Source organism: Podarcis muralis, chromosome 16, assembly GCF_964188315.1.
Source record: "Podarcis muralis chromosome 16, rPodMur119.hap1.1, whole genome shotgun sequence".
In the NCBI taxonomy this organism is placed as follows: domain Eukaryota; kingdom Metazoa; phylum Chordata; class Lepidosauria; order Squamata; family Lacertidae; genus Podarcis; species Podarcis muralis.
Genome location: NC_135670.1, coordinates 6,601,026 through 6,671,573, shown reverse-complemented (window position 1 = coordinate 6,671,573; position 70,548 = coordinate 6,601,026). Strand labels below are relative to the sequence as shown.

The 70,548-nt window shown below is 44.5% G+C and overlaps 6 protein-coding genes across 6 annotated transcripts; 3 read left to right on the top strand and 3 right to left on the bottom strand.

Moving 5' to 3' along the window:
* The first annotated feature begins 2,826 nt into the window (after positions 1–2,826).
* LOC114586852 (uncharacterized) lies at positions 2,827–4,994 on the top strand. Its single transcript, XM_028710686.2, has 2 exons — positions 2,827–2,876; positions 4,253–4,994. Exon 2 carries the CDS (start codon positions 4,271–4,273, stop codon positions 4,760–4,762), a length of 492 nt encoding a protein of 163 aa, XP_028566519.2. The 5' UTR covers positions 2,827–2,876; positions 4,253–4,270; the 3' UTR covers positions 4,763–4,994.
* A 9,035-nt stretch (positions 4,995–14,029) lies between these two features.
* On the bottom strand, positions 14,030–16,928 carry LOC114586851 (uncharacterized). Its single transcript, XM_028710685.2, has 2 exons — positions 16,864–16,928; positions 14,030–14,796 (listed from the first exon to the last, which is right to left on the bottom strand). The coding sequence occupies exon 2, from the start codon at positions 14,776–14,778 to the stop codon at positions 14,281–14,283; it is 498 nt and encodes a 165-aa protein (XP_028566518.2). The 5' UTR covers positions 14,779–14,796; positions 16,864–16,928; the 3' UTR covers positions 14,030–14,280.
* Positions 16,929–21,462: 4,534 nt separating this feature from the next.
* LOC114586662 (uncharacterized) lies at positions 21,463–23,462 on the top strand. Its single transcript, XM_028710352.2, has 2 exons — positions 21,463–21,530; positions 22,750–23,462. The coding sequence occupies exon 2, from the start codon at positions 22,768–22,770 to the stop codon at positions 23,269–23,271; it is 504 nt and encodes a 167-aa protein (XP_028566185.2). The 5' UTR covers positions 21,463–21,530; positions 22,750–22,767; the 3' UTR covers positions 23,272–23,462.
* Positions 23,463–31,439: 7,977 nt separating this feature from the next.
* On the bottom strand, positions 31,440–33,322 carry LOC114586635 (uncharacterized). Its single transcript, XM_028710289.2, has 2 exons — positions 33,243–33,322; positions 31,440–32,206 (listed from the first exon to the last, which is right to left on the bottom strand). The coding sequence occupies exon 2, from the start codon at positions 32,186–32,188 to the stop codon at positions 31,691–31,693; it is 498 nt and encodes a 165-aa protein (XP_028566122.1). The 5' UTR covers positions 32,189–32,206; positions 33,243–33,322; the 3' UTR covers positions 31,440–31,690.
* An 11,578-nt stretch (positions 33,323–44,900) lies between these two features.
* Positions 44,901–48,375, bottom strand: LOC114587044 (uncharacterized). Its single transcript, XM_028710958.2, has 2 exons — positions 48,310–48,375; positions 44,901–45,654 (listed from the first exon to the last, which is right to left on the bottom strand). The coding sequence occupies exon 2, from the start codon at positions 45,638–45,640 to the stop codon at positions 45,131–45,133; it is 510 nt and encodes a 169-aa protein (XP_028566791.2). The 5' UTR covers positions 45,641–45,654; positions 48,310–48,375; the 3' UTR covers positions 44,901–45,130.
* A 2,764-nt stretch (positions 48,376–51,139) lies between these two features.
* LOC114587046 (uncharacterized) lies at positions 51,140–54,232 on the top strand. Its single transcript, XM_028710960.2, has 2 exons — positions 51,140–51,223; positions 53,219–54,232. Exon 2 carries the CDS (start codon positions 53,237–53,239, stop codon positions 53,702–53,704), a length of 468 nt encoding a protein of 155 aa, XP_028566793.2. The 5' UTR covers positions 51,140–51,223; positions 53,219–53,236; the 3' UTR covers positions 53,705–54,232.
* Positions 54,233–70,548: the final 16,316 nt, after the last annotated feature.

The following is a 70,548-nucleotide window of genomic DNA, read 5'->3' as shown; positions in this document are numbered from 1 at the left end:
ATCCAGGTTGCGTTTTCTGAAATGATCCAGGTTGCGTTTTCTGAAGCAGTGTACTCCTATGAAATCCACACTTACACGAATATTTCATGCAGTTCTGCAGCCAGTTGATGTGTACAAAATTGTGCATAAGAATGGACATATATTGTACTAAGTGAAAATAACATACAAAAAATGCATTATAATCGAGAATATTTTTTTGGGGGGGAAGAGTTGCTGTTATGCTCAGTTTGTGCTTGCTGGGCTTCCCATAGACATCTGGTTGGTCATTGAGAACAAGGCTCTTCCAGTCTTCAATGATGCAAACGTACCATATAGCGAGGTATGGATAAGTGTACGCAATAAAGCAAGGAAGCGTATGAGAATTTCCACAACTATTTGGGAATTCTTTTCAAAGAAGATATTTGAAGAAATAAAAGGTTCATATAGTGCCAGCTGTTTTCGAAGAACCAGGGATTTAAGGACATAAAAATGGTCGACTGGATCAGACCAAAGGCCCATCTAATTCAGCATTCTGTTATCACACATGTCTATGGAAAGCTCACCATCATGGCCTGAATCCAACAGCAGTGATTTCCAGCAATAGGTATACAAAAGCGTGCTGACTATAGAACATAGTCATCATGGCTCGTGACCATTGATACCCTCATTCTCCAAGAATTTATGTAGTTCTAAAAAAGAATCCTCCTGGATCAGGCTAAAGGTGACCCATTAAGCCCAGCATCCTATTCTCCCAGTGGCCAACCAGATCTCCTAATGGGAAGTCTGCAAACAAGATCTGAATGCAACAGCACAGTCACAACCTGAGATTCCCCACAACTGGTATTCAGAGGCTTACAGTCTCTGATAGTGGAAATAGAACATACATACAGTGTTGGAAGCTCAGGTATATAAGCTAGGTGACCTATGGCTCCTTAAACCAGGGTTATAGTTGCCAAAACGGAATGCCTAGTTGCCATTTTGGGGCCAGAGGGCTCAAAAGTTGTATTTTTTAATACAACCTTTTGGTTCCTGAAGTCGGTCATTGAGAACAGAATGAAGTTCATTCTGATTGTGCAGATAAAATATAACAGAATTCTACAGGATGTGCTGCTAGTGTATGAAAACAGCCAAGAGCCAAGGATCCCCAGTCATGCACCTCCAGATGGTGGAGACATCAGGCACCATCCTCGTGCCTGGGCATCTGCACTCGGTCGCAAGTGGCCAATAGCCAGGTGCAAAATGAGCCTGGCACCTGGTGAATTTCAAACACTGCTATCATAGCTATTGGCCATTTATAGCTCAGCCTCTGGCATTGTTACAAAATGAGAAGAAGCGGGTCTGAATAGGGAACTGTGCACACTTTTCCTTGGATATGAACCTCAGCAATAGAGGAGGTTCCACAGATTCCCCATTCCTGGATTGGATGTATTTGCTTTAGGCTTAATTTAAGCAGGGCAGAGGTAGCCAACAGGATTCCCCCTAGTTTTTGTGGATTTCACTCACGTAATTTCTGACTATTGGCCATGCTGGCTGGAGCTGATGGGAGTGCAGTGATATCTTGTCAGAACCATATACACTACCATGACAGTAGGGAACAAGGACCAAGTAGAGTAAGTAGAGTAAGTAGAGTAGAGTAAGTAGAGTAAGTTTAAGTAGAAACAGGAATGTTTTTTCAGTGACAGAGGCAGGTGAGTTTAGGAATAGGAGAGAAATTCAATTCAATTGACCCTTAAAGAAAAATAAAATTTATTCAGCTTTTTTTGAAACAATGTGCAAACTGAAACATTGCTGTGCTACAAAATCTGTAGCTGTCTGCATTTCCCAGGGCAGTTATCCAAGTACAGTGGAATCTTGGGTCTCAAACTTAATCCGTTTGACTCCTGAAACCATTGGGAAACCAAGGGGCGGCTTCCGATTGGCTGCAGGAGCTTCCTGCGGTCAAGGGGAAATTGTGTCAGGCATTTGGCTTTCAAAAAACATTCAAAAACCGGAACACTTACTTCCAGGTTTTCGGGGTTCGGGAGCTGATTTGTTTGACATCTAAGTCATTCGAGAATCAAGGTAGCACTGTAATGGGTAGCAAAATGAATACATTGGAGTAAGCTGTGCCTACAAATGCATATCTTAAAGAAAAGAAGGCACAACAATGTATGATATTAAAGAGAATTGCACTGCAGTAATGTGTAGATGAGGGAAAACTGAATACAGTGGCACCTTGGGTTACATACGCTTCAGATTACATATGCTTCAGGTTACAGACTCCGCTAACCCAAGAATAGTGCTTCAGGTTAAGAACTTTGCTTCAGGATGAGAACAGAAATTGTGCTCCGGTGGTGCGGCAGCAGCAGCAGGAGGCCCCATTAGCTAAAGTGGTGCTTCAGGTTAAGAACAGTTTCAGGTTAAGAACGGACCTCCGGAACGAATTAAGTACTTAACCCGAGGTACCACTGTACAACTGTGTGCTGATGGATTTTCGTGAGGACACTGATACTGGAGATCTCTTAGAATCCGGTATGCATATGCAAAATCTTTGATGATGTCCTAGAGTCCCTTAAGCTGATGAAAGCGCTTTGAAGATCTCTATCTGCTCCCTCTGGGTGCATCTGGTTTCAAGCATCAGACTCGAAGTCAGCAAAATTAAAAGGAAGGGAGTGGGAATGGTGTTAAGACTATTAGTCTTTCATTATTACAACCACTTAATTTTGTGACCTTTTGTGCTTAGTGAAGTAATTTTGCGCATTAAATTGTCAACAACTAAATAAAAAATTAGTCAGAAGAGGCAGTCCCTTGGTGACGGGGGCAGCTTGCAGAACTGTATAAAAGCTCAAAGTTCTTCCAGTTTCTCCAACAGCTTCATCTGACTCTCCTGTCTTCACTACATCTCACCAAAGCAGCAGGTAAGCCTATTTTCTTGGGGGGATATTTCCAAGCTTGTCATAGGTTCACATTAAAGTAAGGCTAGATGGCTCTTCCAATTAGAGCAGGGATGGGCATCCTGTGTTCCTTGCAATGTTGCTTCCATCATCCTTGTCCATTGGGAATGCTGGCTGAGAGGACTTGGGATCCTGCAACAACTTCAGGGGCACAGGTTCCCCATCCCTCCTTCACCCCCTGCAGGTTTATAAAATAAATCATCCCTGATTCTTTGGACATATGTTTAGAACCGGGAAGGAGAACCAGGGGCTTTGCAGATGTTTATGAACTATAGCTCCTATATTCCATGGCCATTGTCTATGGTGGCTGAGGCAGATGGGAGTTGAAGTCTGGTTGTGCCATTCAGCAAGCATAGTAGGAGAAGATCTGCATGGTAATGTCATGTATGCCTGTTAAATATACCGTATTTTTTGCTCTATAAGACTCACTTTTTCCCTCCTAAAAAGTAAGGGGAAATGTGTGTGCATCTTATGGAGTGAATGTAGGCTGCGCAGCTATCCCAGAAGCCAGAACAGCAAGAGGGATTGCTGCTTTCACTGCGCAGTGATCCCTCTTGCTGTTCTGGCTTCTGAGATTCAGAATATTTTTTTTCTTGTTTTCCTCCTCCAAAAACTAGGTGCGTCTTGTGGTCTGGTGCATTTTATAGAGCAAAAAATATGGTCATTGTGATATTTAGAACGTGGCACCAGTTTCTATTATCTCTCTTCCTAAATGTCATTTACACACACACACACACACATATATACACACATTTCTGCCTTTTATAGCACAAAACTCTGCGTTTTACTAATAAGTAAACCCAATTGTATTCACTAATGCTTAATCCCAGGTAAATAGATAACAGATTGGGTCGATAATAGTTTATAGTGGGTTGATAATAGTTTATAGTGGTCCAGCCTGTCAAAAAATGCTTCATAGAATTGTTGACATAACAAGCTTCTTGATTCAGAGCACGAACATGGAAACATGGAGACCAACAAAGTATGTGAGTATTTTCTTATTTTTCTACAGCATCTACCACAGGGGTGTAGTTCTCACTCAGTAGTTATAGTGAGGTTCCTATAGTCTCATCACCGTTCTCTGTTGTTCATGCTGGTTGGGTCTGATGCAAATTGAAGTCTGCAACATCAGAAAAAAACTACACACTGACTCTCCCTGAAGTATGTTATATCTGAGCTTTTATAATTATTTGGCCCTCTTTGGTTTTCATGCTCCATATTCAACTCAGTTCTTCAGTTGTATACTTTAGATTCTTCTTCACCCATGGTTGACTGTGGCCCACCCTCATTGAAGTGATGTACCCCACACTTATTTTCTCCCTTGGTGTTTTTGGTTTCAGACTCACCTCCACCCAACAATGGTTGACTGTGGTCCATCCTGCGCTGTCCCATCCTGTGCTTCCACCCCCACTGTTGGGTTTGGCTCAGCAGGAGGTCTTGGCTATGGTGGTCTCGGCCATGGATTGGGAGGTCTTGGCTATGGAAATGGAGGATTCGGCTACGGATTTGGTGGTCTCGGCTATGGCTATGGAGGTGCTGAAAGAGCAGCCAACCTTGGCATCCTAGATGGGATTATCCCTAAACCCATCAACCAGATCCCACCAGCAGAGGTCGTGGTCCAGCCACCTGCCTGCGTTGTGACCATCCCAGGGCCCATCCTCTCTGCCAGCTGTGAGCCTGTGGCTGTTGGAGGCAACACTCCATGTGCCGTTGGTGGTTCCGGGATCGTAGGAGGCTTTGGGGGCTTGGGCTATGGGTCTGGCCTCCTTGGAAGCTCTGGAGGTTTCGGCTATGGTTTGGGCTACGGGAGGGGAAGGAAGTTCGGGCGTCGTTTTAGCATCTGTTCATAGGCCAAATGAACCTGAGAAGCATATCCTGAACTGATAATCAGAGGGCTTGATACAGATCTATCGGCCATGGTTCAGAAAAGATGAACTCAAGCAATCGCTCCTGGAATTCATCCTCCGTTCTTTGCTTCAGAGTGCAGAAGAAAAAAGATCCTTCTACACCGATTTTCTTCTTTGCCCCTTTCAATGCTCTTACTTTGACCTTTTCAATAAAGCTTGTTCTGCATTCTAATAACCTGTTTGTCCTGGTTTTTAAATGTAAAGCCTCAGTTCCGCATAGCAAGGTGTCCAGGGCCTCAGCTTTCTGAAGCAGTTTTTGGCCAAACTAAAACTTTCTCTCTGTCCCCCTGAATGGTATAGTTCTATGTGGTTAAAATAAGGTCCATTCGCCTTGAGAGAATTATCATTTCCCCCTTTTTCAAAACAAGTCCCCTTTTAGAGTGCCTCAAACCATTAATTATTCAGAGAAGCAACAGTCATAATAGCTAGATAATCTTTTGTAGTTTTGCAACATTTGCATACGTACACAGTGTGGAATGTATTGTGGACTACAGCTTTTGTAATCGATATGTTACAAGACTTTGGACAATAACATATTTTTGATGGGAGATAATGTAGTCAAATGGTGCAGGATTATCCAGCCTCTCAGTCAAATACTGTATTTTGATAAAGTTTTAAATTATTGCATACACGAGTTAAAGAAATATATTAAGCACATTTAAACCTTGACTTCATTTTTTTGATCTGTAATCAGCATTTAAAGCCATCCAAACTAGTGGCAATCACCACATCTTCTGGTACTGAATCTAGAAGTTTATGCATTTTGTGAAGAACTATATCCTTTTGCTTTCACTGAATTCTGCAAGATTCTGGTCCCCTGCATGACCCCTGCTTCTAGCAAGATGAGAAAGGGAGAAAAAAGTCTCTCTATACATGTTCTCGAATTTTGAGAGACAGAAATCCTCAGAATGTCCACGAGGTGGTTGTGTTAGCAGACCAATTAGCCTTGAAGATGAGGAGAGAGGCAAGCAAACTGCACAGAGAAAGGTGCCAAGTCAGGTCAGTAGCACCTAGTGCCCCAGCTCCCCAGTTAAAATGGCAAAAGCTGTAGACATCTCGCCATAATAATAATAATAATAATAATAATTTTTATTTATACCGAACCCTCCCCGGCCAGAGCTGGGCTCAGGACGGCTAACACCAGTAAAATTACAATAAAAACATAATAGAAAAAAAACCCGATTTAAAATACAGGTTAAAATGCAAATTAAAATGCAGCCTCATTTTAAAAGTAGCCCATGAATCAAAACCATAAGGGGAGGGCAACATAAGGGTCAGACCGAGTCCAAACCAAAGACCAGGCAGAACAGCTCTGTCTTGCAGGCCCTGTGGAAAGATGTCAAGTCCCGCAGGGCCCTGGTGTCTTGGGACAGAGCATTCCACCAAGTCGGGGCCAGTACTGAAAAGGCCCTGGCCCTAGTTTTTAAAAGTAGCCCATCGATCAAAACCATAAGGGGGAAAGAAACAAAAGGGTCAGACTGAGTCCAAACCAGTCCAAGCCCTCCAAAAAGGTCAAACTCTGTAAATGAGGTTTGAGAAAGCCGCAAACTTTGACACTGAGTTCATGGAGGAAGTTTTAATGAATAACAACGCACATTGGGCATCTCTAGACACAGGTACAGGAATCACTTTATTAAGAGAAGATCTAAATACTTCCAAAAAGATGTTTCCTCACAAAACAGCAAAGGTCACTGACGGCATCCAGATTAGCTCCCGTGTCTGAGGCAAAGATTTACTGGGGAGGGAAAGATGAGCCAAAATTCTTAGGCAGAATGTACTGGGAGCCAGAGAGAAGGTTTACCCTGTCACTAGGTGTCAAAAGGTAAAAGCTGCTGTAAGCAAACCTGGAGACTGTTTTGCGTGGACAGGCGGAGTCCCCAGATCCCCCGCGGTCCCCCCGTCATGTGGAATAATGACTCGAGACAACGTGCTATGGGATTAAATTGGCCACAACTTTATTAAATTTCAAATGTGGGTAGACCTTGGCTCAGGCATTGGGCGTTCTCCCTCCCCAGTCCCCAGCCAGGGACCTAGGGAGCATCAGGGTTATCCAGTGTGTGTGTGTGGGGGGGATGGGCCGGCTCTGGAGAACATATGTTCAAGCAGAGATAGCCGCCCCCGTTACACCGCCGCCGCAGGGGAGAGCAATGACAACCTTTCGGCGCATGGCCAAAGCCTCCCTTCAGAAACCCCTTTAACGGGGAACCCTGGTATCGCCGCTGCAAAGAGGAAGATGGACTAAAGGATTCCGCCCAAGGCCTGATACCGCCAAAGTTGTGACGTTTTGCTACGGGAAAGGCGAAACCTGCCAATGAAGGGAAATTCCTTTCCAGCCCTTTAACAGCGACCTTACGTAGCAGCGCCCGCATACCTGTGAAGAAAAGTTAACCTGCGAAACCTGTGAAGAAAAGTTAACCTGCAAAATAAGACATTAACTGAGGGTGGGTAGGGTGGGAGAAGCTCTGGAGCCAAGTGAGGATTCCCAGGTAAGATCCTCCCTCTATTGTGTGGGCAGGTAATCCCTCCCCTACCTGGCCTGGTCTCCTTGGCAACGCTTCCCCCAGGTGGGATTAGGCAAATGACTGAGGTAGGCGGAGACCTCCAGGTATCCCACCTGAGGGAAGGCAAACCAAGCCTATGCTGTTGGAGCCGCTCCAGATCTAGGGGCTGCTCGCGTCCACGCAAAGTGTGCCCCCGTTTTAAGCGGGGAGCGGTCATTCTGTTGAGGCGGAGTCCATGTCTAATATGCAGGGAGCTAATTCAGTTTGTGATGAAACAGATACAGAAAGAGATGGATTCAAGAATAGGATTTCTCACTCCACCAGACTTTGCTGAAATGACTGACTTCAAAAAGGAAGTAAATATAGACAGCAGATTGAAAACTATCTGAGGCATTTCCTTTGACTAATTGAGTAAATGTATTTTGGGGAAAGGGGTTTTATGTCGGTTGTGGATGCCTAGGGAGTTGTGAAGCACTACAACAAATGGTATTTCCCAAAAGTGTAGGTGACAATTAATGAAATATCCCATGTGCAGAACATTTGCGTATTAAGAAGATCAAGAAACTGGGAAGGCTGGGAACAGTGGCAAAGCATGGGTTGCCAGTTCCTGGGGCCATACAGAGTGGGATTAAATGGACAGAATATGTGTGCACATTCAGCCACCTAACAGCGTCCGCGTCACCCAGGAGATTGCAACCACAGAGATAAGAGCACGTTTCTGAGTATAATTCAAAGTGTTGGTGCTGACCTTTAAAGCCCTAAAAGGCCTCAGCCCAGAATACCTGAAGGAGTGCCTCCACCCCCATCATTCAGCCCGGACACTGAGGTCCAGTGCCGAGGGCCTTCTGGCAGTTCCCTCTCTACGAGAAGTGAGGTTACAGGGAACCAGGAAGAGGGCCTTCTCGGTAGTGGCACCTGCTCTCCCATCAGATGTCAAAGAAATAAACAAGTCTCTGACTTTAAGAAGACATCTGAAGGCAGTCATATTTAGAGAAGCTTTCAATGTTTGATGTTTTATCGTGTTTTTAATATTCTGTTGGGAGAGGCCAACAGAATGATGATGATGATGATGATGATGATGATGATGATGATGGCATTCTGTTGACTGGAGAGGTCACTTTCTGGAGAGGTCACTTCCTGCTTCACATAGAGAAGCCATTTTCAACTGGGCCCAGCACTGGAATTGCACAGCTGTATTGAGACAGCACCAGGTGTTGAAATTTTGCACCCCTACCAATTTTGTGCCTGGGGAATCGCCCCTCTACTCCCCCACCCCACTCTATGCCACTGGCTAGGAACAATCAGGTCTATGTAGACTCAGGGTTGTTGTTTTTTTATGTACCGTGTTTTTTGCTCTATAAGACTCACTTTTTCCCTCCTAAAAAGTAAGGGGAAATGTGTGTGCGTCTTATGGAGTGAATGCAGGCTGCGCAGCTATCCCAGAAGCCAGAACACCAAGAGGGATTGCTGCTTTCACTGCGCAGCGATCCCTCTTGCTGTTCTGGCTTCTGAGATTCAGAATATTTTTTTTCTTGTTTTCCTCCTCCAAAAACTAGGTGCGTCTTGTGGTTTGGTGCGTCTTATAGAGCAAAAAATACGGTAACTGGTTCCTCCCCAATGTAAAGAACAGATCTTGACTAAAACTCCTAGTGTAGCATGGCCATGGTTTGATTTTAATTAGTTGTTTTTCTTTCTGTTAAAACCATGCACAGCCATTTAAGCAGACTGAGAATCGACTGCTTTAGAACACCTTATGGTGAATGCTCCCGCTACAACAAAGGGTGTAGTATCACAAGCTCATTGGGAAAAAAGAGTCTGCGAGAGAGTGAGAGGAGATCCCATCAGACTTTAGGGATGCCAAAATTATCACTCTCTTTAAGAAAAGGTGATGAAATGGATTGCAGAAACTATCAAGGCATCTCTTTATTAGCTGTGAGCGGCAAAATACTTGAAGAATCTTAGCAAACCATCTCCTAACAATATCCAAGGTTACCCTTCCTGAATCCCAAAAAGGTTTTAGACCTTCTAGGAGGACAGTGGGCATGATTTTCACCTCTTGACAATTTCAAGAAAAATGCGGAGAGCAAAACCAATTCCTGTATATGGCATTTATTGACCTGTCTAAGGCCTTTGATACTATAAATTGTAATGCCCTCTGGGCTGTCCTTCTGAAAATTGGCTGCCAGGATAAATTTGTGAACATCATTCAGCTCCTCCATGATAATATGACAGCAACAATCACAGATAATAATGGCTCTCAAAGTGAACCATTCACAGTGGGATCAGGTGTTAAACAGGGTTGTGTTACCGTCCCAACTCTATTCACTATTTTCATTGGTATGATCCTACACTTTGTTGAGGGGAAACTCACCACTGGAGTAGAAATCATATATCGAACAGATGGAAAGCTCTTTAATCTGAATACGCTAAAAGCAAAGAGTAAGATTACTTGGGACGCGGGTGGCGCTGTGGGTAAAACCTCAGTGCCTAGGACTTGCTGATCGCATGGTCGGCGGTTCGAATCCCCGTGGCGGGGTGAGCTCCTGTCTTTGGTCCCAGCTCCTGCCCACCTAGCAGTTCGAAAGCACCCCTAAATGCAAGTAGATAAATAGGTACCGCTTTATAGCGGGAAGGTAAACGGCGTTTCCGTGTGCTGTGCTGGTGCTGGCTCACCAGAGCAGCTTCATCACGCTGGCCACATGACCCGGAAGTGTCTCCGGACAGCGCTGGCCCCTGGCCTCTTAAGTGAGATGGGCGCACAACCCTAGAGTCAGACATAGAGCTTCAGTATGCTGATGACAACATAGTGTGTGCACACTCAGAGGATGACCTCCAAACCATCCTAAATATCTTTGCTGAAGCTTACAAACAACTTGGCCTATTGCTCAACATCCAGAAAACCAAAGTACTTCACCAACAAGCACAAAACAACCCCTCTGCAGTGCCACAAATCCAACTCAATGGTGTAACGTTGGAAAGTGTGGATCACTTGTCAATCACATTTTACCTGGGCAATTATCTTTCCACAAGGGCTGACATTGGTGCTGAAATCCAGCATTGCCTGAGTTCAGCGAATGCAGCTTTCTCCCAAATCAAGTGTTTGAGGACTAGGACATTTGCAGGGAAACCAAAATGCTTGTTTACGAAGCTATTGTACTGCCAACATTACTGCATGCTTGTGAAACATGGACCTTTTATAAATGCCATCTCCAACTCCTTGAAAGTTTCCATCAACAGTGTCTCTGAAAAATTTTGTACATCACTTGGGAAGGCAGGCGAACTAATGCCAGTGTACTGGAAGAAGCAAAGATTAGCAGTGTTGAAGCAATGATTCTTCAACATCAACTTCGTTGGACTGGTCATGTTGTTCGGATGCCTGATTATCATCTTCCAAACTTCTGAACTTAAAAATGGAAAGCATAATGCTGGTCGTCAACAAAAGAGGTCTAAAGACTCTCTCAAGACAAATCTAAAAGAAGTAGTATAAACACCGACAACTGGGAAACACTGGCCTGCAAGCGCTCCAATTGGAGAACAACTTTTACTAAAAGTGTCATGGACTTTGAAGATGCTCAAACTCAGGACGAAAGGGAGAAATGTGCTCAGAGGAAGGCACTTTTGGCAAACCCTCACCATGATCAACTCCTGCCCGGAAACCTATGTCCCAGCTGTGGAAGGACGTGTGGGTCCAGAAGTGGCCTACACAGTCACTTATGGACTCACTGTTAATACCGTGCTCATGGAAGAAAATCTTACTTGGCTACGAGTGGTTGCCAAAGAAGAAGTATCAACCATATTTTTAAAATGTTATTTGAGGTAGAATTTTATGGTTACAAAAATTCCTTGGGAAACAGACTTTGAAGTAATAATCTCTAATGAAAAGCAGAACATGCTTGTGGGGAGGGAAACATTTCAAAACATTTTTGGTGCAAGTAATGGAATCCTGCGGGACGCGGGTGGCGCTGTGGGTAAAAGCCTCAGCGCCTAGGGCTTGCCGATCGAAAGGTCGGCGGTTCGAATCCCCGCGGCGGGGTGCGCTCCCGTTGCTCGGTCCGAGCGCCTGCCAACCTAGCAGTTCGAAAGCACCTCCGGGTGCAAGTAGATAAATAGGGACCGCTTACTAGCCGGAAGGTAAACGGCGTTTCCGTGTGCTGCGTTGGCTCGCCAGATGCGACTTTGTCATGCTGGCCACGTGACCCGGAAGTGTCTCCGGACAGCGCTGGCCCCTGGCCTCTTAAGTGAGATGGGCGCACAACCCTAGAGTCTGTCAAGACTGGCCCGTACGGGCAGGGGTACCTTTACCTTTAATGGAATCCTCCAAGTAATGGAGCTGGTGTAGTGGTTAAGAGCGGTAGACTCGTAATCTGGTGAACCGGGTTCGTGTCTCCGCTCCTCCACATGCAGCTGCTGGGTGACCTTGGGCCAGTCACACTTCTCTGAAGTCTCTCAGCCCCACTCACCTCACAGAGTGTTTGTTGTGGGGGAGGAAGGGAAAGGAGAATGTTAGCTGCTTTGAGACTCCTTCGGGTAGTGATAAAGCAGGATATCAAATCCAAACTCTTCTTCCTCTTCCTCCTCTCTTTGAAACTCTTACATAGCTGGTCTCATACTGTTTTCTGGATTTCCCACATGATACCAGGGGTGACATCAATCTTAGTACTGGATCTTAGTACTGTACATATGTAGGGGTTTTTCAAATCTGCTTATCCATTTTTGATTCTGGTATTTAAAGAACTCAGTTTAATATACAAAATGAACCTACCCATCAACTTGCTTTGCTTGGAATAAAAGGCATGTCTACTCCACCAGTAGTGATGTATGGAAGTGAGAGCTGGACCATAAAGAAGGCTGATCGCCGAAGAATTGATGCTTTTGAATTATGGTGCTGGAGGAGACTCTTGAGAGTCCCATGGACTGCAAGAAGATCAAACGCATCCATTCTTAAGGAAATCAGACCTGAGTGCTCACTGGAAGGACAGATCGTGAAGTTGAGGCTCCAATACTTTGGCCACCTCATGAGAAGAGAAGACTCCCTGGAAAAGACCCTGATGTTGGGAAAGATGGAGGGCACAAGGAGAAGGGGACGACAGAGGATGAGATGGTTGCATAGTGTTCTCGAAGCTACAAACATGAGCCTGACCAAACTGCGGGAGGCGGTGGAAGACAGGAGTGCCTGGCGTGCTCTGGTCCATGGGGTCACGAAGAGTCGGACACGACTAAACGACTAAACAACAACAACAACTCCACCAATTGCACATAAAGTACTTTTTATGTTTCTCCTCATAGTGGCACACATGGAAATAGTCATGTGATGGCGCACTGCCTTGGGCTTGAACATTAAAGCATGGTAGTCTAGAGCTTGGACAATTGCTGTGGCTGAAAATCTGATGTGCCAGATTGTGAGACCAAGGAGAATTCTAACCCCCATCTTTTCTATAATGTGTGGCAACCATTTTTGGATTATATGTGTCAAGAAGGTTGTGTTGTTGTTCAGTGTCTTTATAAATGACTTGGATGAAGGAACTGAGTGGATGTGCTCATCAGATGTGCAGATGGCACCAAACAGGGAGGGGTAGGTAACACCACTGAAGACACAATCAGGATTCAAAATGACTGTAACAGATTGGAGAGCTGGGCTCAAACTAGCAAAATGAGTTTCAATAGGGACAAATGAAAGGTTCTGCATTTATCAAATAATTCAGGGTCTCCCTAGGCCAGCATACTCCAAGAATGTGCCAGTGTGAGAGACTACCATTCTACTTATCTCAAATCAAAGCCCACCTATCACTCTCAGCATAGAAATGTATTGTGCTGCAGCAAGCAAAATTCACCAAGAACTGACATTTAACGTTCTGAAATTTTCCTCTTTGGAGTTTGTGCTATGATTTAGATGTTTCAAATGTTGATGCCCATTTTATTTCATTCTGTGCTGCTTGTATTTACTTTGTTTCACACTGTATTTTATGCTATTTGTCATTCCCCCCCCCCCCCATTTTTTAAAGACACCTGGACAATGTGTTTGTAATGTTGATCAATGACCATGGTATTATAGATTAAGAGGAAGATTTCCTCCTCTGAGGAATTGTTGCCAAAAGGTGCCAAATGAAGAGAGAGCCATATTAGAATAAAGAATGAGCTTTAATGAAAAGGTGGAAAGTATCAAGTTGGCAATTGTGCAAGAAGAAGGAGATGAGGAAGGCAAAGAAACACAGAGCACAATGGGGCTCTGAACTCATTCATGGATTAAATACTTTCAAGGGGAAAAGCAGGAGAAATGAAACATGGCTAGAATTCATGCAAAAGATGTTGGCTTCTATGATGGTCCAAGGACAAGACACTGCATCATCTTCACCCATTCAGGGTCATTCCTGGCATCATCACACATATGTTCTTCAAGAGTTCAATATATCTAAAAGCACATACTACCGCAACATCCCAGCAGGGATTTCCTTCCAAAGAGCCCACCCCTCCTCAGACCTCCAAGGTAGCCACCAAAATTGCTTCCAATGACCCATAGCCATAGCTTCCTACCAGCACAGAATCTCTTAAAGTTGAAGCATAAAACCTCCAAACATCTGTCAATTTTTTGTTGGCAAACATGCCTTGAGACACATTCCAGTTTTAATTTAGAGAAAAAGTCACTTCAGTCAGCTGGACAGCTTGCTGTGAGGAACTGAGGCCAAGTGTTACAAAAACCAACACACATGGGTTACTGTAATGCGCCAAAAGCTTTATTGAAAATAATCAAGAAATGACATTGATAGCTGTATGAGAAATACAGAGGAAATTTAGCATATAAGCATCTTAGTTTTCTGGACTTCAAAGCCAAGAGGTGGGGGATGAAGAAGGTTCAACTTCAGCAGTGGTTTCTGGGATTAAGCTCTTTTGAACCATGCCCAATGGATCTGTTTCAAGCTCTCTGATTATCAGTTCATAATATGCTTCTCAGGTTTAATCGGCCTATGCACAGATGCTAAAACGACGCCCGAACTTCCTTCCCCTCCCGTAGCCCAAACCATAGCCGAAACCTCCAGAGCTTCCAAGGAGACCAGACCCAAAGCCCAAGCCCCCATAGCCATAGCCTCCTACGATCCCGGAACCACCAACAGCACATGGAGTGTTGCCTCCAACAGCCACAGGCTCACAGCTGGCAGAGAGGATGGGCCCTGGGATGGTCAGAACGGAGGCAGGTGGCTGGATCACGACCTCTGCTGGTGGGATCTGGTTGATGCAGGATGGGGCAACTCCTGCCAGGACTCCGAGGTTGGCTGCTCTTTCAGCACCTCCATAGCCATAGCCGAGACCACCAAATCCGTAGCCGAATCCCCTATTTCCATAGCCGAGACCTCCCAATCCATAGCCGAGACCACCATAGCCAAGGCCTCCTGCTGAGCCGAACCCAACAGTGGGGGTGGAAGCACAGGATGGGACAGCGCAGGATGGACCACAGTCAACCATTGTTGGATGGAGGTGAGTCTGAAACCAAAAACACCAAGGGAGAAAATAAGTGTGGGGTACATCACTTCAATGGGTAGTGCAGGGGTTCTGCCTGATGCTCTAAGACTTTGGCCACCTCATGAGAAGAGAAGACTCCCTGGAGAAGACACTGATGCTGGGAAAGATGGAGGGCACAAGGAGAAGGGGGCGACAGAGGACAAGATGGTTGGATAGTGTTTTCGAGGTTACCAGCATGAGTTTGACCAAACTGCGGGAGGTAGTGGAGGACAGAGGTGCCTGGCGTGCTCTGGTCCATGGGGTCACGAAGAGTTGGACACGACTAAACGACTAAACAACAACAACAACAACAACATCACTTCAATGGGTAGTGCAGGGGTTCTGCCTGATGTATTAGGATATTTCCCTTATTTCCATTTCACCCAACTCATACCACCTTAACTGAATGAAAATCACCTGTCTTCCATTATTCGTCAAACATTATGCCCTAATTCATGGATTCTGTATTGTCCTCTACATCATCACTACAGCTCTTCTCTTCCTTGTGGGTCCTAAATCCAGTCCCTGGTAATTCCAGGAAGGTTAGAGCCATGAGGTCTGAGCTCTTTCTTTGTAGGGGAAGGACCATCACTTTCTGGGGGAAGGACATATGTTTTGCATGCAGAAAGTCTCAAGTTCAGTCGCAGGAATCTCCAGGTTGAGCTGGGAAATGCTCCCTCTTTGAAACCTGGTCTGGAGAGTCACAGCTGGTCATTGTAGACAATACCAAGCTATATGGACCAAGATTCTGAGTCAGTACAAGGCAGCTAAATACTTGTTTTCATAAAAAAAAACACCACAAGCTATACTGTACACAATACTGAGTTAGATGGACCAACACCCTGCTTTTTAAGCACAGATCTTCCATGAAATTTTGTTCCACAAAAAACACATTAATACTAGTCTGTGGTGCCCTCTGGTGTCAGTCCCCGTGAAGGTTACAACGATTGGTGAAATATGAAAAGGATTCCATTGAGCACTGGCACATGTATCCAACCATAGAGAGTGATGAGTGCTATAATTTTTTGGTTCAATGAAAAAAAAAAAAGGTATAAAAGAGAATTCCTGGAAATAAAGCATGGACATAAAAACTGTTATACCTTTAAAACATGCCCTTGCAAGTTCCAAAACTTCCCTCCTTCCTGATCATAGGAAAAGAGCACACGGCTGGCAATGTTAAAATTGGTTTACTTACAAACCCTTCAAAGGTCAGTTTCATGTGCTTTTCCACACATCAGTCAGGCAAGTTGCACAGGCAGTACTGGGCTTAATTGCAGCATGATGAAAGTTCCTAATTATTTTTTATGGGAACTCAAGATTGGCTTGTGTGAGTCATGCGGCAAAGCTGGATCAACCAGCTTAGCGTCTTCACTTGCTGAACTTCTCACTTAGACCGGGAGAGAACAAAACCTTGATTATCTAACCCCTCTCAAGGTGAGCTAACCCTGGCAAGACAGCTTACTCTATGGTCTTAACCCCTTCATGAATTAAAAAGACTTAAGCATATGCAGCTAGTTATCCCACAGTTTTGCTCACAGTAATGATAAATGCTGGATTTGCACAATGTGTGGTAGAATGGGACCCAGAATCCCAGCTTCCCAAGAAAACAGAGAAACCTACTTCAGAAGGCATGTTTCAAATACTATAAGATGGGTGGCGGGCAGGGGGAGAGGCTGTAGTTAACTGGGAGAACATCTGCTCTGCATGCAGAATGTCATGGGCTGGGTGCAGCTGGGCAGGGACAGAATCTGATCAGAAATCCTGGATTTTTACTGGTGGTCATTGTAGGTAATACTGAGCTCAACAGGCTAACACTACAACCTGGGAGAAGGCAGCTTCCAGTTTTCAGAAGACTGTGTATACACAGATAGAAACACAAAGAAACCAGCCGATGACATTAAGTAATTTAATTTCTTGGTGCAAGATCTACACATCTCAAAGATTAATAGAATTTTGGTGTTCTCTTGGAGTTCAAAAATCTGAACCACTTGAAAGTTCAAGAATCATTTAAAGATAACATTCTAACATATATAGGTAGACTTGACTTACCAAAGTTTCCAAGGAGTAGAAATGGAGAGAAGGAGATCAAGTCAAGTGAAGCTGTTGGGCTTTCTCAGCCCAAGGAGCCCTTTTATACTATTTTGGCTGTGTCCCCTGATGGCCCCACAGCTAGCTGGGATACACCCCCTTCACCCCGAGGCTTTAATTAGCAAACTGTTTCTGAAACGTCTCATGCCCCCTAATTACTTTAATAAGAAAGAAAAATGATGCAAAATCGTTAGCATTTCCTCAGCTCCCCACAATGCGCCTTGCCCTTTCTGACACTTTTGATCTTTGCATTTTCATTCTTCTGCTAAACAAATTTAATGAAACATAAAATTGCTTGCATGTTCCTTGCTTTCAGACAGATCAGCAGATACCCTGTCCCTATTCAATCTCTCTAAAGTAGCTGAAGTAGCTGGCTATCTCTTCTCAGCAGCTTGTGTTACTGTCAGACAGGATTTCAGTTGATCATTCCATGCACAGAACAAAACTCTTGTTTTCTTTGCCTAGAGCTTAGCTTGCTGACCAGAATCCCTGCGACGGGGTGAGCTCCCATTGCTCGGTCTCTGCTTGTGCCCACCTAGCAGTTCGAAAGCATGTCAAAGTGCAAGTAGATAAATAGGTACCACTCCGGCGGGAAGGTAAACGGCATTTCCATGCGCTGCTATGGTTCGCCAGAAGTGGCTTAGTCATGCTGGCCACATGACCCGGAAGCTGTCTGCAGACGAACGCTGGCTGCCTCGGCCTCTAGAGTGAGATGCGCACGCAACCCCAGAGTCGTCCGCGACTGAACGTAATGGTCAGGGGTCCCTTTTCCGTAACCTAACATTTATTAAATTTTCTGCTTTACAATTTAAAGTACAGTGGTGCCTCGCAAGATGAAATTAATTCGTTCTGCGAGTTTTTTCGTCTAGCGAATTTTTCGTCTTGCGAATCACGGTTTCCCATAGGAATGCATAGAAAATCAATTAATGTGTTCCTATGGTCAAAAAAAGTCCAAACAAAGCCAAATTTGGTACAACAAGAGTTTATTAAGTGCTCTTTAAAGTCACACATACTGCAAAGAGCATTTCAAAAATTGAAGGAACAATAAATTAAGTTTCTAAACATGACAGAAAAACATTTAAAAAATCAACAAAGTGTACAGTACATTTTCTAAGACCCTGGGGGACAACTCGAAGAAGGTTCCTCTTCCACTCTTTGCTTCTTGCTGAAGAACCTGTCCATGGTCTGCTGCTTCATCCACCTTTTCAGCACTTCCAGAAACCCAGAATTTTTTTCGTCTTGCGAAGCAAGCCCATAGGGAAATTCGTCTTGCAAAGCAGCTAGAAAAATGGAAAACCCTTTTTTGTCTAGCGAGTTTTTCGTCTTGCGAGGCATTCGTCTTGCAGGGCACCACTGTACTCAATTTTTACATCCTTAAGATATCAATGACTTCCATTCTTCTCTTCTCTTCCATTCTATGATTCATTTTACATATCATAAATCCCTGCATATTTTATAGAAACTATACCATTCAGTATTCCATTATTACATCCATCATAACTTATTTACACTGTTGAATTTATCTTAATGCTGCCAGCATTTTCACCTGTCCACTGTTATTTCCCATATATTCAATAAACATTTTCCAATCTTCTCTAAACATATGCTCTTCTTGTTCTCTTATTCCATATGTTAAGTCTGCAAGCTGCACATATTCTGCCAACTTAAGTTGCCATTCTTCTTTGGTTAGGACCTTGTTAGTTTGCCATTTTTGGGCTAACAAAACACGGGCCACAGTAGTGGCATATAAATAACGTGTTTTGACACCTGGGAATTTCAGTCTGAATTATCCCCAACAGAAAGGACTCTGGTTTGGGGGGGGGGAGTACTTTTAAATATGTTTTTCAATTCATTATGGATCATTTCCCAATACTCTTTTACCCTTTTACAAGTCCGCCACATATGAAAGAACGTTCCCTCAACCTCTTTGCATCTCCAGCACTTATCTGATTCAGTCTTATGCATCTTTGCCTACTCAGAGTAAATCATTTTCAAGTTGTTCTCCTTCAAAGAATAACATGCTGTGAACTTCAGATCACTTTTCCAGAGTTTTTCCCAGAGGTTAAAATCTTTATTGTGAACAAAACTCTTGTTTTCTGCCTCCACTGTAAGAGGAAGGAATGGAGAACAGCAGCAACAACAAGAGGCTTCTGCATGTTTCATACTGATAGATAGATCAACAGATACCCTGCCCCATTCATTCTCTTAAAAGATGTGAAGTAGCTGGAAATAGGCTCAATAGGTTATTTGACTTCCATACTTAGGATTTCAGCTGAACATCCCATGCACAAAATATTGCCATTGTTTTCTGCCTCCACGGCCAGATACAACATGCCTCTGTTTACCAGTAGCTGGGAATCAAAGTTGGGGGCAAGTGCTAGTGAAATCATGACCGTCTTGTGGGCTTCCCAGCTGATTGGCAAGAGTTTGCAAATGTTCACAATAACTTGAAGTCCCCTCTCCTGAAAACGAGGTAATGAAGGTATTGAAGGCAAGGATGATGAGACTTTTGATCCAGAAACATCTGGAGGGCAACAGATTCCACACCAGACACCTGTCCCAGATCACATATCAAATTCACTTACATTACTAGACGCCTGTGATTTTGTGAATTTCTAAACTGCCTGTAAGTTGTTATGTCAAAGCAGCTAACACAAGGCAAGATTAACAAAAGCCCTCAATAGTCACCTGTTTCCATATTCAACTTTGAAATCACCCTGTCCTCGTCTGACCCATCGATATGCAAGAGCAAATGGACACATAGATGAGATGGTGCTTTCAGTAAAGATTGTAGCTATCCATCTACCTCCCTTGTTAGATTTTTGCAGAAATGCTAGTTATTTCCAACTAAAGTCATGCTGATAGTAGACTTGTTGAAAGCAATCAGCAAGTCAGTCATCACAATTGATTTTGATGGATGTAACCTGAGAATGACCCACCAACCTGTCACCACCATCCAGCTATGCTTGTGTGTGATTTTCTGCCTTTAAATGATTTTGTTTTCAGTTGCAGCCTTTGAATACATTTCATGGCTTCCCAATATGAAAGTTTTAATTCCTTTTAAAAGCCATTTTTAAAAAGAAAAGTGTCGCCATTTTCTTTTGATTTCAAATCTTTACTCATTTTATATTTCTGGCTTGGACTTGGTTCCAAGAAGCAAATTTTGTAACAGCATCTGGGATCTGCAATGCAACTGATTCCCAGAGGAAGAGGCTATTGGCGCTGAAGTACCCTTTCCTCCCATCCTGCAGTTCCCTTAGTAGGGATGGGTTGTGGAAGCCAAAGAGAGCTGTCAAGCACTGCCTTGGGTTTTTCACCAGGGCTTTCTCGGCCGTGGCCCCGATCTGGTGGAACGCTCTGTCACAAGAGACTAGGGTCCTGCGGGACTTGACATTGTTCCACAGGGCTTGCAAGATGGAGCTGTTCCACCAGGTCTTTGGCCAAGGCACAGTCTGACCCCCTCTCTCCTTCTGTAATCTTCATAGAACTCTAACCCGGTGGTTGCCATTAATTTGATTCTTAATTGATTCTAGAATGTATTTTAATTAATTGACTGTGCAATTTTATGTACACTGTGCTATTTTTACCTGTTGTTAGCCGCTCTGAGCCCGGCTTTGGCCGGGGAGGGCGGGATACAAATTATTATTATTATTATTATTATTATTATTATTATTATTATTATTATTATTATGTGTTTATGTGTGTGGGGGAGGGGTATCTACATCTCTTAAACACATACAAACATACACTACTGCTTCTCTTATTTTCAAATAAGGACTGCTCCTGCTCTGAAGTACACCACTTCAGATTAATCCTAAACTTTGCTAGGCTGAAGGAAACATCTCTGACATGCCAGGATGAGTGCAAGTGGAGAAGATAAGAATATAAAGAAAGAGCATTGCAGTTGGCTCAAACCAAAGAGCTATATCCTCTAGCATCTTGTTTCCTACAGTGGACAACGAGATGCTTCTTGGTTATCCCTGAAGGAAAGCATGGGGGACATAGCTCTTTCCAACTCTTTCCCTCCAACTGGTGTTGGTATTGCTGGACTCAGGTCTGGCTTGCTAGCATTTTGGTAAGGGATCTGGTGGGCAAGAGAGAGAAAGGGATGTCGTATTTGATGGGCTTTTTGGCCTTGTTCAGCAGGACTCTTCTGCTGTACCTGTGGCATTCAAAGACACTGTTTTCCACTGTTACTGGAGATGTCTCAGAATCCTGTATGCATATGCAAAAAGCTTTGATGATGTCCTACAGACCCCGGTGCTGATGAAAGAGCTTTGATGATCTCCATCTCCTCCCTCTGGGTGTTTCTGCTTTGAAACATCAGACAAACTGGAGCTATTTGACTCGAGATCAGCAAAATTAAAAGGAAGGGAGGCACAAAGGAATAGGTGTCATGATTATGCTGCACTGTTACCACAGTTTAATTTTGTGGCCTCCCTCTTTGAGCTTCGTAAACTGATTTTTTTAAAAAAAATTGCACATGAAAGAACAATTGCCAACAATGATTAGCTGGAAAGAGGCACTGGGGAGGCTGGCTGAACTGTATAAAAGCTCAGACTTCCTTCAGTTCCTCCAACAACTCCATCTGACTCTTCCATCTTTACTTCATCTTCTCAAAGAAGCAGGTAAGTCTATTTTCTAGGTGGAATATTCCCAGAGATGTCAAAGGATAGGCTAGATGGACTTTCCAGTTAGGACAGGGATGGCTATCCTGTGGTCCTTGAGATGTTGCTCACATCATCCCTGACCATTAGGAATGATGCCTAAGGTGACTTGGGTTACTGAACAACTGGAGGGCCACAGGTTCCCCAACCCTACGTTACCCTCTGTAAGTATATTTAATATGTGATCCCTGGCTGTTGGGACACTTGTCTAGGGGAAAAAAGGAGAAAAAGTGAACTTGCACATGTTGTTGAGCCATAACTCCCATCATCCTCGACCATTTGACATGTGGGCTGAGGCGGATGAGAGTTAGAAGCTGGCTCTGCCATCTTACATTTAGGAAGGCTAAGGTGGGAAATTCATATTAATGAACTCTAAATTCGTTAGGGAGAATTGTGATGTTTGGAAGGCACCACCAGCTTTCCATTGTCTCCCTGAATGTAATTTAAACACAGTCAGGGATAAACAGACAGGTGCTCGCATGCACACAGGCACACTTCTCTATTTTGTGGCACAAAATATCTGCATTTTACTGATAAGTAAGCCCTGTTGTGTTCACAGATGCTTAATCCCAGGTAAATAGATAAAGGATTGCAGCTTCTCTCTCTCTCTCTCTCTCTCTCTCTCTCTCTCTCTCTCTCTCTCTCTCCTTCCTTCCTTCCTCGCTTCCTCGCTTCCTCCCTTCCTCCCTTCCTTCCTTTCTCATTCCCACCTTGCTAGAAAATGGTTTATTGTGCTCCAGTCTGTTAAAAAAATGTTTTTGATAGTATTGTAGACATAGCATGCTATTTAATATCCAGAGCACCATCACTGAATCATCCTTCCAATATCTATGAGTATTTTCTTATTTTTCTACAGCATCTACCACAGGGGTGTAGTTCTCACTCAGTAGTTATAGTGAGGTTCCTATAGTCTCATCACACTTCTCTATTGTTCATGCTGCTTGGGTCTGATGGGAGTTGAAGTCTGCAACATCAGAAAAAACTACACACTGACTCCCCCTGATGTACCTTATATCTCAGCTTTTATAATTATTTGGTCCTCTTTGGTTTTCATGCTCCATATTCAACTCAGTTCTTCAGTTGTATACTTTAGATTCTTCAGCCAGAGTTGACTGTGGTTCACCCCCATTGAAGTGATGTACCCCACACTTATTTTCTCCCTTGGTGTTTTTGCTTTCAGACTCACCTCCATCCAACAATGGTTGACTGTGGTCCATCCTGTGCTGTCCCATCCTGTGCTTCCACCCCCACTGTTGGGTTTGGATCAGCAGGAGGTCTTGGCTATGGTGGTCTCGGCCATGGATTGGGAGGTCTCGGCTATGGAAATGGAGGATTCGGCTACGGATTTGGTGGTCTCGGCTATGGATATGGAGGTGCTGAAAGAGCAGCCAACCTTGGAGTCCTGGCAGGAGTTGCCCCATCCTGCATCAACCAGATCCCACCAGCAGAAGTTGTGATCCAGCCACCTGCCTCCGTTCTGACCATCCCAGGGCCCATCCTCTCTGCCAGCTGTGAGCCTGTGGCTGTTGGAGGCAACACTCCATGTGCCGTTGGTGGTTCCGGGATCGTAGGAGGCTATGGGGGCTTGGGCTATGGGTCTGGTCTCCTTGGAAGCTCTGGGGGCTTCGGCTATGGTTTGGGTTACGGGAGGGGAGCACTCCTTGGAAAGAGGTTCGGGCGCCGTTTTAGCATCTGTTCATAGGCCAATTAAATCTGAGAAGCATATCCTGGACTGATATCCAAGTGCTGAATCTAAATGATCATGGCTGAAAAATCACCCCCCTTTTATTTTAAAGTAGAGAAGAATAAGATCCTTCCACACTATGTGTCTTCCTTGCTTCTTGTTACAACTCTATGTACCATTTCCTTGAACTTTTCAATAAAGCTTCTTCATTCTTAGAATGTTTGTGTCTTGGTTTTTGAATACTAAGCCTCAGTTCTTCATAGCAAGCTGTTCAGGACTTCAGGTATCTGAAGCACCCTTTGCCCATATTAAAACTGGTGTGTGGGGGGGGGAGCCCTCCATTCTAGCACCCTGAATGCTTTACTTATATGTGGAAATAAATTAAGATATAGTCATCTTGATAAAATTCACATTTCCCTCTTTTTCAACACGAGTGCAGCGTCATCCTTCAGAGTGCCATGAATAGTTATTTATTCAGGGGGGAAACTTGCCTTGAAACTGGAGCTAAGAATTAAGTTCGTAACCAGAGGTACCACTGTACATGTAAAAAGGATTTAGGAGTCTTGGTGGACCACAAGCTTAACATGAGTCAACAGTGTGATGAAGCAGCAAACACACACACACACACACACACACACACACACACACACACACACACACAAAGAAGCTATTGCTATTCTAGGCTGCATCAACAGAAGTCTAGTGTCCAGATCAAGGGAAGTAATAGTACCACTCTATGCAGCCTTGGTCTGACCACACTTGGAATACTGTGTCCAGTTCTGGATGCCACAATTTAAGAAGGATATTGAGAAGCTGGAATGTGTGCAGAGGTGTGTGAGCTTCATGGCCAAGTGGGGATTTAACTCTTGGTCTCCCAGGTCCTACTTTGACAATCTAGTCACCACCCCCATTCACCACCCTCTCCTCACCAGCCATGAACGTTTGGATTATTCCATATTGCTTCAGTGAGTGTCTCCAATGAGAAAGGGAGGCAACAGATATCCCTGTTTCAGCCTTCACAGTATTTCAATATAGAATATTAGCTGAATTTGTCCACATTGATGCAAAATCCTTGGTTTATAGTTTTTGTTGTTGTTTTTTTTTTTTTTACCGGTCTTAAAAATTTAAATCCAGGGCCATAAACTAGAACTATCTTAAAACAACCCTATTCAGGGCAATCAAATGCCTCACATCGTAGATCTATAAATAACATGAAATAAAATAAATGTGAACTTTTTTTTTTGGTCTATTTAAGAGGGTTATGGGTCAATAAGAATCTGCATCCTCCCAACCATGCCCTGACTTAGGAATGATTATGATGCAGAATGCTAGCTAAGTATCAGGGATTTTGCCTCCTCACAAAATAATATAATATTTATATATATATAAAAAGATGGATGACCCAGGGCTCTATCGTTTTTCCAGCTTTCGCGTAGCATATTCATTTTCTTCTCCTGAAATTTCCTAATTTAAATCTTCTCTATAGGTAGGGTCAATTGGCTGCAAAAATTGGCTTCATTGGTAATTAGTGTAAGTAATATCTTCCCTTTGGAGTGTGATTACCTCGCAGGGGGTCGACCTGGCTTGTGTGACGGAGACCTGGGTCCGCGAAGGGGAAACTGTTACCTTACGAGAGATGGCACCCCCGGGTTTCTCTGTCCTCCACCAGTGACGGACTGTGGGCTGGGGGGGGGGGTGGCATTATTAATCTGGGAAGATTGTCCTTTCAGGGCTCTACCATCGCCATCGATCCCCGGCATTGAATGTGTTGGCCTAGTGTGGGCTCTGAGGTGAGCTTGGCTGTCTGGCTGGTGTACCGGCCACCTAGCGCACCAGCAGCCACCCTGTCAGGCCTGCTGGAGGTGGTGGCCGGCTGGGCCTTGGAGTTCCCTAACCTATTGGTATTGGGGGACTTCAACATCCATGCTGATGCCACTCCCTCCTCACAGGCTCTGGACCTGGTGTCTTCCATGGCAACACTAGGGCTCTTCCAGTTTGTTTCTGGCCCCACACATCAAGCAGGCCACACGCTGGATTTGATCTTTGGCATCGGTATAGATGTGATCATGTATCCTTCGATGAAGGTGCCATGGTCTGATCACTACGCTCTGAAAGCCAGGATTGACTTTCCACCCCCACCCTGCTTAGGTGGCGAGCCGATTTGGGCTCGCCCGCAGAGGCTGATGGACCCTGATAGATTCCGTCAAGCCTTGCGGGACCTTGCTCCCCCTGGCGAATCATTGACTGAGCTTGTTGAGGGCTGGAATATCCAGCTCCTGGCAGCCATCAATGAGATCACACCTAAGCGCCCTCTGTGACCCCACAGAAACCGGGCTTCCTGGTTTACCGAGAAGCTTCGGAAAATGAAGCGGGACCTCAGACGGCTAGAGCGAGTATGGCAGGGTGCCCGTGACAGAGCCTCAAGAACATCTTATAGGGCTTTTATGAAAACCTATGAGATGGCAGTGAAGGCCTCTAAGAAGTCTTACTTCACAGCCTCCATTGCATCCGCTAGCTCTCGCCCAGCGCAATTATTTAGTATAATTAGGTCTTTAACGTCCCTTGAAGGACAGCCAAATTTAAATAACAATTTGACACACAGCTGTGAGGCATTTGCGAGCTTTTTTGCGGAGAAGGTCCTGTTGCTCCGCTATGTCCTCCCTGCCAATTTGGATACAATAAAGGAACTGGAGGCCCCTCGACTGTCTTCGGGTCCAGTATTGGACCACTTTGACCTGATATCCCCAGCCGATGTGGACAGACTCCTCCAAGCTGGAAAGCGCACCACCTGTACTCTCGACCAGTGCCCGTCTTGGCTGATTAGAGCGTGTCCAGACGAGGTGCGGGCCCCCCTGGGGGATATCATCAATTTGTCCCTTGGCACCGGGATATTCCCAGGGGAACTGAAGTAGGCAGTGGTGCACCGGCTCTTAAAGAAAACATCATTAGATCCCTTAGATCTATCCAATTACTGCCCAGTTTCGAATCTTACCCAAGAATGGAAGATTTGAAACTGGGCGGTAATTGAATAGATCTAAGGGATCTAATGATGTTTTCTTTAAGAGCGGGCGCACCACTGCCTACTTCAGTTCCCCTGGGAATATCCCGGTGCCAAGGGACAAATTGAGAGTGGTTGCTGAACAGCTTGTCAGGTTTCTGGATGAAACATCGGCTCTGGATCCATTCCAGACTGAGACGGCTCTGGTCGCCCTAACAGATGATCTCCACAGGCAGCTGGATCGAGGCGGGTCAGGGCTGCTGATTCTTCTAGACCTGTCACCAGCCTTTGACATGGTCGATCACGAACTCCTGGACCACCGCCTTGCTGACTTGGGGATCCAGGGCACAGTCCTTCAATGGCTGCGCTCGGTTCTCTCTGGTCGGGGACAGAGGGTGGCGCTTGGGGGGAATTGTCATCGCGCCACTCCTTGGTGTGTGGAGTGCCTCAGGGTGCGATACTCTCCCCGATGCTTTTAAACATCTTTATGCGCCCCCTCGCCCAGCTTGTCCGAAGTTTTGGGCTGGGTTGCCATCAGTATGCTGATGACACCCAACTCTATCTGTTGATGGATGGCCATCCTGACTCGGCCCCAGACACACTGACCAGATGTCTGGAAGCTGTGGCTGGATGGTTACGTGGGAGCCGGTTGAAGTTAAATCCCTTGAAGACAGAGGTCCCCTGGCTGGGACGGGACGATATGGGATTGAGGGGGCAACTCCCATCTCTTGCGGGGGTGTAATTAGTGCCAGCACCGTCCATTAAGAGTTTGGGTGTAATCTTTGATACCTCCCTCTCTATGGAGGCGCAGATTACAGCTATAACAAAGGCAGCATTTTTTCATCTCCGCCAAGCTAAGCAGTTGGCTCCTTATCTCTCTCACCCTGACCTAGCCACTGTGATCCACGTGACAGTCACCTCCAGACTGGATTATTGTAACTCGCTCTACGTGGGGCTGCCCTTGAGACTGACCCAGAAACTCCAGCGGGTGCAGAATGCCGCGGCGAGACTCCTTATGGGGTCTTCGCTGTGAGATCACATTCATCCGGTACTATACCAGCTGCACTGGCTCCCGGTGGAGTACAGGATCAGGTTTAAGGTGCTGGTTTTAACCTTTAAAGCCCTACACGGCCTAGGACCCTCGTACCTACGGGACCGCCTCTCCTGGTATGTCCCACAGAGGAACTTACGGTCTGCAAATAAAAACATCCCGAAGGTCCCAGGCCTCAGAGAGGTTAGGCTGGCCTCAACTAGAGCCAGAGCTTTCTTGGCTGTGGCTCCAATCTGGTGGAACGCTCTGTCACAGAAGACTAGGGCCCTGCAGGACTTGACATCTTTCCGCAGGGCCTGCAAGACAGAGCTGTTCCACCAGGCCTTTGGTCAGGGCGCAGCCTGATTCCCTTCTCTGGCAATCTGCACAGAATTTTGCTTAACGGTTGCCATCAATTTGATTTTAATTAATTTTTATAATGAAATGTATTTAGAATGTTGGATTATTTGATTGTTGTTAGCCGCCCTGAGCCCGGCTAAGACTGGGGAGGGCAGGATATAAATAAAATTTATTTATTTATTTATTATCAATATAACTTTAAATAGTAGCTTGCAAAAAAAAAAAAAGGATATTGATTTCTTTGGGGTCATACATCAATTGGACATTTGCTTGATGTATAGCAATAATGTGAGATTTAAGTTTGCTTATAGCTGGAATAATTGCTATTAATTTAGTGTTTCTATCCCCTGCCTCATAATAGTTCTGTTTTAAGAACAGTATTAATTTAGCAATTTTGTGTAATGTGAGAGCCTCTAGTTATTTTCTTTTGACAATTATTTTGGCATACACATGATTGGGGCCAGCTCCTTTCTGCTTTAATTCCAAATCTTGCATTCTGCCATGATTTGTGTCTTTGGAAGAGAGCTCAATTTCTTTGTCTCATCCACAATACAAATGCCTCAGACATCCCCAAGAATATTGTGTTGGACACCAGGTGAGGCATTCCTATTGAAATAATTTGTTATAGCCATTTGGTTTGCCTTCTCTGAGATATCATGGTATAACAGGGATGGGTCCAACTGCCAAATAGGTTCAGGGGTGATGTGATTTTGAATTTGCAACATGACTGTGGTAGGGGGATGATCTGAAAGGATTATAGCTTCAAATTATACATATTTAATGCCAATATAAAGACTAGAATATTTGCAATTTCTTAGAATAACTGAATCTTGGAAGAAATAGAAATATATTCTACAGCTGTCCAATTCAGAAAATGCCACACATCCACTAAATTGCATCTGTTCAAAAATGGGAGCATACTCTTCTTTCCAGATTACTGGTCATGTGATGTGCTGGAAATTCTGTTGAGAACAAGTTTGTTATAAATAACATTCAAATTCCAATAAAATATAGTCTCGCCAATATATATATATATATATATATATATGCAGGTTTTGGTGTCCTCGGGTATCTTCCCGTGTAAAAGTTGGGGTGTCTAGGCGACGTTTCGACGAGGTCTCACTCGTCATCTTCAGGCTGGTGCTTTCGAAAGCACCAGCCTGAAGCCGAAAGCACCAGCCTGAAGATGACGAGTGAGACCTCGTCGAAACGTCGCCTAGACACCCCAACTTTTACACGGGAAGATACCCGAGGACACCAAAACCTGCATTCCTGTACCCGTGAAAATCTACGAAAGCAAATATATATATATATATATATATATATATATATATATATATATTGCAAACACCTAAGCATTTGAGCTATAAAGGGGGTGGATTATTACTCAGAGAGTAAACAGATGAGAAAGTAAGGGGATGATTGTATAGTTCCCCAGCCACAAAAATATTTTCTTCTCTGTCTTGGTTTTTATTTTTGTACCTGAAAGTGAAATGATCGAGATATAAATATGGTCACCCCTCTGGAATACCTATACAGTGGTACCTCGGGTTAAGTACTTAATTCGTTCTGGAGGTCTGTACTTAACCTGAAACTGTTTTTAACCTGAAGCACCACTTTAGCTAATAGGGCCTCCTGCTGCTACCACGCCACCAGAGCACGATTTCTGTTCTTATCCTGAAGCAAAGTTCTTAACCTGAAACACTATTTCTGGGTTAGCGGAGACTGTAACCTGAAGCATATGTAACCTGAAGCGTATGTAATCTGAGGTACCACTGTATCCAGCTGCCATACAGTTACTACCAAAGTAGAAGTGGGATAATAATCTATGAGTAGTGGTCACATGGGGTGTCTGTTGTAGAAAAAAAATAATGTAGGGCCTCTGCCTTCTAGTACAGTCAGAGACCCTCCATCACTTGATGGCCCTCATAAATTTATAGAAACAATATGGATATCTGCCATATCAATAATTTTCTTTCAGTAATATGTTTTAATGACCTTAGCTGAATCATATTGCACACACATATCTGAGCAAAACACCAATCCCATAAACATTTATCCCTTGGGCTTCTCTCATATAATAGTTTGGTTTGTTTGTGGTTCATGACATGAAAGCTACCTTGCTTGTCTAATTCTCTCATAAGACTAGAACTGACTGTTGAACTATTTAGGACCCAGAGGGGAGGGACTTCACACAGAATATATTTGAATAATGGTATTCCCTCCTACAACAATTAAAGAGATGGCCATCAACTTGAATGTTGCTAAGAGAGGATTGTGCTGGAGGAGACTCTTGAGAGACCCATGGACTGCAAGAAGATCAAACCTATCCATTCTTAAGGAAAGGAGGGGTGGGAATTCAAGAAGAAACTTTGTATATTAAAACAATGTATATGATAATAAATGCTTTGAAATTTTTATATATATATATATAGAGAGAGAGAGAGAGAGAGAGTTGAGTTGAAAGAGCGGTGGACTCAACATCTGGTGAACTGGGTTCGCGTCCCCCCTCCTCCATATGCAGCTGCTGGGTGACCTTGGGCTAGTCACACTTTTCTGAAGTCTCTCAGCCTCACTCACCTCACAGAGTGTTTGTTGTGGGGGAGGAAGGGAAAGGAGATTGTTAGCTGCTTAGAGACTCCTTAAGGGGAGTGAAAGGCAGGATATCAAGTCCAAATTCTTCTTCTTCTTCTTCTTCTTCTTCTTCTTCTTCTTCTTCTTCTTCTTCTTCTTCTTCTTCTCCTTCTTCTTCTTCTTCTCCAACCTCCTGCAATGCAGGAATCTCAACTAAAGCATCCATGGCAGATGGCCATCCAACTTGAATGTTTAGTCAGAATCTCCTTTCTTGTAACTTGAAGCCATTGGTCCCTATTAGTGGACTTAATGGGACAACTAGTTGTCTACTGTTGTCTACTGAGAGCCGAGTCTTTGAGTAAATGGAGCTTTGGCCTTATTCAGAAGGCCTGCTCTAATGTCATGGTAAGGGCAGTGCCCCCAAATGCAACTTGTAAATAAATGTGTGCTTGTGTAGATAAAATGGTAAGTAGCTGCTATCTGTTTAAATTCCATCAAGCCACACTTTTAAGAAGTCAGGAGAGACCAGCTTGAGTCATTACCCACCACCACCACCACAAAGCCCAGTAATCTAGATATATAAACCAGAGATGTTCCAAAGGGGATGAATGCCAGATGTTGGAAGACTCAGCACAGACAAAAAGAAGGATTTATTTGTGGAATTCTACTGCAAATAGGCAAGTGTACAGATAGCAGAAATGAACAAGGCAAAGGCGCATTTAGTACAATGTAGCTCTGAACTCATGCATGGATTAAATAATTTCAAGGGGGAAAGAAGGAGGAAGGAAACGCAGCTGGAATTCATGCAAAAGATGTTGGCTTCTATGATGGTCCAAGGACAAGACACTGCATCATCTTCACCCATTCAGGGTCATTCCTGGCATCATCACACATATGTTCTTCAAGAGTTCAATATATCTAAAAGCACATACTACCGCAACATCCCAGCAGGGATTTCCTTCCAAAGAGCCCACCTCTCCTCAGACCTCCAAGGTAGCCACCAAAATTGCTTCCAAGGAGACCTGACCCATAGCCATAGCTTCCTACCAGCACAGAATCTCTTAAAGTTGAAGCATAAAACCTCCAAACATCTCACAATTTTTTGTTGGCAAACATGCCTGGAGACACATTCCAGTTTTAATTTAGACAAAAATTACTTCAGTCAGCTAGACGGCTTGCTGTGTGTAACTGAGGCCAGGTGTTACAAAAACCAACGCACATGGGTTACTGTAATGCGCCAAAAGCTTTATTGAAAAGATTCAAGAAATGGCATTGATAGCTGTATGAGAAATACAGAAGAAATTTAGCATATAAGCATCTTAGTTTTCTAGACTTCAAAGTGAAGAGGTGGGGGATGAAGAAGGTTCAACTTCAGCAGTGGTTTCTGGGATTAAGCTCTTTTGAACCATGCCCAGTGGATCTGTATCAAGGTCTCTGATTATCAGTTCAAAATATGCTTCTCAAGTTTAATCGGCCTATGCACAGATGCTAAAACGACGCCCGAACTTCCTTCCCCTCCCGTAGCCCAAACCATAGCCGAAACCTCCAGAGCTTCCAAGGAGACCAGACCCAAAGCCCAAGCCCCCATAGCCATAGCCTCCTACGATCCCGGAACCACCAACAGCACATGGAGTGTTGCCTCCAACAGCCACAGGCTCACAGCTGGCAGAGAGGATGGGCCCTGGGATGGTCAGAACGCAGGCAGGTGGCTGGACCACGACCTCTGCTGGTGGGATCTGGTTGATGCATGATGGGACAACTCCTGCCAGGACTCCAAGGTTGGCTGCTCTTTCAGCACCTCCATAGCCATAGCCAAGACCACCAAATCCGTAGCCGAATCCTCCATTTCCATAGCCAAGTCCTCCCAATCCATAGCCGAGACCACCATAGCCAAGACCTCCTGCTGAGCCAAACCCAACAGTGGGGGTGGAAGCACAGGATGGGACAGCACAGGATGGACCACAGTCAACCATTGTTGGATGGAGGTGAGTCTGAAAGCAAAAACACCAAGGGATAAAATAAGTGTGGGGTACATCACTTCAATGGGGAATGCAGGGGATCTGTCAGAGGTGGTAGGATATTTCCCCCATTCCCATTTTCCCCAACTTAAACCATCTTCCTTTCTCCTTGATTGAAAATCAGTTGTTTTCTGTTATTCAACGAACATTAAGCACTAATTCATGCATTCTGTATTGTCCACTACAACCTTTCTCTCCATTGTGGGTCCTAAATCTTATCCCTCATGGTCCCAGGAATGTCAGGGAATGTCCCTTGCCTGAAGTCCTATAGAGCAGCTTCTAGTCAGTGTAGATAATACTGAACTAGGGGTCCAGTGGTCTGACATGGTACAGGTCAACTTCATATGCTTCTATTTAAGTCAGCGCTTTAGACAGAGCCTTGAAGTCTAGGCTCTTTCTTTGTTTCTATGGGAAAGGTCATAGGGTCATTGTTCAGTGGCAGGATGCATGGTTTGCATGCAGAAAGTCCCAGGTTCAGTTCCAGGAATCTGCAGGTTGAGCTGGTAAATGCTCCCTCCTTGAAACTTTGGAGAATCACAGCTGGTCATTGTAGAAGATACCAATATAGACTCAGGATAAATACGTGATTTCATAAGATAGATACAGAAAAGAAGCCAACCAACAACATGAAGGATTAAGATTCCTGGTTGTAGGTCCCTTTGGCGAGCCCATAAAATATTTGAGTGGGCTGCCCTCCCTCCAAGTTGATTAGCATTGCCATTCAAATGGTGTAGGCGTACTTACCTGCCCCCCCATATTTTATTCAATTTGGCACCCCTGGGGAGAGCTATCCACCTCACAGAATAATAGAGTTGGAATTCAGTTAGTTGAACCCTCTGATCAGTGCAAGAATCGTGCAAATGCAAGATCCCAGAATGGTAGAGTTGAAAAGGACCAAGAAGGTAATCTAGCTCAACCAATCCAGGAATCTTTTTGCCCAGTGTGGGGCTCGAATCCTTGACCCTGAGGTTAAGAGCCTCATGCTCTACCAAGTAAACAGGTGACTTACCAAAGTCTCAGAGGAGTAGAAATGGAGAGAAGGAGATGAAGTTCAGGGAAGCTGTTGAGATATCTCAGTCCAGGGAACCCTTTTATACTCTTTTGACTGGATCCCCTAATGGCCCCACAATTGGCTTGGATACACCCCCTGTTCCTCTGAAGCTTGAATTAGCAAATAATTTGTGATATGCCTCAGGCCCCCTAATTATTTTAATAAGAATGAAAAATGAGACAAAAGTGTTAGCATTTCCTCAACTTCCCACAACGCGTCTCTCCCACTCTGACACTTTTGATCTTGGCTTCTTAATTCCTCTGCAAAACAAAGTTAAAAGAAATGATTGTATGTTCCTTTTCGGTCAGACAGATCAACAGATACGTTGTCCCCATTTCTCTCTCTTCAAAATAGCTAAAGTAGCTGTGGGTGTTCAGAGTGGGCTACTTGACTTTCACATCCAGGATTTCAGTTGATCTTTCCAGCCACAACACATTGCCATCGTTCTCTACCTCCACTGCAGTGGAAACCATTGGGAAGAAGGCTATGGAAATCACATCCTTCTTGTGGGCTTTTCATTGAATCTGGTCGGGCACAGTGAGAACAGGATGCTGGACTAGATGCGGTTTTTCTTTTTATCTATTTTTCTGATTTTTTTTTCTTCAAAGCAAACAATCCTCTTGTACCCTCACCTTCCAAGAAACATTCCACATATTAGCAATGCAGACAGTGCTGTTAAATATTAAGCAGGTTAGTCTCAATGTTTAGAGTTGGTTTTTATCACTTGTATCTTCCACTTTGCCTTAACTGATGGTTCCAGAGTGAGCAATGAGTGGCTGGTGGTGAGGAAACAACATTGTTCTTTCCACTGTGTTGATTAACATATACCATAGAGTTTCAAAATGATCTTTGGTCTTTGTGTTCTTTGGTGCTCTAAAATGCTTCACTGGTGTCTCCACAAGAGCTATGTTCCATAGTCATCATGCTTCTGTAGCTAAACTAGTTGCTTTTTTCCGATTTTATGTTTATGAATTTCTAAAAGGTAAAGGTAAAGGGACCCCTGACCATTAGGTCCAGTCGTGGCCGACTCTGGGGTTGCGGCGCTCATCTCACTTTATTGGCTGAGGGAGCTTCCAGGTCATGTGGCCAGCATGACTAAGCCGCTTCTGGTGAACCAGAGCAGCGCACGGAAATACCGTTTACCTTCCCGCCAGAGTGGTACTTGCACTTTGATGTGCTTTCGAACTGCTAGGTTGGCAGGAGCAGGGACCGAGCAACGGGAGCTCACCCCGTCGCGGGGATTTGAACCGCCGACCTTCTGATCAGCAAGCCCTAGGCTCTGTGGTTTAACCCACAGCGCCACCCGCGTCCCTTTATGAATTTCTAGCTGCAGACAAAAAGACTGCTAGATCCTTCCACATTAAATTTTATGGCCATCTCTTAACAAATTAAGTAAAGCTAGCTTTTAATCAGGTTGCATCGCCTGTCTGTAATAAAAGAGATCCCTTCAAATACAGTTTCAAAATATAACTGTGTAAGTAAAGCTCCAAGTAAAGCTCTTAGTGGGACGCGGGTGGCACTGTGGGTAAAACCTCAGCGCCTAGGACTTGCCGATCGCATGGTTGGCGGTTCAAATCCCTGCGGCGGGGTGCACTCCTGTCGTTCGGTCCCAGCGCCTGCCAACCTAGCAGTTCGAAAGCTCCCCCGGGTGCAAGTAGATAAATAGGGACCGCTTACCAGCGGGAAGGTAAACGGCGTTCCGTGTGCTGCGCTGGCTCGCCAGATGCAGCTTTGTCACGCTGGCCACGTGACCCGGAAATGTCTGCGGACAGCGCTGGCTCCCGGCCTATAGAGTGAGATGAGCGCACAACCCTAGAGTCTGGCAAGACTTACCCGTACGGGCAGGGGTACCTTTACCTTTACCTTTAATATTCATTGACACAAGGTTATCGTATATACAGGTACCCAATAAAGCAACATTATTTGACAGTGTTAGTGAGAAAACATTTGGGGGGGGGGGGAAATAGGTTTGATGTAGCCAGTGATGATGGGAGTTGTGATCCAGCAAAACATCTGGAGAACTTCAGATTTAGCAGCCCTGTACTAGAAAATGGTGCCAGTAAATAAGGGATCAAATATTAAATTCACTTATTACATCAGCCATCCCGGATTGCATGAATTTCCAATCAGCAACTCATAATGTCAAAGTTGCCAACAAAATGCAAAACTTAACTAAGATGTAATAAAACCACGGAATAGTCACCTGTTTCCATATTCATTCTTATACAAGCATCAGAAATCCTATCCTCTGTCCCATCAATATGCAAGATTGCATGGGGCCGATAGAAGAGATGGCAGCTTTTTGGTGATCTGTTGTTTATCCGTACTGAGAGTAGACCAACTGAAAGCAATGAACAAGCCAGACATCACCCTTGATGGATTTTGATGGATGCAACCTAAGAATGACATCCACCATCACAATCATTTCAGCTATCTGTGTTTGTGATTTGTTGCTAATAAATGAAAGTGTTTTGATGGTTTCTGAAAGCGGGATTGCTAATTGCTTGTTAACCATAAATATATATGGTATATATATAACATTAAAAACTTCCATATATATATAGAGAGAGAGAGAGAGAGAGACAGAGAGAGAGAGAGAGAGAGAGAGAGAGAGAGAGAGAGAGAGAGAGAGAGAGAGAGAGAGATGTTTTTAATATTCTGCTAGGATGCTAGGAGCTGCCCAGAGCGACTGGGGAATAATAGTAATAGTAATAGTAATAATAGTAATAGTAATAGTAATAGTAATACAGTGGTGCCTCGCAAGACGAAATTAATTCGTTCCACGAGTTTTTTCGTCTTGCAATTTTTTTTGTCTTATGAAGCACGGTTTCGGAAAAGTTTTGGAAAAGCTTCAAAAATCACCAAAGTCTTCAAAAACCTCAAAAAAGGCTACCACACCGCGTGCTATGAGTTGCTCCTCGAAGTCAAGTCGCAACTGTATTAACGGTTTTAAGAAAAAGGAAACAAACTTGCAAGACGTTTCCGTCTTGCGAAGCAAGCCCATAGGGAAAATCATCTTGCGAAGCAGCTCAAAAAACCAAAAACCCTTTTGTCTTGCGAGTTTTCCGTCTTGCGAGGCATTCGTCTTGCGAGGTACCACTGTAGTAATAGTAATAATAGCATTCTTTTGGGGTGTTCAGGGTGTTCGTGGAGGGATAGTGCCTCTGTCTGGGGACACAACATGCTCCTTTTCAGATATTTTGCCCACCTTTGGTCCCCACCCTGCACTCAAATTTCACCGATGGCTCCCAGAAGCTGGCAGCATGAGACATTGGCCACACCCCAGGAGCAGCTTCGACTGTCCCCCTAAACCAGGTGAGGGTAGCCAATAGGCCTCAAACCCTTGGTGAGCTAGGGACTTTCCCTGCTTGCATTGAGCTAACGAGACCAATAGTGGGCCCAGCAATCAAGAAGGTGGTTTCTGCATGAGTTGTATAGGGAAGTGTGGGGCAGATGGTGCTTGTCAACCTGGGAAGGTAGCCCCATCAAGGAGAAGGAAAACTCTGATCCTAAACCTCTGCTGGCTTGCAGGATATCTTCAGGTGAAGAAGTGGCTAACAAGTAAACACTACACAAATCTGGAGTACAGTCCCCAAGACGGTTGGATGGGGCCTTGTAAACTGCCTTCCAGCAACTCATGCAGCCAAGCTGGTGCCAAACGTATTGGTCTACATTCATTGGCTGCTGGCCAGGACCTCCATGCCCACTGCCCAGGCTTTTGCCCCAGGGAGATCACTTCAGTGCTGCTAACACAGTGGCTTGACTTAACCCCTGTAGGTGCACTCCATTGTCTCTCAAGATGAGCAGAGGTCAACAACAGTGCCTTCCTTTGGTTTCAGATTTTTAAAATGTATTGTATTTATTTTATATACAGTGGAACCTTGGTTCTCGAATGGCTTAGTTGATGAACAAATTGGAACCCGAACGCCGCAAACCCAGAAGTAAATGCTTTGGTTTAGGAACTTTTTTTGGAAGCTGAACATCCAGTGCGGTTGTTGGCTACTGTTTCTGGGGCGCCTGCACCAATCAGAAGCTGTGCCTTGGTTTTCGAACGTTTTGGAAGTCAAATGGACTTTGAGAACCAAGGGACCAATGTATTTGCATGGAGTTTATAGTTCTAGTTTGTTTGCTTAATTTTTTTTAGAGCAAAGGCATCATCTTTTCCACAGTGGCCAACCAGATGCTTCTTGGTTATTCCACGTAGAACACTGGGGCCATAGCGCTTTTCTGCTATTGTTTGCAGGTCCTGTTTGTGCCATCTGTCTGGCCATTACAAGGACAGGGTTAGATGGGTCTTTCCCCTGATGCAGCAAAGCTTCTCCCATGTTTGTACATCATTTTAAGACTCTGCCTTCCTCTAATATTGGTGGTGTCCTAAAATCCCATTTATGTATGCAAAAAGCTTTGATAATGACTGAGAGTCCCCAGAGCTGATGAAGGAGCCTTAATCTCCATCCTCTCCCTCTGGGTGTTTCTGGTTAAAAGCAACAGATAAATTAGAGCAATTTGACTTGAGGCCAGCAACATTAAAAGAATGAGTGAGGGAAAAACATGGTGTCAAGACTATTTGTGTTGCATTATTACAACCACTTAATTTTGTGACCTCCCTCTTTTGTGCTTAGCAAAGTAATTTTGCATATTGCGTTGGTGACAGCTAAGTAAAATGTTTGCAGGAAATAGGCGGTTTCTGAGTCAAAGGGGCAGCTGGAAGAACTATATAAAAGCTCAGAGTTCTCTCCTTTCCTCCAACAGCTTCATCTGACTCGTCTGTCTTCACTACATCTTCTCAAAGAAGCAGGTAAGTCCGATTTCTTGGGGAAATACTTCGTAATTTATCAGAAGTTTATGACAGCAGAAGGCTAGATTGATATTCCCACTAGAGCAAGAATGAGCACCATTTGGTCCTTGACCTTTGGTCATGCTTGACCTTTGGGCTTGCTGACTGAGGGGACTAAAGTCCAGTGACAACTGGAGGTCTACAGTTCATCATACCTACTTCATAGTTGTATAAACTGCTGCATAGCCATACTTTGCTTAGGGTTAGACTTGTGGCAAATGGGTTGCTCTCTGATAATATCCCTACTGAGAGGAGCGTCTGACAGGGATGCTGCCTAGCACCCTTTCTTTTCAATTTGTATATAAATGATATTGTTCAAGAACTAGGAGGCCTAGAATATTTTCCTGTTTCTGTTCAGGAAGTCAAACTCTCAGTTCTTCTGTATGCCAACGATATTGTTTTGGTTTCTGCTACCTTAATTGGGATGCAAAGACTTTTGAGGAAGTTGAATGTCCTTTGCACAAAAGAGCAGTGAACAGTCAACAGTCAACCCTTCTAAAATTAAAGTAGTAATTTTTGGGAAGAAGACAAAACCTCACAGATGGAGTTTGGACAATAAACCTATAATATGTGAACCCTGATTGGTTGGAACATGTGTCGGAGAGTAGAGAATAAGTACTGGGCTTCCAATTGTTGTTGAACTACAATTGTCATGATCCTTGACCATAGGACGTTCTGCCTACATCTGGTGGGAGTTGAAGCATGCAACACTGGGCCTCCTTCATATACATCATATCTGACGATTTATAATTCTCTGTTGTTTTTTGGTTTTCATGCTCCATGTTCTCCTCGGTTCTGCAACCTTATTTTTTAGATTCAACTTCAGCCATGGCTTACTGTGTTACCTTGGTGTTTTTGGTTTCAGACTCACCTCCATCCAAACATGGTTGACTGTGGTCCATCCTGTGCTGTCCCATCCTGTGCTTCCACCCCCACTGTTGGGTTTGGATCAGCAGGAGGTCTTGGCTATGGTGGTCTCGGCTATGGATTGGGAGGTCTTGGCTATGGAAATGGAGGATTCGGCTACGGATTTGGTGGTCTCGGCTATGGATATGGAGGTGCTGAAAGAGCAGCCAACCTCGGAGTCCTGGCAGGAGTTGTCCCATCCTGCATCAACCAAATCCCACCAGCAGAAGTTGTGGTCCAGCCACCTGCCTGCGTTGTGACCATCCCAGGGCCCATCCTCTCTGCCAGCTGTGAGCCTGTGGCTGTTGGAGGCAACACTCCATGTGCTGTTGGTGGTTCCGGGATCGTAGGAGGCTTTGGGGGCTTGGGCTATGGGTCTGGTCTCCTTGGAAGCTCTGGGGGCTTCGGCTATGGTTTGGGTTACGGGAGGGGAGCACTCCTTGGAAGGAAGTTCGGGCGTCGTGGTAACATCTGTGCATAAGCCAATTAAACCTGAGAAGCATATTATGAACTGATAATCAGAGAGCTTGATACAGATCCATTGGGCGTGGTTCAAAAGAGCTAAATCCCAGGATCCACTGCTGAAGTTGAACCCCCTTCATCCCCCACCTCTTGGCTTTGAAGTCCAGAAAACTAAGATGCTTATATGCTAAATTTCCTCTGTATTTCTCATACAGCTATCAATGTCATTTCTTGAATCTTTTCAATAAAGCTTTTGGCGCATTATGGTAACCCATGTGTGTTGGTTTTTGTAACACTTGGCCTCAGTTCCTCACAGCAAGCTGTCCAGCTGATTGAAGTGACTTTTTGTCTAAATTAAAACTAGAATGTGGCTCAAGGCATGTTTGCCAACAAAAATTTGACAGATGTTTGGAGGTTTTATACTCCAACTTTAAGGGATTATACATTTTACTTGCAAGCTCATAGATCCTGTTGAATGTGATATTTTAAAATAGCTGCTAATTTGGTCACTTGAGTGAAATCTATTCCAGTATTACTAAAGATTTATGCAGATCGTGCACTAATAAAATTGAACATCAAAATGTCAAATAATTGTAATAATAAACTCTAGAGAATGAATAACAGTATATCAGTAAGAGCAGACAGAAAGACACAAATAGAGCAATATTTAGATTGGTTTTTTTAAGTGCATAAACAAAATGGCCATAAATGGGATGAAACTGAATCTAATATCAGAGGTGTTCTGACAAAACGAAAACAGCAGCAGAGATGTATAAGAGATTCTCTCAAGCAGAAAAAAATGGTTTAAATGTTAAGAAAAGACACATTAGCATAAGCAAACATGGTGTATGAAGTTAAGAACAACAGAGAACATTCAAAATATCCAAGCCGAAAAACTGGAATGCTTTGCCAACTGTAAAAAAAATCAAAGATGGTTGAAATACAGCAATAAACCATCTAAATCACTATCAAAACATCTGAAAGATAAACAGATCCAAATGTGTATTCCATCCATTAAATATAAGGATAAAGATGCGAGAAATTGCAGAAACCTTTTACCAGGAATTGTATACTTAGCGCGAAACCCTATATTGAAACTATAGAATCTGGGGATTGGGAAAATATTGCTTAGCAGGAAGTAGAACAGCTGGATGTTTTGCATGTCGAGGTCCCCAGGCCACCCCAAATAACTCACACAACACACAGAATTTTTGTTGGCATAACACAGAAGGTTTTTTGGCATAATTTTGGCCACAACTTTATTAAAATAGAAAAAATGTGAGTGGTTGCTTATTTTTATTTTTTTAATAAATTTTTTATTAGGGTTTTTACAATATTACAAAATAGAAAAAGAAAAAAGAAAAAAATACAAATAAAAACAGTTAAAAACAGTCAATCTTTTCATCACTTATTTTTCATTTACTTGTTTCCTGGACCTCCTCATACCTCCCTTTTTTGTATTCCAGTTCTATTTATTAGTTCAGCAGTTTCTTTCCCTCTTTATTTTACCCTGATCTTTAATCTTAAATTATTATAACCTTGAATTTTTACTTATAAAAAACCATTTTTTCATATTCTTTTATACCATTACAGCTAGAAACCACTTAATTTCAATCCAACATCATTCTAACATTCATTAATTTTACAATATCTCTGTAGATAGTCTTTAAATTTCTTCCCGTCTTCTTCCACTGACTCTTCTCCCTGGTCTCGGATCCTGCCAGTCATTTCCGCCAATTCCATGTAATCCATCACCTTCATCTGCCATTCTTCCAAATGTGAGTGGTTGCTTAGGCATTGGTTGCGACTATCTGCACGCCAGTGGGGGACAGACTGATATTTCGCAAGTCTGCGAAAGTCAGAAAAGGGGAATAAATTTGAGGGTAGCGACAGAGCAGGGAGCCTGCCCTCAGCCTTCCCCAAATGCAACCAGGGGCTCTTGCGTGGCCCTAGCCCCTTGACAGGGTTTGACAAAAGCAATAATGAGCCCCTGTATTCCTTTAACGGAATCCCTTGCAGCAGCAGCATTAGAGGGGCAGGCACAGCCAATCCATGCCCCTCAACCAACCAAACCATAAACCAATGCCTAACCGCAACCTTACAAGTTGTGACGATTTGCTACACAGTAGGCAAAAACCAAATGGCCCCAGCCAATCAGCCAGATGGACAAAATTCCTACCCAGCCCCTGCCCCAGGAGCAGACGACCCCATGATAGGCATAGCAAGGTCAAAGCGAACAACCCTTAAATATAGGGAGGGGGGGCGGGCAATCCGATGCACGGAACAAAAAGAGGAAGCTCTACGCCTCATGCAGGGAATTTTAACATTTCTGCCTGTCAATCATCAAATGGCAACATCATCCCAACAACAAGGGAAGCCCAATCACAACAGTGGCCAATGATCAATTAGCCCGCCCCACAACTTTGGAGCGTCCTGTCGGCCCCCACCGCAACACATGCTCTCCATGAAGGAGAACACGCTTTCTTGGAGTGAATATTTTGAATAATTTCTGTTATGTAACTGGCAGATGGAAAATTGGAAGTGCCTTTCTCTTTCTTCTTTCTTTCCTCTTTTCTTCTTTTTATATTCTTCCCTGGCTCCCAGCCCCCTTTTGTTTTCCTTGGTGTCCTCAGCTATGGGCCATTATTGGGACCCAAGAATTACACACACATTAAAGTGATGGATTGTTGGTGAAGGACTCGGAGTAAGAGGCAGGGAAGGGAGAGACTGAGAGAACAAAGGAAAGCATCCAGGGGGCCAGGGCACCCACAAAACATTGTTGTGGGTGCTCAGCACCTGCACCGCAAGGCCTCTGACATGACTTCCAGGTCCTTACGAAGCACCAGAAGTCATGTCATGTCAAGGCTCTGCCAAGGCATCAAAATTGGAAAAATGAGGAAGTTCCAAGCTGCCATTTTGACTGCAGCAACTTGTCAGAGAAGAGTTCTTGTTATCCAGCAAGGAGGGGGGGGGAATAGTTAAAAGATGGACATTTTAAATATTTTGGGGGGGATAAGAAAGTTGAAGAAAACACTCCTCCATATAATTTATTCTCTGTGATCTAATACTTTTTGCCTGGTTTACTGTATATAGTGTTTAAATAGGGTGGGAGCTTAATTTATGAATTTGGAATTACTTTACACACACACACACACACACACACACACACACAGCTGGTAATATGTCTGTGATTAATCTGTGAAAAAAGTATGCAATTTATATTTTCTGCCCCTCCACATTGATTTCCACAGATATTTTTTTCATATTAATATAGATGGCTATTACTTTGTTTTTTGAGTATCTATAAATATGAATTTATTTTTAAAATAAGAAAGTTTATTTAAAGGTATGCTTTTTTACCTCCCTCCTTTCTTTTCCCCTTTTCTTTTTCTTAGCTAAGTATTTATTATTATATACTTCCTTTTTCACAGTTATTATATTAATGGATGGACTGGTGACACCTATTTATATGTTAGGGGCCGGACTGAAGAGGAGGGCTGGGGATCGCCCCCTCCTTCTCCTCTGCTTCCCTCGGAGGAGGTGGTATCACCCCCCCCTTCTCCAGCAGGTTCAAGAGAAGAGGGAGACAGGATTGAGTTACAGTAGAATTCAGAGCTGCTGAGTTATGAGGTGTCAGGAGAAGGAGGGGGAGTTGGAGAACTGCCAGCAGAGATGTCCTTGGAAAGCACAGAATCTTCACCATCCCCACATACACGCCGCTCAATGAGAATTCAAGAGCCAAGGGCTCAACAACATTTGACTCCTGAGGCCCCCAGTAGAGCCACAGGCTGTTGCTGGGGAAGGAAGGGGAGGAGCTCAGAGTGAGCAACATCAGTATGGAATAAAGGACTAGAATTCTTTGCCTTTCACCACGATGACCGAATAAAAACATAAATACGAACTTTCTTGTTTCTTCCTTGATGCTACCGGGGGAGGAGAAAATCCCTTGAGCCTGACATTATATGTCCTCATTGAACTTAAGGATCTCTATTCTCTATCTCTCTCTCTTCATGTATTGTTGACTTTTTGATTAGATAGGCACTTTCACACTGCAATGATGTGATAACATGGTTATGCCTATCTGGTTATACAGAAACATATTTCTGAACAAATAAGAGGAGGGGGGAGTAAATTATTTAGCACTTGTTGAAAAATATCAAATGCATTTAGACCTTGACTTCATCCATGGCTATATATTACACTCGTACAAGAGACGGCATGACTCTGAACACCAGTTGCTTGGAATCACAAGTGGGAGAGGGATATTGGGTTCATGTCTTGTGTGCAGGTTTGCCATAGAACTAATTGGCTACTATGAGAACAGGATGCTGGACTAGAAGGGCCTTTGACCTGACCCAGCAGGGCTCTCTCTTCTTCTCGTCTTCTGTTCTTTCCATGTCCATAGTTCTCACCATTAGGGCAAGACTTGTGACTCCCACTTCATGTTTATAGGTATTGGATGGGATGGGATGGGGAAGCTCTGTCTCTGCAGAAGTTGTTGGACTCTAACTTGCACCAGATCCAGCAATCCTGAACCAAGGACAGGGATGACAGGAGCTGGAGTCCAGTGATGTCTAGACCATGGGTAGGCAAACTAGGGGCCGGATCTGGTCCAATCACCTTCTAAATCCGGCCCACGGACGGTATGGGAATCAGCATGTTTTTACATGAGTAGAAGGTGTCCTTATATTTAAAATGCATCTCTGGGTTATTTGTGGGGCCTGCCTGGTATTTTTACATGGGTAGAATGTGTGCTTTTATTTAAAATGAGTCTCTGGGTTATTTGTTGGGCATAGGAATTCGTTCATCCCCCCCCAAAAAAAAAATATAGTCTGGCCCCCCACAGGGTCTGAGCGACATTGGACCGCCCCCTGATGAAAAAGTTTGCTGACCCCTGGTCTAGACTCTAGAGGGTCACTTGATACCTCCAATCTAGGTGTATCAGTGACTCTTCTTGAACCCTATAACCTGCCCAGTTGTTATGAGAAATCTATTCCCCCACTCATATGATTTAATTATGACTCACTTCCCCCAAATGACAGCAAAGAGGAATCAGGAGAAGGGCCACAACTGCTTCCTTGCACCTATTTAACCCATCCTTCCTGGTCCTTTAACGATCAGCAAAAGTTGTGTTTGAACCCCGACTATGAGTTGTTTCTCTGAATGTTAAACAGTCAGGGTGCCCTGGAGAGAGATCCCGTACTTATGTTGAATAAGAGGAGAATGGTTTTTCTAGAGGAATATAACATACTTTTTCCACACTCCATGTAAACCCTTCAGGGCGCAAGAGAGAAAGACAGCCCTCAATACTCCAATTTTAATTGGGTAAGACCTTGGACACCTTGCTATGAGAAACTGGAGGTGGAGTTTTAAAAACAAAGACACACAGGTTATCAGAATGCAGAACAAGCTTTATTGAAAAGGTCAAAGAAAAAGAAAGGATAGTTGTACAATAGGCAAAAAAGGTGCATATTGTAGAAGGTTCTTGGTCTTCTCAACTTCATAATACAGAGGGGGGAATTAAGAGGCTTCAGCTTCAGCAGCGGTTTGCTTGGATGCAGGTCTTCTAAACCTTAGCAAATGGATCTGTATCAAGTTCCCTGGATATCAGTTCAGGATATGCTTCTTAGGTTTAATTGGCCTAAGAACAGATGCTACCACGACGCCCGAACTTCCTTCCAAGGAGTGCTCCCCTTCCATAGCCCAAACCATAGCCCCAGCCCCCAGAGCTTCCAAGGAGGCCAGACCCATAGCCCCACCCACCATAGCCATAACCCCCTACGATTCCAGAACCACTAACAGCACATGGAGTGTTGCCTCCAACAGACAGAGGCTCACAGCTGGCAGAGAGGATGGGCCCTGGGATGGTCAGGACACTGGGAGGTGGCTGGATCACGACCTCTGCTGGTGGGATCTGGTTGACGCATGAAGGGATGACTCCGTCCAGGACACCGAGATTGGCTGCTCTTTCGGCACCTCCATAGCCGTAGCCGAGACCTCCATAGCCGTAGCCGAGACCTCCATTGCCGTAGCCAAGACCTCCCCATCCGTAGCCAAGACCTCCACGTCTACCAAGAGCTGCAGATCCAAACCCAACGGTGGGGGTGGAAGCACAGGATGGGACGGCACAGGATGGGCCACAGTGAGCCATGGCTGAAGATGAATCTAAAAAAAAAAAAAAATTGCTTGTGTACAGCTGAAAACTCTGGCAGCATGAAGATAAATAATTTTTTGATGGATGTAATAATGGAAAGGGACGCAGGTGGCGCTGTGGGTTAAAGCCTCAGCACCTAGGACTTGCCGATCGAAAGGTCGGCGGTTCGAATCCCTGCGGCGGGGTGCGCTCCTGTCGTTCGGTCCCAGCGCCTGCCAACCTAGCAGTTCGAAAGCACCTTCGGGTGCAAGTAGATAAATAGGGACCGCTTTCTAGCGGGAAGGTAAACGGTGTTCCGTGTGCTGCGCTGGCTTGCCAGAGCAGCGATGTCACGCTGGCCACGTGACCCGGAAGTGTCTGCGGACAGCACTGGCTCCTGGCCTATAGAGTGAGATGAGCGCACAACCCTAGAGTCTGGCAAGACTGGCCCGTACGGGCAGGGGTACCTTTACCTTTTACCTAATAATGGAAAACTGATCGGTATAGGTTTTGTAAGATATGCAGGGATATAAGATATGCAAAATGAACCATGGAAAGAGAAGAAGGGAAGTGGCTCCCAATTGAGTGTTAAAAACAATACAGCATTAAATATTAAAAACTTCCCTAAACAGGGCTGCCTTCAGATGTCTTTTAAAGATAGGATAGCTACTTATTTCCTTGACATCTGATGAGAGGGCGTTCCACAGGGTGGGCGCCACTACCAAGAAGGCCCTCTGTTTGGTTCCCTGTAACCTCACTTCTCACAATGAGGGAACTGCCAGAAGGCCCTCGGCGCTGGATCTCAGTGTCCAGGCTGAACGATGGGAGTTCTTACCAAGGTATTTTATTCAATGTTCACAGAGAGAGGCTTAGAAATGTTGCTTCTTAGAGTAATGACGTTGCTCCAAGTGAAAACCCCACCCCCTCCGTCTCTTCTATTATATGTCTTCCCTATGGTCGCTTCTCTATGCCTTTTGCCTCTGAGCTCTCTGCTCTCCTACTTTCAATGCCTGCCAGGTTCTGGGAGAGAGAAGGGCCTGGAATGCATTCTAAAGACACTCAGTCTGCCAGCTGTATCTCCCCTGGTGCTTCTTCTTCCTTCTGCTCCTCTCCCAATATTTCCCAGCTTCTCCCCTCTGCAGCCTCTGAACTATGACCTCCTGCAAACCACTGTTGTAATTCTATACTGTCTCCCTCTTCTTTGGAAGCTTCAGGAGGAAAGTGGGTGGTCTCCACCATTCCTCCTCAGTCCAGTCCCTGACAGGAAGTCACTGATATTTTAAGTACGTAAAATCTTTATCTGAAATTGTGAAACAGAAAATGGAATAAAAAATTATATCCAAAACAAAACAAAACATAAAATTGCTGAACTGAGTTGAACATGGATCACGAAAGGCAAAGAATGAAAAAGTTTCAGATATGGTGCAGATCAAGAGGAATCAAAGTGATGCCTGCCCTGATATCGTGGACTTCAACGCCCATGAGACTCAGCTAGCATGAACAACAGTTCAGGGTGATGAGAACAAGATATATAGCTGCCATCTACTAAATGTGGGTTTTGTTGTCAATATTGTCTACACCAGGAGTCAGCAAACTTTTTCAGTCCACTGTCCCTCAGACCTTGTGAGGGGCCAGACTATATTTTGAAAAAAAATATATGAATGAATTCCTATGCCTCACAAATAACCCAGAGATGCATTTTAAATAAAAGGACACATTCTACTCATGTAAAAACTTGCTGATTCTGGACCATCCATGGGCCGGATTTAGAAGGCAATTGGGCCAGATCCAGCCCCCGGACTGGGGTCTACCCACGGTCTACACTGATTGCCAATGGCTCTCCTGGGTTCCCGACAGACATTACTGGCCCCACCTAGAGGTGTAGGGAACTGATCCTGAGACCTTGTGCATGCAAAGCATGGGCTGCAGCACTAAGGAATGACCCCCTTTCTTGGCATTTTAATCTAGAAGGTGCTATGCTGGCTACTCCCAGTACTGATGTTCTGAAATATAAGAAAATGATGAGATAACCCAGTAAGGTTCTTTTAAGAAAAGGCATGTTTTATCAGCAATGCTATCGGTGTGTATCTTGAACATACTGGACCACAGTATACCATTGTTTAGCAAGTTGGGGATGAGCTTGAAAAAAATAAGACAGCCCTGCTCCTGCCAACCTAGCAGTTTGAAAGCACGTCAAAGTGCAAGTAGATAAATAGGTACCGCTCCGGCAGGAAGGTAAACGGCATTTCCATGGCTGCTCTGGTTCACCAGAAGCGGCTTAGTTATGCTGGCCACATGACCCAGAAGCTGTATGCCGGCTCCCTCGGCCAATAAAGTGAGATGAGCGCTGCAACCCCAGAGTCGGCCACGACTGGACCTAATGGTCCGGGGTCCCTTTACCTTTAAGCACAACACATTCAGGTTTACTGCTGAGTGAAATGCAGAGTTTTGTGCTGTAAAAGACAGCAGTGTGTATGTTTGTCTAAATATCATTTAGGAAGGAAGGGAGAAGATGGAGAGCTGGTGGCACCTTTCAGCTGTCCTTAAAAATGCTTAATGAGAGTTTCTTCTAGCAATATCATAGTCAATGCACTTACAAAGTGTGAAGCTGGAAAATCCATCTAGTCTTAATTTGGTGTGAATTTTTTGATAAATTCAGAAATATTCACCCAAGAAAATGGACTTACCTGCTTCTTTGAGAAGATGGAACGAAGACAAGAGAGTCAGATGAAGCTGTTGGAGGAACTGGGAGAAGTTTCCGTTTTTATACAGTTCTGTCAACCACTCCTGTGACCAAGAAACCGCCTCTTTCCAGCTAACATTTTATTTAGTTGTCAACAATTTCATGTGCAAAATACTTTACTAAGCACAAAAGAGGGAGGTCACAAAATTAAGTGGTTGCAATAATGCAACACAAATAGTCTTGACACCAGTTTGTTCCCCTCTCCCTTCCTTTTAATTTTGCTGACCTCAAGTCAAATTGCTCTAGTTTATCTGCTGTTTTAAATCAGAAACACCCAGAGGGAGAAGATGGAGATCATCAAAGCTCTTTCATCAGTGTAGGGAACTCTAGGACATGATCAAAGCTTTCTGCTTACACCTTCTGAGACATCTCCGGTATCAGATGAAATTGGTGTCCTTGAATGCCTTGAGCACATCAGAAAAGCCCTGCTGGATGTGGTCAAAGCCCCATCTAATTCAGCTTCTTGTATTCACAGTGCAGAACCAGATGCCTCAATGGGGAACTCACAATTGGGACCTGAGAGCGCCAATGCCACTTGGAAGAGAACAATAGTGAGAAAGAGCTATGGTCCCTATGTTGACCACTGCATCTGGTTGACCACTGCAGGAAAGAGGATGCTGGACAACATGGGCCTTTGGTTTGATCCAGCTTCAGGGATCATTATACGTTATCTTCTTCACTTGTCCTAGGAGGTGAGAGATGTTTCCTTCAGCCTGGCAAAAATCTAGAGTTAATCTGGAGTGGTCTTCTAGGTGGAAGATGGTGTCTGTGGTTAAAAAACCCCCACACCAACCAAAAATATGTTAAGCATCTAAACCAGATATATAAAATCAGTACCAAGTTGAAACCAAAAGGAAAGCACTACTTTTTTTCTTTTGAAAAAGGCAGCTTAGAAAGGCAATTAAAACTTGCGTATTGGGAAGCCTAGAAAACGTATGAAATGTATTCAAAATCTGTAGTTTAGAACATGCTAATTTAAGAGCGACAAGCCACACACAAACATAGCTGAAATTATGATGGGTTGCGTCTAATAAACTCATTCTCAGGAAATTTCCATCAAAATGCACGGTGTTGACTGACATGTCCATTGCTTTCTTCTTCTTCTTCTTCTTTTTTTACAAAGTAATAATCATAAATAAATAAGAATAAAAATGTGCACCCCACCACTGATACTATCCCATTGTAACTATCCCGCCTCCCAAAAATTCAACACTTCTTACGATGCTTTGACCCTTTTCCATTTTAACAGTACAAGTTCTGCAAACACCCTCCATATCTCCTCAAAACAATTTCCCTTGCATATTTCCCATCTTACCTCAATGGCACATGTTGATTTATCATTAACAGCTATAGCCCACACCTTTTTAGACCTTTCTTCCATTTTATATTCTGCTTGCCCCTTCCACTTCTTAGCTATAATAATTCACGCAGCTGTCAATAAATTTGTGAGCAAGTCTTTCATAGCCTGCGAAACTTCCCCTCCATTGTAAATTGATAATAATGCTATCTCTAGACTTTCTGTCAGCTGTAACCCAGTGATTTCTGTTATCTCCTTAAATACCCTTTGCCAAAAAAAATTGTACATATTTACACTCCCACCACATGTGAACATAATTCCCTGTTTCCTGGCATCCCCTGTCCATTGCTTTCAATAGGTCTAACATGAGCTAGTTGAAAATAACCTTGGCATTTCAGTAAGTGGAGATAGATGGATACCAACAGATCTCAACTGACCACCATGAAGGCACCAACTCTTCGATCTGCCCACCTGATCTTGCATATTGATGCAATAGTGGATAGAATTTCCCTTGCTGATCTCAAAGATGGATAGAAACAGGAAGCTATCGAAGGATTTTTTTAAACATCATTATTAAATTTTACCCTTGCATTGTGTTAGCGTGTTAGCCACATTGACATTACAAGTTACAGGAGGGCTAGAAATTCAGGAAACCAGGAGCTGCTAATATTACAAGTGAATTTAATATGTGATCCCTGATTGGTTGGGACATATGTCTAGTACAGTGCTGGCGAAAGTGGCCCTCCAGGGGTTTCCTATCATCCCTGCCTAGATTATCCTTTTATTTCTTCAGTCGTTTTATTTGGGAGGTGGGCTTCAAATAATTGTCAATTTTTGCTAACTCTTCAAAATCGTTTTCGCTTTATTGGGTACACTTATTCATACATGTGTATATGACATCCTTGCATCAACGAAGGTTAGAGCATTAGGAAGATTCTGTTCTCACAGCGGTCAACCAGATACCAGATACCAATAGGAATCCCATATGAAGGACAGGAACTCAATGTCCCATTCCCCAATTCTGATTTCCAACAACAGGTATTCAGAGGCATTGGAGGCAGAGAACCCTGGCTATGTGCTGTGAAGGGAATCATAAGCCGAAATCTTGGATATGGAAGTCAAGTAGGCTGCTGATAAAATCTCCAGCCATTCCAGCTACTTTAATTCCATTCAAAGCCATAGCACCTGTTGATCTGTCCGAAATGAACATACAAAGGCATCTTTACATTTTCTTAATTTTTTTTATTAACTCCTTTGGTGGAAGAATGGGAATGCAAAGATCAAAAGGGTGAGAACAGGAAAGAAGCGTTGTGGGGAGCAGAGGAAATGCGAACTCTTTTGCCCCATTTTTCGTTCTTATTAAAACAATTAGAGGGCATGATGCAATTCATAAATTGCCTGCTAATTAAAGCCTCAGGGAAAGGGGGTGTATCCCAGCTAGCTGTGGGGCCATCAGGGGATACAGTCAAAAGAGTATAAAAGGGCTCCTTGGGCTGAGATATCCCAACAGCTTCACTTGACTTGATCTCCTTCTCTCCATTTGTACTCCTCAGAGACTTTGGTAAGTCAAATGTGTGCATGTATGTTAAGATCTTGTCTTTACGTGCTTTTTTTTGTTCGTTTGCACTGCTTAGAGGGTTCAGCTGGATGCGGGTGGCACTATGGGTTAAACCACAGAGCCTAGGAATGCCGATCAGAAGGTCGGCGGTTCGAATCCCTGCAACGGTGTGAGCTCCCGTTGCTCGGTCGCTGCTCCCGCCAACCTAGCAGTTCAAAAGCACGTCAAAGGGCAAGTAGATAAATAGGTACTGCTCTGGCGGGAAGGTAAACTGCATTTCCGTGCGCTGCTCTGGTTCTCTAGAAGCGGCTTAGTCATGCTGGCCACATGACCCAGAAACTGTACGCCGGCTCCCTCGGCCAGTAAAGCGAGATGAGCGCCGCAACCCCAGAGTCGGTCACGACTGGACATAAGGGTCAGGGGTCCCTTTACCTTTATGTTGCTATTCCATCAGGAATCCTCCATCCTCCATTTTGTTGGCTGACTTATTTTCTATGTATTTCTTCTGAACACAAACGTTTTAGGAAGTTGCCTTACACCAAGACCAGAGTGTTCATCCATCCAGCACTGTAATGTTTGACTGGCTGCAGTTCTCCAGGGCTTCAAGGAAGGTTTTTCTTCCAAACCTTACCTGGAGATGCTGGGGAGTGAAGTCAGGGCCTTCTGCATGCAAAGAAGATGCTCTAACAATTCACTATAGCCCTCTCCACCCCCATTGTTCAGCCCGGACACTGAGATCTAGCTCCAAGGGCCTTCTGGCAATTCCCCTGATTGCGAGAAGTGGGGTTACAGGGAACCAGGCAGAGGGCCTTCTCAGTAGTGGCGCCCGCCCTGTGGAACGCCCTCCCATCAGATGCCAAGGAAATAAGCAGCTATCTTATTTTTAAAAGACATCTGAAGGCAGCCCTGTTTAGGGAAGTTTTTAATATTTAATGCTGTATTGTTTTTAACACTCCATTGGGAGCTGCCCAGAGTGGCTGGGGAAACTCAGCCAGATGGGCGGGGTATAAATAAATTATTATTATTATTATTATTATTATTATTATTATTATTATTATTATTATTATTATTGTTGTTGTTGTTGTTGTTGTTGTTGTTGTTGTTGTTGTTGTTGTTATTATTATTATTATTATTATTATTATTATTATATCTTATAGCATTCTTTCAAAACTAGACATTTTTGTTTTCCTGGTGAGAGAGTCTTATTCTATCACAAGTTTTGCAAATCCAGCTTTCCTCATTGTAAAGTACAAATTTAGCCTTAATGACTCTCCATGCATTGGGCTTGAGACACAAGACAGCATTCCACGGAATGTTTTTCAGATTTCCCCAGCAATGTAACCTTAGCAAAAATTCAATCAGGAAGATTAAAAAAAAACAGCATAAGGGAGTATTAATTGCATAGGCTAATATACATTTGTTCTTCATGGAAGATTTGGCAGATGAAGAAAGTAATAATATTGGAAGCTGCCTTAAAATTGATCCATCTAGTTCAGTATTGTCTCTTCTGACCGACTGAGGCTCTCCAGGGTTTCAGATGAGAGATTCTTTCCCAGCCCAACCTGCAGATTCCAGGGATCGAATACAAAGCATATGTTCTGCCAGTGAGTAATGGCCCTTCCTCTAGGAAAGAAAAAAAATTCCTGCATTCGTTGTTCCAGCTAAAGGTCTGGTTTAAATAGAAACTTAGAGAGTTGCTTTTTACCAAGACAGACCATTGGACCTCCTAGTTCAGTATTGTCCTCACTGACTGGAAACTATTCTCCAGAGTTTCAGATAGAGGACGTTCTCAGACATTCCTGGATCTACCAGTATTTGGATTTGGGACCCACAATGAAGAGAAGGGCTGTGGTGAAAGAAAGAGAAGACAATAAAGAACCCAAGCATTAGGGCATAGCGTTAGAACTGTCAAAGGCAGCTGATTTAAATGTCCCCTCTGTTCCCTATTGAAGTAGCATTCCACATGTTCATTTTGTCCCATGGTCTTCTTGGTTTCAGACTCACCTCTACACAACAATGGCTGACTGTGGTCCATCCTGCGCTGTCCCATCCTGTGCTTCCACTCCCACTGTTGGGTTTGGATCAGCAGGAGGTCTTGGCAATGGATATGGAGGTCTCGGCTACGGCTACGGAGGTCTCGGCTATGGTTATGGAGGTGCTGAAAGAGCAAGCAACCTTGGAGTCCTGGCAGGAGTTGCCCCATCATGCGTCAACCAGATCCCACCAGCAGAGGTTGTGGTCCAGCCACCTCCTATCGTCCTGACCATCCCAGGACCCATCCTCTCTGCCAGTTGTGAGCCTGTGTCTGTCGGAGGCAACACCCCATGTGCTGCTGGTGGTTATGGATCTGGATTTGGCAGCGGATTTGGCAGAGGGCTCTATGGTGGTGCAGGTCTTCTGGGGTCTAGCTCTGGTGCTTGGGGGGGCCGTGGCCGTTATGGGTATGTGGGGCGTAGAGGCAGCATCTGCTATACCCCCTGCTAAGCTCTCACGGTCTGTCAAGAAGGAGGAAAGAAAAAGAGATCTGTGGTGGACTATTTTGGTCTGATTTTAGGTATGCTGAGCACCCAAACTCCCTAGGCAGTCCCAATGGCAGCTGGGAGAGTGTTCTGCATCCCTTGTAATCAGGCCCATCTAGAACATGTAGCTGTTTCCAGTTTAATTTTATCTTACTTTCCCCTGCTTGTTACTATGATATTTATTTGCCTACGTCTCTTTGAAACACACCAGTTCGCATTGGGAAGAAAAGCACAAGATCCATTCACTATGTCTATGAAATTAGCATGCAAGTGTAAATATGTGTAATTGGGACTTAATGTAAAGGAAGGTGGAAAGAATGTTCTATAAATGTAGGACCCTCTACTCTACCTCCAACCTGAAAAAAATAATTCTAAAGGAGAAGCTGTTCACTGGAATGTGTTCTTTTTTGCTTTATTGTCTTCCAGTATGCTTAGTATTCACTTGAATACTTTTACTGTTTGAAATTCCCAATAAAACTTTTTCTGCATCATAGCACTGGCTTTCTGGTTTTCCTTTTATGTGGCAGCACAATGCCATACATGTGTATCAAGAAATAAGTTCCTTTCAATACAGTTCAATGGAACTTACTCAAAAGTAAGTCGTTTCAGGGTGACAACCTTAAGAACATAACACATATCCTCTTGGACTGGTTCAAGCACCCACCATCCTGTTAACAGTGCAGCAAGTATTTCCAGAACTTGCCACCTAGATATCATCAGAACCCTTGGATTTTGGAGGAGGTGTAGGAGATATCACGGGGTTACTTACCAACAGAGAATATTGATAAGGCATAGAACCAAGAAATCCAGAGAGAAGCATCACTGTTGTTTTAAGATGGTCTGCTCAGCAATAGCGGGAAAATTCAAATCTGGATTTGAGGAACAGTTAATGAACATTCCATTCATTTCTTAGATTCTGTATATCGAATTGATTTCCTGACACCAAATATCTATAAAAATTGACCACTGGTTTTTTTTAGTCTCAAAGGATTTAACCAATTGTTCTAGTACCTCTGGTGTCTTAGATGCTAGGAAGGCTGCCAAAGGCCTGAGAGAAGAGGAATGTTCTTGCCTGGCACTTAAAGATATGTAATGAAAGCATCTATTGAACCTCCTTGGGGAGAGCAGTCCAAAAACAGAGAACCAGAAAAGAAAATGACCATTTTCTTGTTGCTGTCCTTCAGACCTCTCATGGAGGAGGGACCTGAAGAAGGGTCTCAGATGGTGATCACATGGACTGGGTCAGTTCATATGGGCAGCGCTGGTCCTTGAGATATTGCAGTCCTGAGCCATTTAAGGCTTTATTGGGTCAGGAAACTAATTAGCAGCCAGTGGAGTCAGGCCAGGATTGGTGTTATATGCTCAAACTGTCCTGCCCCAGTGAGCAACCCAGCCACCAAATTCTGCACCAGCCAATGTTTCTGAACTGTTTTCAGAGGCAGCTTCACATACAATGCATTGCAGTGATCTAACCTAGTGGTAGAGGCAACAGAGGTTAGGCCAATGATGGCCAAACTTGGCCCTCAAGGTTTGGGACTACCATTCCCATCATCCCTCACCACTGGTCCTGTTAGCTAGGGATCATAGGAGTTGTAGTCCCAAAACAGCTGGAGGGCCAAGTTTGGCCATCACTGGGTTAGGCTATCGCTGTTCAGATAGGAGCACAGCAGGCTCACCAGCCAAATCTGATGGAAGGGACTCCATGCCACCATGGCCAACTGAACCTCAAGTGACAGCAGTGGAACCAGAAGGACACCCCAAGCTACATGTCTGTTCCTTCAGGGGCTATGTAACCCCATCAAGAGCAGGCCACCTCCTATCTATCCAGTCTATGGAGCACCCACTAACTGTACCTCAGTCTTATCTGGACTGAGCTTCAGTTTGTTGGCTCTCATCCAGTCCATTACCAAGGAAGAAAACTGCCCAGCACATCCACGGACAAGCCTTGAGATATAAAAGAGAAGTAGAGCTGTCTTAAGCATATTCGGTGCCGTGGTGCAAGGCTCCCCCTGGCACCCACCCCCATTGTCGACCTTTTTGGGGGGGAGGACAGCGCTGCTGGCGGGGCTGGAGGAGGTGGGCAGTGGCTGGAGGGCTGCTCCTCCGGCAGGGAAGAGGCGGAGGCTGGACGCAGTGCCTCCCCGCTCAGCTGGCTGCTTCGTGCCAAGGTGGCCACGCCAGGCGGAGGCTCCGAGCACGGCACTGTTTTGGGCGAGGGCGGCGAACTGATGTGGGGAGGCACTGTGTCCAGCCACCGCCTCTTCCCTGGTGCCCTCCAGAACTTGGCACCCTGGCGTCCTGCACTACTAGCCTCTAAGGGTAAGACGCCCCTGCTGACGATGTCCAAAACTTCAGATAACCCCACTCAGCAGTTTCATGTGGATATTAAACAGCATGAGGGATAAAATCAAACCCTTCATGGACCTCACAGAGCCAAAGAGCACTCCCCAAGCATCAGCTACTGTAAGTCTAAGTAGGACAGGAACCACTGCAGAACAGTGCCACTCACACTTAACTTAGGCTGGATCTAGACACATCAAAGAAGCGTTTCCGTGAAACCCGTTGCAAACTTTGCATGAGAAATTGGGTTGGCAAAAACAGGACTCCACAGCGCCATCTGGTGTCACAGTGTTAGAATGCATTGTTGTTGTTTAGTCGTGTCCGACTCTTCGTGACCTCATGGACCAGAGCACGCCAGGCACTCCTGCCTCCCACTGCCTCCCGCAGCTTGGTCAGACTCATGTTGGTAGCTTCGAGAACACTGTCCCACCATCTCGTCCTCTGTCGTCCCCTTCTCCGTGTGCCCTCAATCTTTCCCAACATTAGGGTCTTTTCCAGGGAGTCTTCTCTTCTCATGAGGTGGCCATACATAATAAGACAATGATCTATCCCCCACAACAGCATATGAATCAACAGCAGTTTTCATGACACATGAAGGAAGATAATGACATGATAAAATTCAAAACAGTAACTATTAATTACGTAAAGGTAAATGTAACCTGACCATGGTGGGTGGGGCTATGGGGATGGCCTCCTTGGAAGCTCTTGGGGCTATGGTCTGAGGAGGGGTGGGCTCTTTGGAAGGAGGGCTCTGCAGGGGCGTCGTGGCAGCGTGTGCTTTTAGGCCTATTGAACTTCTGAAGAAAATCTGTGTGGTGATGATTTGAATGACCCTGAATGGGTGAAGATCATGCCTATCCATTATTAAGCATCTCACCTTGGATTCTGGAAAATCTGAATTTCTGGGACCGTCATCTAAGCCAACAGCAGTCTCTGCCATCTTTTCTTTCTCCTGCTTTCCCACTATGTGTCCCGAAAGCCTCCAGACCAAGAAGAAGTTCAAAGCCACATTGTATACTGTGTGCCTTTGCCTTGTTCCTGTCCTGCTTCTTTTACAATTGCTTGCTTGAAGCTTTTCATATTTCCATTGCATGGACAAGTGGAGTCCCCAGATCCCGCGCGGTCCCCCCGTCATGTGGAATAACGACTCATGACAACATGCTATGGGATTAAATTGGCCACAACTTTATTAAATTTCAAACGTGGGTAGACCTTGGCTCAGGCATTGGGCGTTCTCCCTCCCCAGTCCCCAGCCGGGGACCTAGGGAGCATCAGGGTTATCCAGTGTGTGTGGGGGGGATGGGCCGGTTCTGGAGAACATATGTTCAAGCAGAGATAGCCGCCGCCGCAGGGGAGAGCAATGATGACCTTTCGGCGTACGGCCAAAGCCTCCCTTCAGAAACCCCTTTAACGGGGAACCCTGGTATCGCTGCCGCAAAGAGGAAGATGGACTAAAGGATTCCGCCCAAGGCCTGATACCGCCAAAGTTGTGACGTTTTGCTACGGGAAAGGCGAAACCTGCCAATGCAGGGAAATTCCTTTCCGGCCCTTTAACAGCGACCTTAACGTAGCAGCGCCCGCATACTTGTGAAGAAAAGTTAACCTGCAAAACCTGTGAAGAAAAGTTAACCTGCAAATAAGACATTAACTGAGGGTGGGTAGGGTGGGAGAAGCTCTGGAGCCAAGTGAGGATTCCCAGGTAAGATCCTCCCTCTATTGTGTGGGAAGGTAATCCCTCCCCCACCTGGCCTGGTCTCCTTGGCAACGCTTCCCCCAGGTGGGATTGGACAACTGACTGAGGTAGGCGGAGACCTCCGGGTATCCCACCTGAGGGAAGGCAAACCAAGCCTATGCTGTTGGAGCCGCTCCAGATCTAGGGGCTGCGCGCGTCCACGCAAAGTGCGCCCCCCGTTTTAAGCGGGGAGTGGTCATTAAAGTTCATTCTGAATCAACTCTCTTCGTTTGGTGCCTCATTGCGACATTAATTTTTTTATCACTGCAAGCATACACTTCCATGCAAGTTGTACTTGGGGGAACATTTCTTACAAGGAGATAAGGGCAGGTCTGATGGATCTAGTTCATCTAGTCAATGACCCTGTTCTCACACAGGCCAAACAGTTGACCCAATGGGAAGCTCACAAGCATGTCATAAGTGCAACAGCAACATTCCCCACTTGTGATTCCAAGCAACTGGTATCCAGAGATAGGCTACCCCCAACAGTGGAAAGAGGCCATAGACATAATGGCTGGTAGTCACAGATAGCCTTCTCCTCTATGAATTTGTCTAATCCTGTCTTAGAGCCATCCAGTTTACTGGCCATCTCTTATCTTAACCATTGTGTGAAAGAATTTTGTAGTTTAATTATGCCCTATTTGAAGAAGTCATTGATTTTTTTTCTGTCCTGGATCTTCTGACATTCAACTTCATTGGATGGCCCCAAGTTCTAATACTACGAGAGGAGATAAGCAGGAAATACCATTTAAAACAAACATATCAGGCTACCATATGAGAAAAGCTCAAGAATTCTTTAAAGCAAATAAGAGACACAAAAAAATCGACATGCATTCCAGCAAATAAAAGTTCGGCATTTAAAAACAACTAACCATTTAAATGGGGATGCTGCTGGCGCTGTGGGTTAAACCACAGAGCCTAGGACTTGCCAATCAGAAGGTCAGCGGTTCAAATCCCCGTGACGGGGTGAGCTCCCGTTGCTCAGTCCCTGCTCCTGCCCACCTAGCAGCTCGAAAGCATGTCAAAGTGCAAGTAGATAAATAGGTACCACTCTGGCGGGAAGGTAAACGACGTTTCTGTGCGCTGCTCTGGTTCGCCAGAAGCGGCTTAGTCATGCTGGCCACATGACCCGGAAGCTGTACGCTGGCTCCCTTGCCCAATAAAGCGAGATGAGTGCCGCAACCCCAGAGTCGGTCATGACTGGACCTAATGGTCAGGGGTCCCTTTACCTTTACCTTTAACCATTTAAATAAACCCAGCCTTAAATAACCCCAGTTAGATAATTAAGAAACTGCCTTGTACAAAATCAGGCCACTGGTATACCTAACTCAGTATAGTCTACATTGGCTGTAGCATCTCCCAGGGTTTGAGATAGGAGTCCTTTTCCTAGCACTCCCTAGGGATGATAGGGATTGATCCTGGGAGCTTTGGCATACAAAGCAGATGTTCTACAACTGAGCTACAGCCCTTTCCTCAAGAAAAAGCTGGAATGTGTGCAGAGGTGGGCAACCAAGATGATCAAGAGTCTGAAAAGCAAGCTTTATGAAGAATGGTTGACGGAGCTGGGCATGTTTAGCTTGGAAAAGAGGAGAATGAGATATGACAGCCCTCTTCAAATATCTCAAGGGTTTTCACATGGAAGAGGGAACAAACTTGTTTTTCTCTTGCTCTTGTGGGTAGGACTTCAACCAATGGCTTCAAGTTAAAATAAAGGAGATTCCAACTAAACATCAGGAAGTACTTTCTGACAGTAGGAGCTGTTTGACTGTGAAACAGTCTCACACAGGAGGTTGTGGACTCTCCTTCCTTGGAGGTTTTGAAGCAGACGTTGGTTGGCCATCTGTCATGGATGCTTTAGGGGGTTGGACTAGATGACCATAGGGGTCTCTTCCAACTCTACAATTCTATGATTCTATGAAAAGGTAACTCAAAACAATACCAATTAAAACCTGCTTTATTTTAAAAAATATGCACTGCTGAGACAATTCTCATTTCAATGGAAATTGTATTCCATCATTTGGGAGAATCATAGAAAAGGCCTCACCTCTTTGGCCCATAAACCAAATTGACCTGAAGGATAATGGTACAGATATACCTCTGTAACAGCCTCCTTTGGGTGTAACTGTTTTTGTCTAAGGCACCTGCAGCCAACGAGATGTCATTGGACCACAGCTCTCATCAGCCCCAGACCAACAGTCATACTTGCTGGGACTGGTGGGTACTATATGTAGCTATTCAATAGCTGGAGGACCTCAGCTTTCACATCCTTTGTCTAAGATCAGGGTCAGCCTTGATCTCAATTACAGCAAAGCCCTAACCAAATCAATCTGAGTCCTATTGAATTCAATGGGGCTTACTGCCAGGTAAGCAGGGTTAGGACTGCAGCCTCAGGCAAGTAAGATGGAGGTTGGGTAGGTGGTTCCAGGCTTGACCAGTTCTCACACAGGCTACAGTACACTTTCATATATTCTAAAGTTGCATCCCTAGCAAGCCAAGCACAAACATCCCATCTCTTTGTTCCAAGTGTTAGAATTACTAACTTGCAATGCTAAAGCAATAACTCCCAAAGTGAGTGGAATCACCCCAAGGGAGGCAGTGGGGTAATCCAGGGAGGTGCTAAAAGGCAAGCGGGTAGCAGAGGGGCATTGGAGATGTAATTACCAGGTTGTAAAAAGCTGGTATCCCTGGATCAAGTTCATAAATGTTGTTGAATTAATTAAACTAAATAGTTTTAATAGGATTTTGAAAGGCTGTTGTCTTGCCAAAGGGAAAGTGGTTCTTTTAAAATGCGACTCAGAAGCAATGCAAACTACAAAAGTGAGTGAGAAGATTAAAAGATTTTATCCTAAAACAGCAAGCAAGCACTTCAATCTGCCACTTGGAAGCCCTCAAGAAGCAGTGAAGTGACTCCTCCAGGTAGCCTCAGTTTGCACGGCTCTGCAGCCAATCAGTCCATGCACGAGCTTCAAAAAAAACTCTGCCCCAACCACCCAATTTTATAGATAGCCACCACCTCCCATTGCCTAACTTCCTCAAAACAATGTCCAACATCAAAGAAGGGGCCCAGCTGTTATCCTCCACAACTTATTAAGGCAGCTGGGGGGCAGGGCTTCACCTCCTTCTAACTTTCTCAGGACATTAAAGACTGTTCTCACACCATCAAAATACTTAACAAGAGCGAGGGAGGGGGAAAGGAACAGAGGCAGGAAGGGCTCCGTGTCACATCACTAGCTCCTCAATACATTTTGTCTTCCAGATGCATTTTCCATACAGCTGTGTCATTAATAGTTACTGTTTTGAATTTTATCGTGTCATTATCTTCCTTCATGTGTCATGAAAGCTGCTGTTCTGAAAAATGCTTGTCTAAGGGACTCAGCTACACTGGCAAAGAAAAAGCGCTTTATAAGCGTTGTTTATGCACTCTAACACTGTGACACCAGATGGCGCTGGGGAGTCCTATTTTTGCCAACCCAATTTCTCATGCAAAGTTTGCAACAGGTTTCACGGAAACGCTTCTTTGATGTGTCTAGATCCAGCCTAAGTTAAGTGTGCGTGGCACTGTACTGCAGTGGTTCCGGTCCAACTTGGACCTCCAGTAGGTGATGCTTGGGGAGTGCTCTTTGGCTCTATGAGACCCATGAAGAATTTGATTTTATCCCTCATGCTGTTTAACATCCAAATGAAACTGCTGAGTGGGGTTATCTGGAGTTTTGGCGTATATCGACAGCAGTGGCATCTTACCCATAGAGGCTAGTGGTGAGGGGTGCCAGGGCGCCATGTTCTGGAGGTTGCCAGGGAAGAGGCAGAGTCTGGATGTGGTGCCTCCCAGCATCAGCTCTCCGCCCTCTCCCGCCTCCGCCATGCTGTGCTGAAGCAGCGCTGCATCCAGAGCCTCTGCCTGCCATGCCCACCGTGGCATGAAGTGGCCAGCTGAGCCAGAAGGCGCCAAGTCCAGCCTCCGGCTCTTCCCCACTGGAGGAGCCGCCCTCCAGCCACTGCCCACCTCCTGCAGTGCCATCCTCCCTGAAAAAAGGTTGACAACTCCGGGGAACGGGGGCGGGGCACAGAGGGAGCTTTGCATCACAGCGCCGAATATGCTTAAGACAGCCCTGGTCATCAGCAATATGCTGATGGCACACAGCTCTACTTCTCTTTTATATCTCAAGGCTTGTCCGTGGATGTGCTGGGCAGTTTTCTTCCTTGGTAATGGACTGGATGAGAGCCAACAAACTGAAGCTCAGTCCAGATAAGACTGAGGTACAGTTAGTGGGTGCTCCATAGACTGGATAGATGGGAGGTGGCCTGCTCTTGATGGGGTTACATAGCCCCTGAAGGAACAGACATGTAGCTTGGGGTGTCCTTCTGGTTCCACTGCTGTCACTTGAGGTTCAGTTGGCCTCGGTGGCATGGAGTCCCTTCCATCAGATTTGGCTGGTGAGCCAGCTGTGCTCCTATCTGAACAGCAATAGCCTAACCCAGTGATGGCCAGACTTGGCCCTCCAGCTGTTTTGGGACTACAAATAATGTTAAACAGACTATTGTATTTTAATATTCTGTTGGAAGTAGCCCAGAGTGGCTGGGGAAACCCAGCCAGATGGGCGGGGTATAAATAAATTATAATTATAATTATAATTATAATTATAATTATAATTACTATTATTACTACTACTAGCTAATAGGACCAGTGGTCAGGGATGATGGGAATTGTAGTCCCAAAGAGCTGGAGAACCAAGTTTGTCTCAAGGACCACCTCTGCCCATATGAACTGACCCAGTCCCTGTGATCACCATCTGAGACCCTTCTTCAGGTACCTCCTCCATGAGAGGTCTGAAGGACAGCAACAAGAAAATGTTCATTTTCTTTTGTGGTTCTCTGTTTTTGGACTGCTCTCCCAAGGAGGTTCAATAGATGCCTTCATTACATATCTTTAAGTGCCAGGCAAGAACATTCCTCTTCTCTCAGGCCTTTGGCAGCCTTCCTAGCATCTAAGACACCAGAGGTACTAGAACAATTGGTTAAATCCTTTGAGACTAAAAAAAACCAGTGGTCAATTTTTATAGATATTTGGTGTCAGGAAATCAATTTCTTCTACAGAATCTAAGAAATGAATGGAATGTTCATTAACTGTTCCTCAAACCCAGATTTGAAATTCCCCCCTATTGCTGAGCAAAATAACAGTGATGCTTCTCTCTGGATTTCTTGGTTCTATGCCTTATCAATATTCTCTGTTGGTAAGTAACCCCGTGATATCTCCTACACCTCCTCCAAAATCCAAGGGTTCTGATGATATTTGGGGGCAAGTTCTGGTAATACTTGCTGCACTGTTAACAGGATGGTGGGTGCTTGAACCAGTCCAAGAGGATATGTGTTATGTTCTTAAGGTTGTCACCCTGAAACGACTAACTTTTGAGTAAGTTGCATTGGACTGTATTGAAAGGAACTTATTTCTTGGTAGACGGATATAGGATTGTGCTGCCACATAAAAGAAAAACCAGAAAGCCAGTGCTATGATGCAGAAAAGTTTTATTGGGAATTTCAAACAGTAAAAGTATTCAAGTGACTACTAAGCATACTGGAAGACAATAAAGCAAAAAAGAACACATTCCAGTGAACAGCTTCTCCTTTAGAATTATTTTTTTCAGGTTGGAGGTAGAGTAGAGGGTTCTACATTTATAGAACATTCTTTCCACCTTCCTTTACATTAAGTCCCAATTACACATATTTACACTTGCATGCTAATTTCATAGACATAGTGAATGGATCTTGTGCTTTTCTTCCCAATGCGAACTGGTGTGTTTCAAAGAGACGTAGGCAAATAAATATCATAGTAGCAAGCAGGAGAAAGTGAGATAAAATTAAACTGGAAACAGCTGCATGTTCTAGATGGGCCTGATTACAAGGGATGCAGAACACTCTCCCAGCTGCCATTGGGACTGCCTAGGGAGTTTGGGTGCTCAGCATATCTATAATCAGACCGAAATAGTCCACCACAGATCTCTTTTTCTTTCCTCCTTCTTGACAGACCGTGAGAGCTTAGCAGGGGGTATAGCAGATGCTGCCTCTACGCCCCACAAACCCATAACGGCCACGGCCCCCCAAACCACCAGAGCTAGACCCCAGAAGACCTGCACCACCATAGAGCCCTCTGCCAAATCCGCCGCCAAATCCGCTGCCAAATCCGGATCCATAACCACCAGGGGAGCATGGAGCATATCCTCCCACAGCCACGGGCTCACAGCTGGCAGAGAGGATGGGTCCTGGGACGGTCACGATGGCGGCCGGAGGCTGGATGACGACCTCTGCTGGTGGGATCTGGTTGACGCATGAAGGCTGGACTCCAGAAAGAATACCAAGACTGGCAGAAGGGACGCCGGATCCAACCAGGGCACCGGAGCCATAGCCAGAACCATAGCCGAATCCACCGCCCAATCCACCGCCAAGGCCAAGGCCACCGCCAAAACCACAGCCGGCTGGTCCAAAACCAACGACTGGGGTGGAAGCACAAGATGGGACGGCGCAGGAAGGTCCACAGTTAGCCATGGTTGAGTCTGGAAAGACATAGGCAGGCACATATTATAGCAAAGAAACATTGTAATTCACAAGAGCAATGAAAATTATGGGTTGCATCCAACTACCAATCTGAGTCGACATGTCTATTGATTAAATGGGTCTACATGGAAAAACATGGAATACATGGAGAAACATGGAATACAGCCCTATGTATTCTCAGTGGCACAGTATATCAAGAGAGGGATATCCCAGACCATGTACTGAGCATCTTTATTTCCCCCCTGGTTAGATCTGAAGCTGGTGTTGCCAGTCTTTTGAGGCCAGCAGGTACATTTTATTCTTGACATTAGTTCTAATGGAGGGATGGTAGAAGTGGCCTATCAGAAATTGACTGCCGTATCTGAAGAACCGGGAAAAGAGGCAGGGACGTAATTTTAGTTCAGCAACACCTGTGGACTCAAGGTTGAAACACTGGTGCAGGGAGTTCTGAGCTAGATGTTCTAACAGCCAATACCATGATGGTTATGCTCTGCCCCACCATTTACAAGCAGCATGCTTCTGAATACCAGCTGCTGGAAACTTCAGAAGGGGAGAGTGCCATTGCATGTGGGTCTTACGGATGGGCTTTCAACAGGCATCTGATTGGCCTGTGTGAGAACAGGAGGATGCTGAACTAAATGGGCCTGTTCCAACAGGCTCTTCTTAAAGCTTGCAACATATACAAGGTTCAGACTATTTATTGAGGCCTTTCAGTGAGGATAGTGGCGAAAACACGGCAAAGAATGGAGCTATACGCTATGCAAAAGCTTCATTAAGTTGTATTAACTGGTATATCATTGGCACATCCCCTACAATAGTCTAGGGTAGGAATGGAACCTAAGATGATGTCCCTGCTCCAGATGATCTACCATTGAGCTATAGCCCTCACTGAGGTTTCAGAAAGGGTGGCATTCCCAACCCTACTTGGAGATGCCAGGCATTCATCTGGGAACCTTTTGCCGGCACAGCAGATCCTCTGTCCCAGAGCTACAGCCCTTCCCTTAAGGATGACTTACCTGTCTCTTGAAGGAGCTGGAGATGAATGAGAAGGTTTGTCAGGTGAAGCTGTATAGAGAACCTGGGATGGCATGAGCTTTTATACCATTTTTCTAGAAGCAGTGCCAGTTAGGAAACGCCCCATGACGCTCAGAGGCTTTAATCAGCGGCAAACAAATTTCTTTTTATGCATCATGAGATCTCATTAATGCTATTACTCACAGCATGCAAGGGAAATAATTAACAACTTGTCAGTGTTTTTTCTTCCCTTCCAGAATGGCTTGTGGGCATTTCTGGTACTTTTTTTCCTCTCCCCCCCCCCCCCCGCCATCACCTGATCCTCCTGGGGAATGCTATGAAATGATTATGTATCTTCATCAATCAACACTGGTGTCCCACCATTCCAGGTGTCAAAGTTTAGTGGCAGAGCACCTGTTCTGCATTCAGAAGGTTGCCAGGTTCAATCCCTGGCATCTACGGGTAGGGATGGGAATGTCCATGCTGAAACCCTGGATAGTTGCTTCCGGTCAATGTAGACCAAGGGTGGGGAAATCTCAGGCTCAGGGGCAAATGTAGCCATCTCAACCTCTCTATCTGGCTCTCAGAACTCTCCCTATTTGGTGCCACCTTCCAGCACCAATGCCAAGTACATCCTTTGAATACAGAAGCTCTCAGATTCAATCCCTAACTTTTCCAGCTAGGGCTGAGAGAAAGCACCATACAGAACCCTGAAGCAGCACTGCCAAGCAGCATAGACAATACTGAGATAGAACCAATGGCCTGCCTAGAACCAATGGCCTGACTAGAACCTAAGGGAGCACTTGATCTAAGGCAGTGGTACCTCTGGTTACGTACTTACTTCATTCCGGAGGTCCGTTCTTAACCTGAAACTGTTTTTAACCTGAAGCACCACTTTAGCAAATGGGGCCTCCTGCTGCCGCCGTGCCGCCAGAGCACAATTTCTGTTCTCATCCTGAAGCAAAGTTCTTAATCTGAAGCACCATTTCTGGGTTAGCGGAGTCTGTAACCTGAAGCGTATGTAACCTGAAGCGTATGTAACCCGAGGTACCACTGTTATTCTACAAACATTTTTCTTTGAAACTTTGAGACTGTGGGAACAGTCTGCCTAAGGGTCCCTTGCTTGGCTGGCCTACCCAGACTGGTACTTGTGGCAGGAGGAGAGTAAAGACCCATTGACACACATGCAAATAAAACATACAAAAGTATAATTGAAATCATTGAAATAATCTGGCTCCTCTCCAGCTCTATGCTTTATGTTTGCCTTAGAGTATTTGGCATGTGCCATTAAAGACATGGATACCTCTTGATATACTTGTTGAAGTTCATTCAGATATAATACCCAGTGGATACCATTTTGAAGATATCAGCAATGCATTTTCTAGACGCAGAGGAACATAGCTTGGCTCCCAATGTAGAAAGGTGCTTTCTACCAAGACAGAACACTGAGGTCCATATAGCTTAGTGCTGATTACATTGACAGGCATCTCCAGGGTTTCAGACAGGTGACAATTCCCAGCCCTACCTGGGCATTCTGAGGATTGAACCTGGGACCTTCTCCATGCAAAGCAAGGACTCGATCAGTGAGCTATAACGGAAGGCAGAAAGAGCATCCATCTTGACAATGTATCAGCATTGATGGAGCATAGGGGACAATAAAGGATTCTTGTCCACATCCCAGAATCCTCACAGCTGTGGAACAGGTATTATGTGGCAGCAACAGAGATGTATGATGGAAGGGAGATTATTGGTTTTCATTCAAATAAGTCTTAATCATAGTAGACATACTGACATAAGTGGACAAGGTACTCAGGGCCATCAGAGTAATCAATCAATTTCACTGGGTCTACCCTTGGTAAGTCTTCATTGCTTCTAGGGATAAGTGAAGCTATCTATTTCAGTCTCTCCTTTATCCAGTGTTAAGTTCTGTTATCCACATTTGTATATAAAGTTGTGAAATTATTATTATTATTATTATTATTATTATTAGTAGTAGTAGTAGTAGTAGTAGTAGTACTAGTAGTATTTCTTAATTAACATCATCATCATCATTTAAAAAAGCGCCTTCAGGAAAATTCATCAGCATTGCTCTGAACTTACAATATACACAATTTTACAACAGCACTGCAAAATTCAGAGAAGTGCAAATTTCGGAGTATGCTTTGCTTATTGTTTCAGCAATGTAATTTAGGTAGGCTTCCCTTTGATTGTGATCTGTGCCATCCATAAAGGGGACTTATTTTTTTAAAAATAAATAATATAATATAATATAAAACAAACCCAATTTGCATTGTGTGGGTGGGTGACCTTGAGGGGGGCACATCTACTGGGGGGCAAAGCCCACACACAAAATATCTTGCCTCTTCATTCATTTCCTTTTCTCACTCTCAGCAAAACAAAATCAAACCCAGACAATCCACGTGTTTGGGGGTGCCCTGGAGCTTAAACATGGTGACATACCTGCTGTTTAATTTGCTTGTTTCTGTCAAACTAATTTTGAGAGATCAGAACCCCGATTAAGGGAATGAGCACTCTAATTATACTGGTAAGAAACCTGTCCTGCCCAAAATGTAAAATGATTAATGTTAATTTCCCCAAATCGGTGCATCAGCAGCTTGTCTTGATGTGTTTGTGTGTGCGCGCATGTGTGAAAGAGAGAGAGAAGAGACAAGGGACAAAATGATGCTCTGTTGACTTGATCTTTATCACTTACAACTTAGCTGTCAAGGCAGCATCAAGTTAATGACAGAGTCTCCCTCTCTCTCTCTCTCTCTCTCTCTCTCTCTCTCTCTCTCTCTCTCGTCAGGAGAGAGTAGCCTGGAAGAAATAGTTTACCCAAGGTAACACTAAACTACAACTCATCCAGCTGGCCTCTTTTACATCATTATGGTTCTCCAACCCCAGCATTCTCTTCACAAATGTAAGAAAAGGCCTGCTAGCTCAGACCAAAGGCCCATATAGCCCCATGGCATATCCTCCAACATTTCTCAGATGGACATTGGTACGTTCTATTCTACACCAGGAAGCTTCTCCCATGTTTGATCTCCCACCCAGATATGTGTCATATACACCTGCCACCTTGAGCCAAATACAACCGCTCTGCCAAATCTACCTCGCAAGATTGTTGAAAAGAAAAAAATGTGTGAGTGAAGGAATCATGCGAAACACCTTCAACACATAAATGGAACATAATAAAATTGTAGCTGTGAGCTGCCTTGAAGAGAGTTTGGATTTGGATTTGATATTCTGCTTTATCACTACCTAAAGGAGTCTCAAAGCGGCTCACAATCTCCTTTCACTTCCTCCTCCACAACAAACAATCTGTGAAGTGAGTGGGGCTGAGAGACCTCAGAGAAGTGTGACTGGCCCAAGGTCACCCAGCAGCTGCATGTGGAGGAGCAGGGAATCGAACCCAGTTCACCAGATTACGAGTCCACCACTCTTAACCAATACACCGCACTGGCTCTTGAGTCCCTGTCAGGGGGGAAAAGAAACAACAACAACAACAACAACAACAACAACAACAACAACAACAGAAACTTTGAGAATGATCAGGAACATACCAGAGAGAAAATCCCATTGAATTCAGAGGGACTTAGTTCTTTTAAAAAATATATATATATTTATTATACAATACAGTCACTGGAAAGAAAAGAACATAGCATTAAGTTTATGGTGCTATTTTACATGATCTTAAAACGTTGGCAGTCCATATAGGTTCTCCACAGACAGGTTGGTGAGGCTGATGGAAGAGCTTTACTTACTTTTTCCTTTACAAATAAAAAAAGGGGAGACCAGGTTTCACCAAAGGTATTTCCCTTTATAACACCATTTGCAACTCTTCTAAGCCCAGCAGTCATTCTGAACTAGCTATATCCCAAATATTATTGAACCATGTCTCAAGAGGTAGCTCCACCTGGGATTTCCAGTGATACGCTATCACTAAATGTGCGACTACCAGCAGAAAGAGAATTAAATCTTTATACAGTGGTGCCCCGCAAGACGAATGCCTCGCAAGACGGAAAACCCGCTAGACGAAAGGGTTTTCCGTTTTTGAGTTGCTTCGCAAGACGATTTTCCCTATGGGCTTGCTTCGCAAGACGAAACGTCTTGCTAGTCTTGCGATTCCCCCCCCCCGCTTCCCCCCCTTTTTCAAAGCCGCTAAGCCGCTAATAGCCTTTTAGCAGCTAAGCCGCTAAGCCTTTAATAGCCGCTAAGCCGCTAAACCGCTAATAGCACTAATCCACTTAACCGCTAATAGGGTTGCTTCGCAAGACGAAAAAACCGCTAGACGAAGAGAATCGCGGAACGGATTCTTTTTGTCTTGCGAGGCACCACTGTACTGGATAGTAGGGTTGGAATCTGGGATTAGGCTGCATGAACAGAAATATAGTGTCCTGATCAAGGGAAGCAATATTATCACTCTATTCCGCTTTGGAATACTATGTCCAGTTCTGGTTGCCACTATTTAAGATACATATTGACAAGCTGGAACGTGCACAGAGGAGAGTCACCAAGATGACAGAGGTTCTGGAAACCAAGCCTTATGAGGAACGGTTAAAGGAGCTGGGTATGTTTAGTCTGGAAAAGAGACTGAGGGAGTTATGATAGCCATCTTCAAATATCTCAAGGGCTGTCACATGGAAGATGGAGCAAGCTTGTTTTCTCCTGCTCTGGAGGGTAGGACTCGAACCAATGGATTGAAGTTACAAGAAAGGAGAGTTCTACTAAACATCAGAAAGAACTCTCTGACAGTAGGAGGCTGTGGACTCTCCTTCCTTGGAAGTTTTGAAGCAGAGGTTGGATGGCCATCTGTCATGGATGCTCTAGCTGAGATTGCTTGCCAATGGAAAGATGCGTCACACCGCCATGTGTATGTGAGGGAGATCTCCCCTCCCTGCCTGGCAGCAAAGCAGGATTGCAGAATGCCTCTCCTCTCTCACTCAGCAGAAGGGGAGATGTTCCACAGAGTTTTGACACCAGTCCTTCTCTGCCCGTAGACTAGAGGCTGCGAAGACCAGTGGCAAAGCTGTGTGAGCTCTGCTTGTTTACATTGGATTGCATACACAAGAGACCCCTTTCTCTGTAATTTTTGTTTGCTCCTTGTAGGAAGTATTATCTTGAGAATTGTGTAACTCACAAATTCGAAACATTTGTTAAGAAAAGTCAAGGAG

What these genes read in the sequence shown, in the direction of transcription:
- LOC114586852 (XM_028710686.2), top strand. Translation starts at nt 4,271, where the DNA reads ATGGTTGACTGTGGTCCATCCTGCGCTGTCCCATCCTGTGCTTCCACC.
- LOC114586851 (XM_028710685.2), bottom strand. Translation starts at nt 14,778, where the DNA reads ATGGTTGACTGTGGTCCATCCTGCGCTGTCCCATCCTGTGCTTCCACC.
- LOC114586662 (XM_028710352.2), top strand. Translation starts at nt 22,768, where the DNA reads ATGGTTGACTGTGGTCCATCCTGTGCTGTCCCATCCTGTGCTTCCACC.
- LOC114586635 (XM_028710289.2), bottom strand. Translation starts at nt 32,188, where the DNA reads ATGGTTGACTGTGGTCCATCCTGTGCTGTCCCATCCTGTGCTTCCACC.
- LOC114587044 (XM_028710958.2), bottom strand. Translation starts at nt 45,640, where the DNA reads ATGGCTCACTGTGGCCCATCCTGTGCCGTCCCATCCTGTGCTTCCACC.
- LOC114587046 (XM_028710960.2), top strand. Translation starts at nt 53,237, where the DNA reads ATGGCTGACTGTGGTCCATCCTGCGCTGTCCCATCCTGTGCTTCCACT.